The sequence below is a fragment of the Arvicanthis niloticus genome, unplaced genomic scaffold (assembly GCF_011762505.2).
Source record: "Arvicanthis niloticus isolate mArvNil1 unplaced genomic scaffold, mArvNil1.pat.X pat_scaffold_359_arrow_ctg1, whole genome shotgun sequence".
Lineage (NCBI taxonomy): Eukaryota > Metazoa > Chordata > Mammalia > Rodentia > Muridae > Arvicanthis > Arvicanthis niloticus.
In genome coordinates, this window is record NW_023046012.1 from 1 (window position 1) to 72089 (window position 72089).

The 72089-nt window shown below is 38.6% G+C and overlaps 1 protein-coding gene and 1 pseudogene across 1 annotated transcript; both read right to left on the reverse strand.

Moving 5' to 3' along the window:
- Positions 1–1957: 1957 nt before the first annotated feature.
- On the reverse strand, positions 1958–39816 carry LOC143433793 (uncharacterized). Its single transcript, XM_076706340.1, has 4 exons — positions 39802–39816; positions 38875–39001; positions 38316–38411; positions 1958–2823 (listed from the first exon to the last, which is right to left on the reverse strand). The coding sequence occupies exons 1-4, from the start codon at positions 39814–39816 to the stop codon at positions 1979–1981; spliced, it is 1083 nt and encodes a 360-aa protein (XP_076562455.1). The 3' UTR covers positions 1958–1978.
- Positions 39817–60095: 20279 nt separating this feature from the next.
- Positions 60096–61834, reverse strand: LOC143433907 (uncharacterized; annotated as a pseudogene).
- Between the last annotated feature and the right edge of the window lie 10255 nt (positions 61835–72089).

The window sequence follows — 72089 nt, forward strand, 5'->3', positions numbered from 1 at the left end:
ATGCTCCAACATTTGGTAGTATAGGGCCTTTCCAGGTGTTCAGCGGTCTCTATAAATTGGCTAAGTTTTAGAAGCTATGCTTTGTGCTTCCCATAATTTCAGTTGACTCAGTAATTCTGGATTTCTAAAGGGGTTGAAGACCTATAGTCTTATAGCCAATCCTGGCTATTTACTTTGAGAGAAAAAATGTGAGTGGATGGTTTTCAGCTGACATTCATTATAAAGCCAAGAAAAAAGCCAGGTTCAAAAGTAAGTGTTTTAGTTAGGAGAGATAACAGAGGTTCTGGTTAGTCAACAAAATGATGGACTGGGTATTAGGACTATCTTGTACCTCACTGGTACAATTAGGATTAATTATGCTCTAATTGTATTTTGAGAGAAAAGTTTTATTATAACAGGAAGGGTGATATGTAGGAGAAGCTAAGGGAGAACGAGTACCTAGTGGAAGAGATGGAGTAAGGAGAGGAGGAGCTGAAGGAAAGGAGAAGCTAGGTGATGAGAGAGAGAAAGAGAGGGGGCATGGAGGCAGATGTTCACATGTCTCCACCAGTCACAGATAGTTTATATATCTAGGTTGGGTATTGGGTTACACTTCTGATTGAGCATTACCAAACTTATAAAGCCTTCATTAACATTTAATAAAAAAATAAAATAAAAGATATGGATGATACCATCCAAGCATAAAATAGAGACTAATCCAATAAGGCAGTATTAATAAAAGACAGTTGGAACATATTTATTAATATTTATTAATAACTGTAAGAAAGAAGAGACTAGTTTTAGGTTAAAAATTAGTCTATAAAAGCTTAAACACCACAATAATCATTACAAAGTATATATCTCACAAATCACAGTATTCTACCAAACTAAATTATACAGAACTTTATGCAAGAGGTTTGTATGAAAATGTACAATGATATTTTTTGGCTTAAATGCTTACAATTTAAAATACAAGTTTGAAAATTTATTCTATATCACCATTAATCAATGATGTCAGATTAACACTGGGTGAAATATATTTTCATATTTTATAGTTATTAAAACAATTTAAAATGAATATTTGTCATTTCTGAGTGAAAATAATTCCAATTAATACCAAGTATAAGACTAACCTGTGGGAATTGTCTGATAATGAGTAAGGTATCAATACTGATTACATACTTACAACAATATTTCTCTTTTTAAATAACATGTTTCTATATAAATATTCAGAAAGCAACTACCTATCAAGTTAGTCTGCTATATTGATGGATTTCATCCAAAGTTTGAGCTTGTGAACTAAATGATTTGCCATATAGTTGACATTTTTAAGGTTTGTCTCCAGTATGCATGTTGTGCTATGTTTGAGGACATGATTTCTGTGAAAAAAATTCACAACCTTTAAATAGTAATGCTTGTCCCCAAAATATATTCTGTGGTGATCTTGAAGGAATGGGGACAAGAAAAGTATTTCACACATTCATTGCACTTGGAATAGGAAAGGCTGCTTTCCATAATACATTCTTTGATGCACATGGAGAGTTGAGGACCAGGTTAAAAAAAACTGACTACTTTCTTATTCAAGAAGACTACCTCTTGTATGGATTCTGTAGTGAACTTGAACATTTGAGGATGGGATAAATGATATTCCATGTTCATTATATTTGTAACATTTATGTCCAGGAAGGATTTGGTGTTGAACTTTAAGATCTGAGAACTGTGTAAAAGGTTTGCCACATTCAATGTATTTCTAAGGTTTATCTCCATTATGGATTCTATGTTGAACTTGAAAATTTGAGAAATCTGCAAATGATTTCACACACTTATATATTTGTAAGGTTTGTTTTCGGTGTGAATATTTTGGTGAACTTTAAGTTGGAAAACTGATAAGTTATTTTCTACACTTATTTTATTTATATGATTTATCTCTAGTATGTAATCTATTGTGAGTTTTAAGACTTGAAGACTGTGTAAAAGTGTCCCCACACTCATCCACTTTTTAAGGATTGTTTCCAGTATGGATTCTATGTTGAACTTTAAGATCTGAAGACTGTGTAAAACATTTGCCACATTCATTACATTTGTAAGTTTTGTCTCCTATATGAATTCGATAGTGAACATGAAGATGTGAGGACTGTTTAAAACATTTTCCACATTCATTACATTTGTAAGGTTTGTCTCCAGTATGGATTCTGTGGTGAACTTTAAGTTTTGAGGACTCCTTAAAAGATTTCCCACATTCATAACATTTGTAAGGTCTGTCTCCTGTATGGATTCTATGATGAGCTTTAAGATTTGAAGAGTCAGTAAAACATTTGCCACATTCATTGCATTTGTAAGGTTTGTTTCCAGTATGGAATCTATGATGAACTTTAAGGCATGAAGAGTGAGTAAAACATTTGCCACATTCATTACATTTGTAAGGTGTGTCTCTAGTATGGATTCTATAGTGAGCTTTAAGATTTGAAGACTGTGTAAAACATTTGCTACATTTACTACATTTGTAAGGTTTGTCTCCAATATGGATTCTGTGGTGAACTTTAAGGTTTGAGGACTTGTTAAAAGATTTCCCACATTCATAACATTTGTAAGGTTTGTCTCCTGTATGAATTCTGCGGTGAGCATGAAAAGTTGATGATTGTGTAAAAGATTTTCCACATTCATTACATTTGTAAGGTTTGTTGCCAGTATGGATTCTATGATGAACTTTAAGACTTGAAGACTGTGTAAAGCATTTGCCACATTCACTACATTTGTAAGGTGTCTCTTGAGTAGAAATTCTGTAGTGAGCCTTAAGATTTGAGGACTCAGTTCTCTCAGGAGAAGTATCTGGAACTTCCTGATCTGTTTCAGGAATGAAACCATTTTTTCTTGCAAACAGATGATTTCCATAATCACATATATCACACTCTTCACTGGCATCTCTATATTCCCAGAATTTGTTTCTATGTAGAGGTGAAAGTTCAATACATGCAAATTTTTGTGTTATTTCCTTCAAAAAATAATCCTGTGTAAATGCCTTTGTGAATAGGTTCTTGGTATGATCACAACATAGACCTGAAATTAATGAGATCATGTCATTATTTGACATTTTACAATTTGCTGAAAATGATACACATGCATAATTGAAGAAATAGCAGTAACCTGAGGAGAATCATAGCAAAAGCATACAACACAGAACTGCAGTAATTTTATTCCAAAGAAACAAATGCCAAAAATATAATATAATGTGTTAGGAGATATTTCAAGAAATATATATATATACATATATATATATATATATATATATATATATATATATATATATGTATAAAACCATCATCAATAATTATTCCGTATAACAGATAACTTGAAACAAACTTGTTGCAACTATCATGCAGTAATAACAAAAGACATCTACTCAGTATGAAATTCAATTACCAATATAGATGCAAGTAATTATTCCAAAGACAGAATAATTAAAAAAGGAACTAGAATAACTTTATTGGAATTGAATACTACTGTAAAAGTAAATAATAGATTTAGTATCAATAAGACTATATATTAAAAATAAGGTAATAGAGCACTGAGCAGACCTTGGGTGGCAGCTCTGCCCCCAACCTCCAAGAACCCAGAGGAAGCACAGATCCCAGGTGCTCGAACTCAGGCAGTATCTTAGGTAAGCAGACAGCAGGGCCCGCCCTAAACAGGGAGTAACTGGGAACCAAAAGGACCCAGGAAGTCACTCCAGGCCTGGAACACTGGTTCCTTCCGGTCTGGGCCAGAGCACTGAGCAGATCTTGGGTGGCAGCTCTGTCCCCAACCTCCAAGAACCCAGAGGAAGCAGGGATCCCAGGCGCTCTAATTTGGACAGTGTCTTAGAAACTAGTTCTCAGATCTGAGGCCTAGATCAGACCTCTGCCAGGTCTGCTGTTGTGTGGACCCCGGATTCCACCTGAGACATACTGGAAGTTCCACTCAATCCAGATCCACAGAGGAACAAATGAACTCAGAGTTCAGACAACGTTTCCTGGGATATTCTAGAGGAGACACTGCACCCAGAACAGCAGACACCTAGCTGGACTACTACCTTGGAGGCACCATATCCTGAGGCATCCTAGAGGTACCACTATAATCAGTGCAGCTGGAAAAGATCACAGAGACATCTGGACCCCTAGGAGATCAGACACATGCTAGATAACTAGAAAGACAGGCTTCAGTCAGAGACAGCAAGTACAGGCAGCACTAGAGTTAACCAGATGGCAAAAGGCAAGAGCAAGAATGTAAGCAACAGAAACCAAAGTTACATGGCATCATCAGAACCCAGCTCCCCCATCAGAGCAAGCCCTGAACACCCCATCACACCAGAAAAGCAGGATTAAGAATTAAAATCACTTCTCATGATGATGATAGAGGGCTTTAAGAAAGACATAAATAACACTCTCAAAGAACTTAAGGAGAGCACTGGTAGACAGATAGAAACCCTTAAAGAGGAAACACAAAAATCCCTTAAGGAATTGCAAGAAAATGCAACCAAACGGGAAAAGGAATTAAACAGAACCATGCAGGATCTAAAAATGGAAGTAGAAACAATAAAGAAATCACAAAGGGACAATACCCTGGAGATAGAAAACCTAAAAAAAAGATCAGGAGTCATAGACATAAGTATCACCAACAGAATACAAGAGATGGAAGAGAGAATCTCATGTGCAGAAGATACCATGGAAAACATTGACACAACTGTCAAAGAAAATGCAAAATACAAAAAGCTACTAACCCAAAATATACAAGAAATCCAAGACACAATGAGAAGGCCAAACCTAAGGATAATAGGTATAGATGAGGGGGAAGACTCCCAACTAAAAGGACCAGTAAATATCTTCAACAAAATTATAGAGGAAAACTTCCCTAACCTAAAGAAAGAGATGTCCATAAATATACAAGAAGCTTACAGAACTCCAAATAGTTTAGACCAGAAAAGAAATACTTCCCGCCATATAATAGTCAAAACATCAAATGTACAAAACAAAGAAAAAATACTAAAAGCAGTAAGGGAAAAAGGCAAAGTAACATATAAAGGCAGACCTATAAGAATTACACCAGACTTCTCACCAGAGATCATAAAAGCCAGAAGATCCTGGACCGATATCATACAGACCCTAAGAGAACACAAATATCAGCCCAGTCTACTATACCCAGCAAAACTATCAATCATTATTGATGGAGAAACCAAAATATTCCATGACAAATCCAAATTTACACAGTATCTCAACACAAATCCAGCATTTCAAAGAATAATTGGTGGAAAACTCCAACACAAGGAGGGAAACTACAACCTAGAAAAAGCAAGAAAGTAATCTTCCAAAAACCCCAAAAGAAGAGAGTTACACAAACATATCTCCACGGATGTTAGCCCAGAAGCTTGGATTATCGAAGACTCAACCCACAGGCCACATGAAGCTCATGAAGAAGGAAGACCAAGAAGGGATGCCTCAGTTCTACTTAGAACGAGAAATAAAAATGCTCAAGGGAGCAAATAGGGAAACAAAACATGGAACAGAAACTGAAGGAGGGGCCATCAGGAGACCTTTCCACCTGGGTATTCACCCCATGTACAGCCACCTAATCTAAATACTATTGTGGATGGCTGGAAGTGCATAATGTGAGGAACATGATATAGCTGTCTCCTTAGAGGTCTGCCAAAGACTAAAACACTCAGAGGACAATGTTCACAATTAACCACTGATATGATCAGGGGTTTCCCAATGGAGAACTTAGTGAGAGGACTGAAGGAGCAGAAAGGGTTAGTGACCCCAGGTGGAAAGCAACAATACCAAACAACCAGAGCCCCCCAGGGTCTAAACCACCAGCCTGGGAACACATAGGGAGGGACCCAAGACTCCAGAGGTATATGTAGGGGAGGATGGCCCTGTCAGACATAGGTGGGAGAGGAGTTTCTTGGTCCCATAAAAAAAATGAATGAAAAATGAATGAATGAACACACAGTGGGGGGGGATGTGAGGGCGGGGAGGTGATAGTGAGGGGGGTAGGTGTGGTCACTGCCTCATAGAAACATGAGGAGGGGGATGAGATACATTTCTGGGTGGTGGGAGGAAGTAGGCTAAGGGGATAAAATCTGAAACGTAAATACTACAACCAATTTTAAGAAGCGGGGAAAAAAAAAGTCTTCAGAACCAACATCTTTAAAAAAATGTCAGCGCCCTGGGGGTGGAAATTTTTTTTTTCTTGATACTAAAACTTGTTCTGAGAATTGTATATTGCAGAATACACAGCCTTGGTGTATCTACTCATCAAGCATACTGAGCAGACCTGCCCAAACTTCTGATGTCCTGGAATTCCATCTGGATTCAGTGAAGACACAGCATCAGAGGCTTATCAACTTACTCTCCCCCAACCCCTCTTCTAAAATCTCAACGCCCTTAATCAGCTTGAAGAAGTTAAAGAAGAGTCAGCACCCCTATTCACTGAGCTTGGGGACTAATGTGGTTAATAATGGTCTGTCTTTCTAGGGACAAGTAGTGGTTTTGTTGGAACAGGGAGGATTAGCTAGGACTTATTGCATAGCCATAACCTATTGGTAGAAATCTGTATAATTATTATCAAGATGAAGTTATAATTTCTTAAATGGTACAGAATTTACTTTGATTTCAAATTTAAGGTTTTCATGGGTACAAGCCTCTTATTAATATAAAAATGAGATGAATATTGATACTCCCATGGGCATTGTGCCTGTATAACACATGTAGGAATACAAGGCCTAGACTCAGCCCTTTTTTAACTTTTTTAACTGATTTGGGACAGTTAACCTATGAGTTAAGGGACTATAGCAAACGCATGGTTTTGAGTTTATTGTTAGGGTGTTTTCCATATCTTATTTAGAAATAGCTGAGAGGAGTGAACAGACAACAGTCCAGGTTACCTTACATGGATAGTTGGTTTTCAAAACATCAGAAGTCCATAGAACTGACACTACAAATATTTCTATATTAATGTTCATTTTGATTAGAGACCTGTCTGCTCCTGACAGCTTCCTGTCGTGGATTCTAAAAAGAAACTGAGCATCCTTGGAGTTACTCCAGTTGTGTGGTGACAGCCACTAGACAAGAATTGCCTCTCTCCATCTACAGACAAATTACTGTCCAGAAAAGGACACACATGCAGAATAGTCGACTGATTATATCTGCCTAGACAGAGTAATCAGTCCTTAATAATCCTGCATCGCCAAGGTCTGTCAGATGATTCTGGGCCAGAAGGCTGAAGATTTGATGCTCCAACGTTCAGTAGTATAGGGGCTTTTCAGGTGTTCAGAGGTCTCTATAAATTGGCTGAGTTTTAGAAGCTATGCTTTGTGCTTCCCACAATTATAGTTAACTCAGTCATTCTGGATTTCTGACGGGGTTGAAAACTTATAGCTATTTACCATAAGAGAAAAGATTTGAGTGGATGGTAGTCAGCTGACATTCATCCTAAAGCCAGGTTCAGAACTAAATGTTTTAGTTAGGATAGATGACAGAGGTGCTGGTTAGTCAACAAAATGATGGACTGGATATTAGGACTATCTTGTACCTCACTGGTACAAATTGGCATAATTATGCTCTAATTGTATTTTGAGAGAAAAGTTTCATTTTAACAGGAAGGGTGATGTGTAGGAAGAGCTAAGGTAGGAGGAGTACTGAGAGCAAGAAAAGGAGTAAGAAGAGGAGGAGAAGAAGGATAGGAGAAGCTAGGTGATGAAAGAGAGAAAGAGGGGGGAGACAGGGAGGCAGATATTCATGTATCTCCACCAGTCAAAGATAGTTGTTATATCTAGGTCGGTCAGTGGGTTACACCTCTGATTGAACAATTCCAAACTTATAACGCTTATGATTAACATTATTTTAAAAAAATGTATAAATGCAAAAAGGAAAAGGGGGCATGTGATAGGGGTTTTCTAAGGGGGGTGGGGGGGAATGGGGAAAGGGGATGGCATCTGAAGTGTAAATAAAATATCTAATAAAAATAAATAAATAAATAAATAAATAAGGTAATAAATACAATAAAATTTTTAATGTTTCAGGTAAAAAGCATGGCACATGCATGAGAAAAAGGATTTTAAAATGTGCACAAACCCTGTGGAACAAAATACAACATACAGAAAAAGCAAGTCATGCCTTGGGTGAGCAGTGAATACAGAGCAAATAAAATAGAAGTAATTGATAGATTAAAGAAAAGGTAGCAAACAAGAAATTTATGACACAAAATATCCTGGAAATCAAGGATACTATGATAAGACCTAAGGTAAAAATTATAAAAGTAGAAAACTGTGAAGAGCCCTTCCGCCCCTCTCCGGATCCATCCCGGTAGAGGGAGCAGACACCCAGTGGGGTCTGCACCCTTGGGGACATTGTATCCTGAGCCATCCCTGGAAGTCCAGTGCCCTCAGGGAGACAGGTAAGGCCAGTGGCACACCGCTCTATGCACCAGACCCACAGCTTGGAGTAGGAAGCTCGCAGCACCCCCCCCACAGGTACCCAACCCCCCTCCACGAAACTCCACTCCCCTTCCCCCCTCTCCAGATCCATCCCCGGTAGTGGGAACAGACACCCAGAGGGTCTACACCCTTGTGGAACCTGTATCCTGAGACATCCCTGAGAGACCAGTATCCTCAGGGAGGCAGGTAGGGCCAGCTGTGCACCACCCTACGCACCAGAGCCACAGCTGGAAGTAGAAACCTCTAAGGACCCCCCCCCCAGGTACCAAAACCCTGTCCTTGTGGAATTTCACTCCCCTTCTGCCCCTCTTCGGATCCCAGTGGCAAGAGCGGGCATCCAGTGGGTCTGTACCCCTGTGAAAACTGCATCCTGAGTCAGCCCAGAGTGGCCAGTATCCTCAGAGAGGCAGACACCCAGTGGGTCTGCACCCTGATGGAAACCATATCCTGAGACATCCTAGAGAGGCCACCAACCTCAGAGCAGGGGGCACCATACCCAGAGTCATCCTAGAGAAGCCACAGAACCCAGAGCAGCAGTCACCTTATCCTGAAACATTCTAGAGGAACCACTGAACTCAGAGCTGCAAACACCTAATTGGTCTGCTCTCAAGAAGACACCTTACCCTGAGATATCCTAGAGGAGACACTGCACTCAGAGCATCTGGAGCTTGGGATCATAGGATCACAGAGACATCTGGACCCTGAGGAGTTCTGATAAAAGCCAGATAACTGGAAAGACAGTCCCCAGTCAGAACCAATGAGAGAGGGTAGCACTAGAGCTAACCAAATGGCAAAAGTCAAGTGTAACAATGTAAACAACAGAAACCAAAGTTACTTGGCAACATCAGAACCCAGTTCTCCCAACATAGCAAGTCCTGAACACCAAATCACACCAGAAAAGCAGGACTCAGAATTAAAATCACTTCTTATGATGATGATGGAGGACTTTAAAAAGGACATAAACAACACTCTCAAAGAATTTGAGGAGAACACAGGTAAACAGGTAGAAGCCCTTAAAGAAATGCAAGAAAACATAACCAAACAGGTGAAGGAATTACACAAAACCATCTAGGACTTAAAAATTGAAGTAGAAACAATAAAGAAATCTCAAAGGGAGACTACCCTGGAGATAGAAAACCTAGGCAAAAGATCAGGAGTCATAGACGCAACCATCACCAACAGAATACAAGACATAAAAGAGAGAATCTCATGCGCAGAAGATACCATGGAAAACATAGACACAACTGTCAAAGAAAATGTGAAATGTAAAATGCTCCTAACACAAAACATCCAGGAAATCCAGGACACAATGAGAAGAACAAACCTAAGAATAATAGGTATAGATGAAGGTGAAGATTCCCAAATTTAAGGGCCAGTAAATATCTTCAACAAAATTATAGAGGAAAACTTCCCTAACCTAAAGAAAGAGATGTCCACAAATATACAAGAAGCCTACAGAACCCCAAATAGACTAGACCAAAAAAGAAATACTTCCCGTCACATAATAATCAAAACATTAAATGTACAAAACAAAGACAAGATACTAAAAGCAGTAAGGGAAAAGGGCAAAGTAACATATAAAGGCAGACCTATAAGAATTGCACCAGATTTCTCACCAGAGAATATAAAAGCCAGAAGATCCTGGACTGGTATCATACAGGCCCTAAGAGAACACAAATGCCAGCCCAGACTACTATGCCCAGCAAAACTCTCAATCAATATTGACGGAGAAACCAAAATATTTCATGACAAATCCAAATTTACACAATATCTTGCCACAAATCCAGCACTTCAAAGGATAATTGGTGTAAAACTCCAACACAAGGTGGGAAACTACAACCTAGAAAAAGCAAGAAAGTAATCTTCTAACAACCCTAAAAGAAGGTAGCTATACAAACATAACTCCACTGCCAATAACAAAAATAACAGGAAACAACATTCATTTTTCCTTAATATCTCTTAATATCAATGGACTCAATTCCCCAATAAAAAGACATAGACTATCAGACTGGATACATAAACAGGACACAACATTTTGCTGCATACAGGAAACGCACCTTTGTGAAAAAGACAGACACTACCTCAGAGTAAAAAGTTGGAAAACAATCTTCCAAGCAAATGGTCCAAAGAAAGAAGCGGGAGTAGCGATTCTAACATCAAATAAAATCGTTTTTCAACCTAAAGTAATCAAAAAAGATAAAGAAGGACACTTCATAATCATCAAAGGAAAAATGTACCAAGAGGAACTTGCAATTCTGAACATCTATGCTACAAATGCAAGAGCACCCACATACATAAAAGAAACTTTACTAAAACTTAACCCATACATTGCACCCCACACAATAGTAGTGGGAGATTTCAACACCCCACTCTCAGCTATGGACAGATCATGGAAACAGAAACTAAACTGAGACACAATGAAACTAACAGAAGTTATGAACCAATTGGACTTAACTGACATCTATAGAACATTTCATCCTAAAACAAAAGAATATACCTTCTTCTCAGCACCTCATGGTACCTTCTCCAAAATAGACCATATAAGTGGTCACAAAACAGGCCTCAACATACCAAAAGATTTAAATAATCCCTTGTACCCTATCAGAACACCATGGGCTGAGTCTCATCTTTGACTTGGACAAAAACAACGGGAAGCCCACATACACGTGGAACTGAACAATGCTCTACTCAATGATAACTTGGTCAAGGAAGAAATAAAGAAAGAAATTAAAGACTTTTTAGAGTTAAATGAAAATGAGGACACATCATATCAAAACTTGTGGGACTCCATGAAAGCAGTACTAACAGGAAAACTCATAGCTCTAACTGCCCACAAAAATAAAATGGAAAGAAAATACATTAATAAATTGACAGTACACCTGAAAGCCTTAGAACAAAAAGAAGCTAATATACCCAAGAGGAGTAGATGGCAGGAAATAATCAAACTCAGGGCTGAAATCAACCAAGTTGAAACAAAAAGAACTATACAAAATATCAACAAAACCAGGAGATGGTTCTTTGAGAAAATCAACAAGATAGACAAACCCTTAGCCAGACTAACCAAAGGGCACAGAGACAGTACTCAAATTAATAAAATCAGAACTGAAAAGGGAGACATAACAACAGAAACAGAGGAAATTAAAAGAATCTTCAGATCCTACTACAAAGGCCTATACTCAACAAAATTGGAAAATCTGGAGGAAATGGACAATTTTCTAGATAGATACCAGGTACCAAAGTTAAATGAGGAGTGGATACACCATCTAAACAGTAGCGTAACCCCTAAAGAATTAGAAACAGTCATTAAAAATCTCCCCACCAAAAAAAGTCAGGGGCCAGATGGTTTCAGTGCAGAATTCTATCAGACCTTCCAGGAAGACCTAATATCAATTCTCTTCAAACTATTCCACAGAATAGAAACAGAAGGAACAATACCCAATTTGTTCTATGAAGCTACAATTACACTCATACCTAAGCTTCACAAAGCCCCAACAAAGAAAGAGAACTACAGACCAATCTCTCTTATGAATATTGATACAAAAATACTCAATAAAATTCTTGCAAACTGAATCTAAGAACATATCAAAGCAATCATCCATCATGATCAAGTAGGCTTTATCCCAGGAATGCAGGGATGGTTCAATATTTGGAAATCCATCAATGTAATCCACTACATAAATAAACTCAAAGAAAAAAAACACATGATCATCTCACTAGACCCTGAGAAAGCATTTGACAAAATTCAACATCCCTTCATGTTAAAAGTCTTGGAAAGATTAGGAATTCAAGGCCCATACCTACACATAGTAAAAGCAATATACAGCAAGCTAGTAGCCAACATCAAACTAAATGGAGAGAAACTTGAAGCAATCCCACTAAGATCAGGGACTAGACAAAGCTGCCCACTCTCACCCTACCTTTTCAATATAGCACTGGAAGTCCTAGCTAGAGCGATTAGACAACAAAAGAAAGTCAAAGGGATATAAATAGGAAAGGAAGAAGTCAAAATTTCACTATTTGCAGATGATATGATAGTATACTTAAGTGACCATAAAACTTTGGCCAAAACCACTTCAGTAAAGTGGCTGGATATAAAATCAACTCAAACAAATTAATGAAACTAGAAATTATCATCCTGAGTGAGTTAACCCAATCACAAAAGAACACACATGGTATATACTCACTGTTAATCGAATGTTAGACCAAAAGCTTGGAATAGTGAAGACTCAACCCACAGACCACATGAAGCTCATGAAGAAGGAAGACCAAGAGGGGATGCCTCAGTTTTACTTAGAACGAGAAACAAAAATGCTCAAGGGAGCAAACAGGGAAACAAAACATGGGACAGAAACTGAAGGAGGGGCCATCAGGAGACCATTCCACCTGGGTATTCATCCCATGTACAGTCACCTAAGCTAGACACTGATGTGGATGGCTGGAAGTGCATGCTGTCAGGAACATGATATAGCTGTCTCCTTGGAGGTCTGCCAAAGACTAACACATTCAGAGGACAATGCTCACAGTTAACCACTAATATGATCAGGGGGTTCCCAATGGAGAACGTAGAGAGAAGACTGAAGGAGCAGAAAGAGTTTGTGATTCCAGGAGGAAAGCAACAATACAAAACAACCAGAGCCCCCCTGGGTCTAAACCACCAGCCTGGGAGCACATAGGGAGGGACCCGTGACTCCAGCAGTGTATGTAGGAGAGGATGGCCTTGTCGGGCATAGGTGGGAGAGGAGTTTCTTGGTCCCATAAAAAGCGAACACAGAGTGGGGGGGGGGGGAATATTAGGGTGGGTGGGGTAGGTGTGGGCACTGCCTCATAGAAGCATGAGGAGGGGGGATGGGATAGGAGGTTTTTGGGTGGTGGGATGAAGTGGGGTAAGGGGATAAAACTGAAAGGTAAATATAGTACCCAATTTAAAAATAAAATAAAAGAGATTTTAAAAAGGGAAAAAATAAAGAAAAAAAGGAAAAATAGGAGATATCATAACACAAAGGGAAGGATTTAGAAATTTAGGAGGCAGTTTATGTTAATGGAAACAGCATCATAGAAACTGGAAAATCACACCCTCAAAGAAGCACAAGGAAGCAGGGATGGGATAAGGGGTTCCTGGGTGGTGGGGGGAATGGGATAAGGGGATAAAATTTGAAATGTAAATATTACAACCAATTTTGAAAAGGGAAAAAAACAAAAAAAAAAAAAAAAGAAAAGAAAAGTTGTTAGAACCAACATCTTTTTTAAAAATGTCAGCCCTCTAGGAAAAAAAATTTTTTTTCTTGATACTAAAGCTTGTTCTGAGAATTGTATACACAAAAAAAAAAAGGCAGAATACACAGCCTTGGTGTATCTTCTCATCAAGCATGCTGAGCAGACTTGCCCAAACCTTTGATGTCCTGGAATTCCATCTGGATTCAGTGAAGACACAGTGTCAGAGGCTTATCAATTTACTCCCCACCCCCACCCCTCTTCTAATATCTCAACACCTGTAATCAGCTTGAAGAAGTTAAATGTTGGGGACCACACTAGTCCCACGTTCGGATGCCAAAAAATGTTGAGGCCCAAGCTGCCCCACTTTGGGCAGCCAAAAATGTTGCAGCCCTCTCCACTCCACGCTTGGCGGCCACTGTATCCCGGCCCAAGCTGCCACTCCAGTCCAAGGGTCGGGGTTCAGCAAGAGAGAGAGTGAGGACAGACTCGAAGAATGGAGATCAGACAGTGTTTCAATCCTGTTTATTCTTCAGTCTCTCTTCCTAGTCCAAGTCCCAAGTCTTGAGTTCCTAGTTCCTAATTCCTAGTGGTACTCCTTGTTGTTCTCTTCCGAGTGTCTAATGTCTATTCCTACTCCTAGTGTCTGAACCTCTGTTACTCCAAATAGTTCTCTCTATGTTGTACTCTCTAAAGTGTCTGATTCTCTCATCTCTTCTGTCTGCCTCTCGCCTTTATATGTCTCACTTCTAAGCTATGCCTCTAAGTCACACCTTTAATCATACCCTTAGGTCTTGTATCTAAATCTCTAAGTCACACTCTTAAATTACACACCTTTAATCTCACACACCTTTAATCTCACACACCCAAGGTATCTAAATCAAGATTATCAGAGTGTGCTCAGCTGTTGTAGGCTATTGTAATATGAGTCTCACTTCAGGGTATATGGCTCAAGATGGCTGCAAAGCTGATAGCCTCTTTCTGCTAAAAGTCGGCTCCCAACAGTTAAAGAAGAGTCAGCGCCCCTATTCCCTGGGCTTGAGGACTAAGGTGGTTAATATTGGTCTGTCTTTATATGGAAAAGTAATGGTTTTGTTGGAACAGGGAGGACTAGCTAGGACTTAATACATAGCCATAACCTATTGGTAGAAATCTGTACACTTAATATCAAGATGAAGCTATAATTTCTTAAATGGTACAAAATTTACTTTGATTTCAAATTTATGGTTTTCATTGGTACAAGCTTCTTATTGATATAAAAGTGAGATGAATGTTGTTACTCTCATGGGCATTGTGCCTGTATAACACATTTAGGAATACAAGGCTTAGACACAGTCCTTCTTTAACTTTTTAACTGATTTGGGACAGTTAGCCTATGAGTTGAGAGACTATAACATATTCATGGCTTTGAGTTTAATGTTAGGGTGTTTTCCATATTTTGTTTAGAAATAGCTGAGACAAGTTAACAGACAACAATCCAGATTACCTTACATGGATAGTTGGTTTTCAAAACATCAGAAGTCCATAGAATTGATGCTACAAATATTTCTATATTAATGTTCATTTTGATTAGACACCTGTCTGCTCCTGAGAGCTTCCTGTCTTGGATTCTAAGAAGAAATTGAGCATCCTTGAAGTTAAGCCAGTTGTGCGGTGACAGCCACTAGGCAAGAATTGCTTCTTTCCATCTACAGACAAATTACTGTCCAGAAAAGGACACACTTGCAGAATAGTCAACTGATTATATCTGCCTAGACAGAGTAATCAGCCCTTAATAAATCTGCATCACTAAGGTCTGTCAGATGATTCTGGGCCAGAAGGCTGAAGATTTGATGCTCCAACGTTCGGTAGTATAGGGGCTTTCCAGGTGTTCAGCAGTCTCTATAAATTGGCTAAGTTTTAGAAGCTATGCTTAGTGCTTCCCATAATTTCAGTTAACTCAGTAATTCTGGATTTCTGATGGGGTGAAGACCTATAGTCTCATAGCCAATCCTGGCTATTTACTTTGAGAGAAAAAATCTGAGTGGATGGTTTTCAGCTGACATTCATTATAAAGCCAAGAAAAAAGCCAGGTTCAGAACTAAGTGTGTTAGTTAGGAGAGATAACAGAGGTTCTGGTTAGTCAACAAAATGATGGACTGGGTATTAGGACTATCTTGTACCTCACTGGTACAATTAGGAATAAGTATGCTCTAATTGTATTTTGAGAAAAAAGTTTTATTTTAACAGGAAGGGTGATATGTAGGAGGAGCTAAGGGAGAACAAGTTCCGAGTGGAAGAGATGGAGTAAGGAGAGGAGGGGATGAAGGAGAGGAGAAGCTAGGTGATGAGAGAGAGAAAGTGAGAGTAAGAGAGAGGGGCATGGAGGCAAATGTTCACGGATCTCCAACAGTCAAAGATAGGTTAAATAATCTAGGTTGGGTATTGGGTTACACTTCTGATCGAGCATTTCCAAACTTATTAAACCTTTGATTAACATTTTTTTAAAATTGTTTAAAAGCAAGAAGGAAAAAGGGGCATGGGATAGAGGTTTTCTAGGGAAGAGAAATGGGGAAAGGGGATGACATTGGAAATGTAAATAAAATGTAAATAAAAAATAATAATAATAAGATGAAATAAATAAATAAATAAATAAATAAATAAATAAATAAATAACGAAAGACAATAGAAAACAAAAAGAAAATTGTGAAGAGTCCAAGCTCCAAGGCACAGATAACATTTTCAATGAAATCATACAGGAAAACTTTCCTAATTAAAGAAAGTGATGTTTCCTCCTGCCAGTCTGCAACTCCAAATGTATTTGTGTCAGATGAGGATGCCAGCTCCATATCCAATCACACAGCCTAGCTGTATCACTGTACATCTGCCATAATCAGGAAGAGAGGTTGACTTCCCTTCCCCAAGACCACAAAGCCAGCAGGTCTCCAAGGAGGTCTGCCTGAACCAGGGACACAAGGACACTGGGACACAGGGACACAACCGCTCTAATCCAGCTCTAATCTGAGACAGAGAAAGCCTGCCCTAACCAACAAATGCACGTCCTCTCTCCCAAATGACCTGTTCTAACCAGGAGATATATCTCTACCTGCATCCATGGAGTCTGTTCCAGTCCAAGACACCCAGGACAGTTTAACCAGACAGATACCAGGTGGCAAAAGTCAAGCACAAGAACATTTTTTAATTTGACATCACCAGAACTCAGTTCTCATACCAAAGCAAGGCCCAGATATCTGAACACACACAAAGATCAAGATTATAACCTAAAATCCCATCTTAGGAAGATTATAGCCATATTAAAGAAGATATACATACCTCCTTAAAGAAATACAGGAAAACACATGCAAACAGGTAGAAGCCCTTAAAGAGGAAACAAATAAATTCTTTAAAGAAAAACAGGAAAATACAATCAAACATATGAAAGAATTGAAAGAAGAATCTGTCAAAAACCTAAAATTGAAATGAAACGATAAAGAAGTCACAAACAGAGGCAGCCCTGGAGATGAACAACATAGGAAAGTTGTCAGGAACTACTTATATAAGCATAACCAACAGATACAAGGGATGGAAGAGAGAATCTCATGTGTAGAACATACCAATGAAGATCTTGACAGATGGAACAACAAAAACACAAGGGATAAAATGTTACTAACAAAAAACATTTGGAAAATTTGGGACACAAGGAAAAGACCAAACTTAAGATTTATAGGAATGAAAGTATAAGAAGAGCTGGGCGGTGGTGGCGCAGGCCTTTAATCCCAGCACTTGGGAGGCAGAGGCAGGTGGATTTCTGAGTTCAAGGCCAGCCTGGTCTACAGAGTGAGTTCCAGGGCAGCTGGGACTACACAGAGAAACCCTGTCTCAAAAGACAAAAAAAAAAAAAAAAAAAAAAAACGAAAAAGAAAAAGAAAGTATAAGAAGAACCTCAGTTCAAAGAACCAGAAAACACCTTGAACAAAATCATAGATGAAACTTGCCTAACCAGAAGAAACAGATGGCCATAAATGTTAAAGAAGCCTTTGGAACACCAAAGAGATTGAACCATTAAAGAAAATCCCCTGACACATAAAAATAAAAACACTAAACTTACAGAACAAAAAAAATAATATTTAAAAGGTATAAGAAAAAAGGTGAAGTAACATAAAGTCAGACGTGTCAGAAAAACACTAAACTTATCACAAAAACTCTAGAAGACAAAAGATCCTGATGAGTTGTCTTGCAAATTGTGAAAAACCAAAGATGACAACTGAGGCTACATTACCCAGGAAAACTCTCAATCACCATAGATGGAGAAATCAAGGTATTCTGTGATAAAAGAGAAAGTGAGCACTATCTTTCTACCAATCCAGGCCTACAGAGTGTAATAGAAGCAAAACTTCAACACAGTAGGATAAAAAACACCCAAGAAAACATGCACCAAAAAAATCACTTAAAAAAATCCCCCCAAAATATATTCATATGCACATAATAACACCTACAAAAAAAGTAGCAAGAACTAACAATCATTGATAACTATTGTCTCTCAAAATCAATAGACAATATTCCCCAGTAAAAATACACAGATATGCATACTGGATGCAAGATTTTGCTGCATAAAAGAAACACACCTCAACCACAAACACCAAGATGACATTGGAAAAATGGACTAAAAAAAAAAAGATTTGAAAAATATTTCTAAACAAAGGGTCCCCAAAACAAGCTGAAGGACCCAGCTACTAAGAAGGACACCATGAATTTTGCAGGCAAATGGATGGAGCAAGCAAATATCATCATGAATGAGGTAAAATACACCCCAAATAAAATGCATGGTGTCCACTAATAAGTGGAAAGTACCTTAAAAGTACAGAATAGGTCAGTCCCTCTGTCTCCTATGTGATATATGAAGATATGGGCTGGCCCCGAGCTCTGATATTGCACTGCCTCATGTGTTTACAGCAAGCTGGTCTCTCATGAGCTTTTTTTTTTATGGAGGGGGGGTGGGCACTGTCCTGAGACTTGAGTGAGAATCCCCCTTTGAGTCCTTTCATTTTGGTTCCCTAACCTGGAAAAACTCATCCAGGATTTGTGCGACCACCCAGGACTCCCGAAGACCCCTTGGAGGTAGGTTTATGTCTGTGTGTGTGTGTGTGTCTTGGTGTCTGAGTGTGCAGCTGCTGAATCTGTGTCTTGTTGTCTGAGTGCAGTACTGCTGATTTTGTTTTCTGGATTCTGGTTTCTGGTTTCTGGCAGCTGCTGCTGTGATTCGTGAGAATCCGGTGGCTTGCATAGGCAGATGTGCTTGAGGCCCTCAGGCTGCACCATGGGAGACATCGCATGGGTAAAACCGGGGGGGGGGGGGGGGGGGGGGGGTGGGGGGGGGGCCATCAGGATGCAATCCTGACTGCCCATTTTCTGAACGAAGGAGACAGGGTTCTCCTACTACAGGGGAAGGTATGAGGACCTACCCCATCGGAACTGGCATTTGGCTGGCTGTTAACTCCAGACACTGATGAGTGTGTTTAACTATAATAGAGTCCTGTGTCTTTAAATTGTTTCTGTGTTTCTTCCATCACTGTTAGACTACATACAAGATGGCAGCCAGACTGGGAACTAGATTTCCCAGCAGGCCATGCGGCTCTGCCCACTACATCCAAGATGGCAGCTCTGACAGTGTGACTAAGACAGATGGTTTTCTGACAGTCGTTCTATGTCCTGACTATAAAATTTAGTCTCTGTGTGGCCCATGGCAGGGGTGAGCTGTCTGTGTTGTCTGTTCTATATGTTCTTAGACTCTGACTGATGATTTTTTGTTCTTGTTTTTCTTTGGACTGAAACTACTGTGTAAAACATCCTGAGTTAAAAAGAGATAACATGACCACCAGCAGAAGAGGAGATAGAGCCACAAGTGAGTGTTGCTATAGAGCAGAGAGGTGGGCAAGTCCTTTGACAAGGGGCACCGCAGTTAGGTTAGCCTGCCCACAACAACCAGGCAGTTTTCCACCAGCCACCTATGACAAAAGATAGGGCCCAGGTGATTAAAAACCTAATGGAAGAGAGAGACATCTTCCCTGAGCCAAGCTGGACAAAACAGCCCCAGAAAAATTATTCACCTGAGAGTTATAATTATTTATTTTTAAAAAACTGGTTAAAACTGCTTACTTAATTTAGTTTTTTTTTTCATATTTTTATTGGATATTTTATTTACACTTCAGATGCCATCCCCTTTCCTCATCACCCCCCTTAGAAAACCCCTATCCCATGCCCCCTTTTCCTTTTTGCACTTATACATTTTTTTAAATGTTAATCAAAGGCTTTATAAGTTTGGTATTGCTCAACCAGAGGTGTAACCCACTACCCAACCTAGATATATCAACTATTTTTGACTGGTGGAGATACATGAACATCTGCCTCCCTGTCTCCCCCTTCTTTCTCTCTTTCATCACCTAGCTTCTCCTCTCCTCTTCTCCTCCTCTTCTTACTCCTTCTCTTCCTCTCAGTACTCCTCCCAACTTAGCTCCTCCTACATATCACCCTCCTGTTAAAATGAAACTTTTCTCTCAAAATACAATTAGAGCATAATTATGCCAATTTGTACCAGTGAGGTACAAGATAGTCCTAATACCCAGTCCATCATTTTGTTGACTAACCATAACCTCTGTCATCTATCCTAACTAAAACACTTAGTTCTGAACCTGGCTTTTTCCTTGGCTTTAGGATGAATGTCAGCTGAAAACCATCCACTCACATCTTTTCTCTCAAGGTAAATAGCCAGGATTGGCTATGAGGCTATAAGTTTTCCACCCCATCAGAAATCCAGAATGACTGAGTTAACTATAATTGTGGGAAGCACAAAGCATAGCTTCTAAAACCTAGCCAATTTATAGAGACCTCTGAACACCTGGACACTCCCTCTATTACAAAACGTTGGAGCATCTGTTCTTCAGCCTTCTGGCCCAGGATCATCTGACAGACCTTAGTGCTGCAGATTTATTAAGGGCTGATTACTCTGTCTAGGCAGTTGACTATTCTGCAAGTGTGTCCTTTTCTGGACAGTAATTTGTCTGTAGATGGGAAGAAGCAATTCTTGTCGAGTGGCTGTCTCACTACAACTACAAAGATGCTCAATTTCTTCTTTGAATTCAATATAGGAAGCTGTCAGGAACAGACAGGTCTCTAATCAAAATAAACATTAATACAAAAATGTTTGTCACATCAATTTCTGATGTTTTGAAAACCAACTATCCATGTAAGGTAATCTGGACTATTGCCTGTTAACTCCACTCAGCTATTTCTAAATAAAACATAGAAAACACCCTAACAATAAACTCAAAGCCATGAATTTGCTATAATTCCTTAACTCACAGGCTAACCATCTCAAATCAGTTAAAAAAGTTAAAGAAGGACTGGGTCTAAGCCTTGTATTCCTAAATGTGTTATACTGGTACAATGCCTATGAGAGTAACAATATTCATCTCACTTTTGTATCAATAAGAAGCTCGTACCAATGAAAACCTTAAAATTTGTAATCAAAGTAAATTGGTGCCATTTAAGAAATTATATCTTCATCTTGATAATAATTGTACAGATTTCTACTAATAGGTTATGGCTATGCAATAAATCCTAGCTAATCCTCCCTATTCCCACAAAACCACTACTTTTCCCTAGAAAGACAGCCCAACATTTACCACCTTCATTGGTACAAGCTTCTTAATTTAGTTTAAAACTTACTTGAGAGACAGTCTCAATTTACACAAGAAAAACTGATAATTTGCCCTGCTCTGTGCCCAGGAGAAGGGCATCAACAGAAAGAACCTTGAAAGAATTTAGTGTTTTCAGGAGTGGATCTTAGAAGGGGGCCAGCAGTTTTTTTGGCTTCTGTAATAAGAAAGTTGATAGTGGTTTTCCCAGTTTAATAAATAAAGGAATACTTTTTTCTTAAATTACACCTAAAAAATTACAGGCTGTCCTGAGTCAGAAAGGAAATATATATATATATGCCTCTGTTTTAATAGACTTTCTAGCCATTGCTGTCTGAGACAATTTCATTATTTATATTAGACTTTCATCAAGATTTGGTTCAAAGTTGAGAGTTCAGACAAGATAAAATTGAAGACGTGGTGAAGACTTGTGCTCTTATGTTAGATATAAAAATGTTTACTTTCTTGTTCTTGTTGTGTATCACTTCTAAAATAATATTCTAATCAGAAATAACTCTTTTAAAGGTTTTTATAGAACTATGACCAAAGTTTGTATTTTGCCAAAAGTTAAATTCAAATAAGTGTCAAATGTAACTCAAGTTGCCTTCTAAAAATTGTTAATACTGTATGAGCCTTCAACATTTTAATAGTCTTTGCTGTGAAATGCTGTAGATAATGCTATTCATTCTGATTTGGTTTCTTTCTTAGAGCTTCAGAGGTGAGCTCACATTACACCCGTAGACAAGGTACTGTTTGCAGACTGAACTAGGTTGTGTTCTCTAGTGTGATGTAAACAACAGTCATGCAGCCTCCCAAATACATCAGTCTGTACAGAGTTCTAGAAGACTATCTACTGCTTTTACAGGTAGCCAAAGCAATGAATAAGATAAAAGCCTTTCTTCCCCAGGACTTTATAGGTTCTGATTTTCAGGATTGCTCTTCAAGACGAAAGAGCAGGAGAAGATACTAGAAAAAGAAATGTTCCTTCAGACATGGGGACCCCACCAATTGATCAGGTGGTGGTCTACAGCAGTTTACTTCTGACCAGATGTGACTGAGACCTTCATGTGACAGAAGGTAAGGGACACCTGAAGGCCCATGGCAGAACAAATTGACAGGTCTTAAGAGAGAGCTACATGAGACCCCACTAACTTTGATCAAGGCACATGGGGTTAAACAGAGATCAGATGAGTTGCCCACAGCCTTTCTAGACTAGCTCACAGAGACATTCTGTCAGTGTAGGCAAGGCTGCTTGAATGTGGGACCCTCCGCTGGCATCGTGGGAAGCCCGCCCCGGACCCTCATGCCAGACCACCACCAAGACCCCACCATCGGACTCCCTCCCACGCCCGCGAGATTTCTTCCCCACAATTCTCAACATCTATGCCCCAAATGCAAAGGCACCCACATACATAAAAGAAACTTTACTAAAGCTTAAAGCACACATTGCACCCTACACAATAATAGTCGGAGATTTCAACACCCCACTCTCAGCTATGGACAGATCATGGAAACAGAAACTAAACTGAGACACAATGAAACTAACAGAAGTTATGAACCAATTGGACTTAACTGACATCTATAGAACATTTCATCCTAAAACAAAAGAATATACCTTCTTCTCAGCACCTCATGGTACCTTCTCCAAAATAGACCATATAATTGGTCACAAAACAGGCCTCAACAGATACAAAAAGATTGAAATAATCCCTAGTACCTTATCAGACCACCATGGACTAAGACTTGTCTTTGACATGGACAAAAACAACAGAAAGCTCACATACACTTGGAAACTGAACAATGCTCTACTCAATGATAACTTGGTCAAGGAAGAAATAAAGAAAGAAATTAAAGACTTTTTAGATTTAAATGAAAATGAGGACACATCATATCAAAATTTGTGGGACTCCATGAAAGCAGTACTAAGAGGAAAAATCATAGCTCTAAGTGCCCACAAAAAGAAAATGGAAAGAACGTACATTAATAAATTGACAGCATACCTGAAAGCATTAGAACAAAAAGAAGCTAATATACCCAAGAGGAGTAGACGACAGGAAATAATCAAACTCAGGGCTGAAATCAACCAAGTTGAAACAAAAAGAACTATACAAAATATCAACAAAACCAGGAGATGGTTCTTTGGGAAAATCAACAAGATAGACAAACCCTTAGCCAGACTAACCAAAGGGCGCAGAGACAGCATTCAAATTAATAAAATCAGAAATGAAAAGGGAGACATAACAACAGAAACATAGGAAATTAAAAAAATCATCAGATCCTACTACAAAGGCCTATACTCAACAAAATTGGAAAATCTGGATGAAATGGACAATTTTCTAGACAGATACCAGGTACCAAAGTTAAACGAGGTCATAGGCATTGTACCAGTATAACACATTTAGGAACACAAAGCTTAGACCCAGTCCTTCTTTAACTTTTTTTAACTGATTTGAGAAGGTCAGCCTGTAAGTTAAGGGACTATAGCAAATTCATGGCTTGGAGTTTATTATAAGGGTGTACTCTATGTTTTATTTAGAAATAGCTGTGTGGAGTTAACAGGCAACAGTCCAGATTACCTTACATGGATAGTTGGTTTTCAAAACATAAGAAATCCTTAGAATTAACATGACAACCATTTCTGTATTAATGTTCGTTTTCATTAGAGGCCTGTCTGCTCCAGACAGATAAACCATCTAAACAGTCGCATAACGCCTAAAGAAATAGACACAGTCATTAAAAATCTTCCCACCAAAAAATGTCTGGAGCCAGATGGTTTTAGTGCAGAATTCTTCCAGACCTTCAAGGAAGACCTAATACCAATCTTCTTCAAGCTATTCCATCGAATAGAAACAGAAGGAACACTACCCAATTTGTTCTATGAAGCTAACATTACACTCATACCTAAACCACAGAAAGACCCAACAAAGAAAGAGAACTACAGACCAATCTCTCTTATGAATATTGATGCAAAAATAATAAAATTCTCGCAAACTGAATCCAACAACACAGCAAAACAATTATCCATCAAGATCAAGTAGGCTTTATCCCAGGAATGCAGGGATGGTTCAATATTTGGAAATCCATCAATGTAATCCACTACATAAATAAACTCCAAGAAAAAAACCACATGGTCATCTCACTAAACACTGAGAAAGCATTTGACAAAATTCAACATCCCTTCAGGTTAAAAGTCTTGGAAAGATCAGGAATTCAAGGCCCATACCTACACATAGTAAAAGCAATATACAGAAACCCAGTAGCCAACATCAAACTAAATGGAGAGAAACTTGAAGCAATCCCACTAAGATCAGGGACTAGGCAAGGCTGCCCACTCTCACCCTACCTATTCAATATAGTACTGGAAGTCCTAGCTAGAGCAATTAGACAACAAAAGGAAGTCAAAGGGATACAGATAGGAAAGGAAGAAGTCAAAATTTCACTATTTGCAGATGATATGATAGTATACTTAAGTGACCCTAAAACTTCCACCAGAGAACTTCTAAACCTGATAAACAACTTTAGCAATGTGGCTGGATATAAAATAAACTCAAACAAATCAGTAGCCTTCCTATACTCAAAGGATAAACAGGCTGAGAAAGAAATTAGGGAAATGACACCCTTCACAATAGCCACAAATAAAATAAAATATCTTGGAGTGAATCTAACCAAGCAAGTGAAAGATCTGTATGACAAGAACTTCCAAGTCTCTGAAGAAAGAAATTGAAGAAGATCTCAGAAGATGGAAAGATCTCCCATGCTCCTGGATTGGCAGGATTAACTTAGTAAAAATGGCTATCCTGCCAAAAGCAATCTACAGATTCAATGCAATACCCATCAAAATTCCAAATCAATTCTTCATAGAGATAGAAAGAGCAGGAAAGCTCCAATACAAGGAGGGAAATTACACCCTAGAAAGAGCAAGAAAGTAACCCTCTTCCAACAAATCCAAAAGAAGATAGCCACACAAAGATAACTTCACCTCTAATAACAGAAATAACAGGAGACAACAATCACTGTTCCTTGATATCTCTTAATATCAGTGGACTCAATTCCCAAATTAAAAGACATAGGCTGATGGACTGGATGCATAAACGGGACCCAGAATTTTACTGCATACAGGAATCCCACCTCAGTACAAAGACAGACTCTACCTTAGAGTAAAAGGCTGGAAAACAATTTTTCAAGCAAATGGTCCTAAGAAACAAGCTGGAGTAGCCCTTCTAAAATCTCCAGCCTGAGAACACAAAAGGAGGGACTCATGGCTCCACCTGTATAGGTAGTTGAGGGTGGCCTTGCCAGGCATCAGTGGAAGTGGACAGCCTTGGTAACTTAAAGTTTGGATTCCCTAGTATTGGGGAATTTCAAGAGCAGGGAGGTGGGAATGAGGGGATGGTGAAAGCACACCCTCATAGTAATTGGAGGAAAGATGGGGTAAGGGGTTAGGCATCAGTGGAAGTAAAGGGCCTTGGTGCCTGAAAGTGTGGATTCCCAAGTGTTGGGGAATTTCAAGAGCAGGGAGGCAGGAATGAGAGGATGGTGGAAGCACACCCTCATAGTAATTTGAGGGGGATAAAGGATTAGGCAACAGTGGAAGTGGAGGGCCTTGGTGCCTGAAAGATTGGATTCCCAAGTGTTGAGGAATTTGAGAACAGGGAGGCGAAAATGAGAGGATGGTGGAAGTACACCTTCATAGAAATGGCCAGAATTATATGGATTAGACATGATAGAGGCAGGCAGCCAGAAGACTAGATTCCAGAATTCAAACAAACAATTATCTTGATACTAAAATTTGTTTTGAGAATTGTATATGCAGAATACATAGCCTTGGTGTATCTACTCATCAGGCAAGCTGAGCACATCTGCCCAAACCTCTGGTGTCCTGGAATTCCAGCCGGATTCAGTGAAGACACAGTGTCAGAGGCTTATCAATTTATTCTTCCCCCAACCCCTCTTCTAATATCTCAACACCCATAATCAGCATGAAGAGGTTTTGAAGAGTCGGTGCTCCTATTCCCTAGGCTTGGAGACTGAGGTGGTTAATATTGGTCTGTCTTTCTAGGGAAAAGTAGTGGTTTTGGTGGAACAAGGAGGATTAGCTAGGATTTATTGCATAGCCATAATTTACTGGTAGAAATATATATATATAATTGTTATTAAGATGAAGTTATAATTTCTTAAATGGTACAAAATTTACTTTGATTTCAAATTTAAGGTTTTTATTGGTACGAGCTTCTTATAAATACAAAAGTGAGATGAATATTGTTACTATCATAGGAATTGAGTTTGTAACACATTTAGGAATACAAGGGTTAGACCTAGTCCTTCTTTAACTTTTTTAACTTATTTAAGATGGTTAGCCTGTGAGTTAAGGGCCTATAGCAAATTCATGGCTTTGAGTTTATTGTTAGGGTGTTTTCTATATTTTCTTTAGAAATAGCTGAGAGGAGTTAACAGACAATAGCCCAGATAGCCTTACATGGATAGTTGGTTTTCAAAACATCAGAAATCCACAGAATTGACGTTATAAACATTTCTGTATTAATGTTCATTTTGATTAGAGACCTGTCTGCTCCTGACAGCTTCCTGTCTTGGATTCCAAGAATAAATTGAGCATCTTTGGAGTTATTCCAATTGTGGAGAGACAGCCACTAGGCAAGAATTGCCTCTTTTCATCTACAAACAAATTACTGTCCAGAAAAGGACACACTTGCAGAATAGTCAACTGATTATATCTGCCTAGACAGAGTAATCAGCCCTTAATAATTCTGCATCACTAAGTCTGTCAGATGATCCTGGGCCAGAAGGCTGAAGATCAGATGCTCCAACGTTCTGTAGTAGAGGGAGTGTCCAGGTGTTCAGAGGTCTCTACAAATTGGCTGTGTTTTAGAAGCTATGCTTTGTGCTTCCCATAATCTCAGTTAACTCAGTCATTCTGGATTTCTGATGGGGTTGAAAACTTATAGTCTCATAGCCAATCCTTGTTATTTACTTTGAGAGAAAAGATGTGAATGAGTGGTTTTAAGCTGACATTCATTCTAAAGCCAAGAAAAAAAAGTCAGGCTCAGAACTAAGTCTTTTATTTAGAAGAGATGACAGAGGTTCTGGTTAGTCAACAAAATGATGGACTGGGTATTAGGACTATCTTGTACCTTACTGACATAAATTAGTATAGTTATGCTCTAACTGTATTTTGAGAGAAAAGTTTTATTTTAACAGGAAGGGTGATATGTAGGAGGAGCTAAGGTGGGAGGAGTACAGAGAGGAGGAGTAAGGAGAGGAGGAGGAGAAGGAGAGGAGGAGCTAGGTGATGAGAGAGAAAGAGAGAGGGGGCCAGACATGGAGGCAGATATTCACATGTCTCCGCCAGTCAAAGATAGTTGATATATCTAGATTGGGTATTAGGTTACACTTCTGATTGATATTGAACATTACCAAACTTATAAAGCCATTGGTTAACATTAAACATAGTGTATAAAAGTAAAAAGGAGATGGGGGAATGGGATAGGGGGTTTCTAGGGAGGGGAAATGGGGAAAGGGGATGGTATCTGAAATGTAAATAAAATATCCAATAAAAAATAAATTTAAAAACAAGGAAAAAAGAGAAAGACAACTATGGGAGTCAAAGTACAGTCACATATAAATGCAAGTGGCTGCCTATTCAAAAAGAACATAAGATTTACTGATCAGTAGCTTGAATGTAAAAACAAGATAAAGGTATATAACATGTTAGCTATAACCAGAGAGAAATCAATACCTATAAAAACTTATGAGAAAGAAAAAATGATAAAAGAAAACACAGATGGATGCAACCCTGGAGATGGACAACTTAGGAAAGAGATCAGGAGATACAGATGCAAGCAGCACCAACACAATGTGAAAGAAGGAAGAGAGAATCTCTGGTATAAAAGATGCCTTAGAAGCTATTGATACAACAGTTAAAGAAAAATCCAAAGTAGAAAAGTTCCTAAACAAAAATATCCAGGATATGTGCTGAAAGATATCTGTACTCCTCCAGAACACCTATGCTCCTGTGTCATCCCCTTCCCCACATTCTGCATTTTTGTGTTTATAACCCCCGTGTTAAAAAGTAAAAATTATGATTTGATAATAATAATAATAATCAATAATAATAAAAGAAATAACAAAAAGATATCCAGGATATTCAGAAAACAAACCAACAAATAATAGGAATAGAAGAGGGTTAAGCTTCCTATTAACTAACTAAACCACCCAGAGTTCCCAGGGATTAAAACACCAACCAAAGGATATACATGGAAAGAGCCATGCCTCCAGATACAGATGTAGCAGACCATGGCCTTATCTGAGACCTATGGGAGGGGAGGGAAGCTTAATGTCCAGAGTAGGATGATAATAGAGGAGTGAGGCAGAAGGGTATCAATCGGTGGAGAAACACTCACTCTCATAGAAGAAAAGGGGAAGGGGGAGATAGAGAATGGAATGGGGTATTGTGGAGATGTAACCAGTGAGGAGGATATCATTTAAAATTTAATTTATTAAAATGATTAATAAAAAAGCAGTATATTGCACACCAACAGTCAATATCAAATTAAATGGAAATAAACAACAATCCAAATAAAATCAAGACAAGGCTCTCCACTCCCACTCTATCTAGTCTATATTGAATATGATGTTCTAGTTAGAACAATTAGACAACAAAAGGGGATGGCATCTGATGTGTAAATAAAATATCTAATAAAAAATTATTTTAAAAAAAAGGAAAGGAAAAGCAATCTAAAAAGCCTTATAACTCCTTAAAAAATAAGGCAGTCATGAAAATCTCAAAACAACAACCACAAAAACAATAAAAATCTCATGACCAGATAGTTTTGGCATATAATTCTACTAAACTTTTAAATAAAATGTAATACCAATCCATCTCAAACTATTCCAAAATTAAAACAGAAAGAACATTGCCAAACTCATTCTCTGAGAACACAGTCATCCTGTTACCTAAACCACATGAAGACTCAACAACCAGGCTTAATTCCAGGCTACTTTTAATTATAAACATTGATGAAAGAATACTCAATACAATGCTTGCAAATAGGACCCAGAAACACTATAAAAATATTATCCAACAAAATAAAGTAGACTTTAGCACAGGCATGCAGGGATTATTCAACATATGAAACTCCTTTAACTTAATCCTCTATTTAAATAAACTGAAATAAAAAAATCATGATGATCACATTGGACACTTTTGAAAAGGCCTCTGAAGAACTCCAACACCACTTCATTTTGGATAAAAAAAAACCATGACGATGAGACTCTTAGCTGGTCTGCTCCCAAGAAGACACCATATTCAAACACATACCAGAGGGTCTGCTATATTCAGATGGTAGATAAGAACCTTTCCTCTCAACCCAAAGTCCCAGAGCTGCATCTGGGAGACCAGAGTTGGTGCACTAGGGACCCATCACCCACCAAAACCCTGCATTCCCATATACCACTCCCCTCCCAGCCCCTTCCTCTTGTCTTGCCTGCTTAAGCAAACTCATAGCTGATCTGCTCACAGGAAAACTCCATAATCAGACCTATGCCAGAGGACCTGCTGCACTCTGAGCAGTTGGTAAGAATAATCCACCACAATGTGAAGTCCCAGAAGCGCAGCTGAGAGACCAGCTGCAGCACACTAGAAACCAATCACCCACCGAAACCCCACCCTCCCAAATACCACTCTTCTTCCACCTCTCCCCCTGGTCCTTCCTGTTTGGGCAGACTCATAGGTGGACTACTCCTAGAAAGACACCATATTCAGCCTCATCCTAGAGGATCTGCACTCAGAACAGTAGCCCATAACAGCGGATCTGCTTTACTTAGAGCAGTTGAGGATTCACTCCAATCAGAGCAGTTGACTCCTAGCTGGTTTCTTACTGTGAAGACACCATACCCTGACACATTGGCATGGATTCCTTCTGATATGAGCCAGTACATTGAACAGACCTTAGGCACTATCTCTGCAACCAATCCTACAACACCCAGAGAAATCTGGACTCAGATTAGCTCTAACAGCCCCAGGATCATAGAGGAAGCTAGAATCCCATGAGCTTCAATACACCTAGGATTATATGATTAGAGGATCACAGAGGCAGCCTGACTCCCATGAGCTCTGACACACAAGATCATAAGATCACAGAAACAGCTGGACTCTGAGGAGCTCTGACACAACCAAGAAAAAAGGAGAGACAGGCTTCAGTCAGAGACAGTGAGTACAGGGAGTACTAGAGATAACCAGATGGTGAAAGGCAAGAACAACAATGTAAGCAATAGAAACCAGGTTACTTGCCATCATCAGAACCCAGTTCACCTAACATAGCAAGTGCTAGATATCATATCACACAGGAAAAGCAGGTTTCAGATTTAAAATCACTTCTTATCATGATGATAGAGGATTTTTAAAAGGACATTTAAAAATTCTCTTAAAGAAATACAGGAGAACACAGGTAAACAGAAAGAAGCCTTTAAAGAAAAAACACAAAAATCTCTTAAAGAACTACAGGAAAACACAATAAAAAAGTTAACAGAATTGAATAAAATCATTCAAGATCTAAAAATGGAAGTAGAAACAATAAAGAAATCAAAAAGGGAGACTGCCCTGGAGATAGAAAATCTAGGAAAGAGATTAGGGGGCATAGATGCAAGCATCACCAACAAAATACAAAAGATAGAAGAGAGAATCTCTGTGGGACCTTTAAAGGATGATTTGAATTTTTGTTGAGCACTAGCTTAGAGATAGCAGGAGACCCAACAGGTGTTCATTGCCTGTGAGGGATGGCACAGATGTCGCCATGTTCCCAGATTCCAGACTCCTGACATGTGGTCTAAGATCTCCATTGACCTGTGCCTTTCAGTCATGTAGGGCAATATAGCCCTTCCCTAGATTTACATACTAATGAGATACCTGAAGGCCAGAGGTCATAGCCAACTAAGCATTCTTCCCTACACCCTCCCCTCTTCTCCCTACCTATTTGACTCAGGTCTGCCCTGAGTTTCACAGGAGTGCACATCCAGATTCAACTACTACCCTTCATGAACAATAAAGCTTATGAAAACCCATGGATTTCCATGTGCCATTGGGGCCTGCCATTGTAGAGAGCTTCTCTGTGGGACCCACATCTTCAAACAAGCAGCAGCCTTCCAGCCAAGCTATTATAAAAAGTGAACACCTCCCTCGGGGAAGGGCACCAGAGCTGACTCTTCCCGCCTTGTCTCCCTCAGCCCAAGGGCCAATCATGAGACCAGGTGCTCCTTGTCTCCATTCTGCCAGGCCTCCCAACAGCACCTGGGACCACCAGAATTGAGGCCAATCAGTCCCTGGCCACCTCTGGGCCTGGGGATTCCCACTCAAGAGCCCTGCACTGCCCACTGAACCAGAACTCCCCCCACCAGGTGGGTCCCCAGCCACTTCTCACAATGCAGAGCCCACCTGATGCCATGCAATGAACACACTCAGTCGAACTTCCTGTGCATGCTTCTGCCATGCTGAGCTGCAGTTGCAGCCAACTGAGCCATGGCAGACAAGCAGGAACAACCCCACACACACACACACACAATGCAACAGAGTATTCCATACCTGCACACTCTGGCCTGTGAGCCATCTTTTCCCCAAAAATCTCAGGTGCAGAAGATGCCATAGAAGACATTGAAACAACAGGAAAAGAAAATGCAAAATGCAAAATTCAAAAAGCTCCTAGCCCAAAACATTCAGGAAATCCAGAACAAAATGAGAAGACCAAACCTAAGAAGCATAAGTATAGATGAGAGCAAAGTTTCCCAAATTAAAGAGGCATTAAATCTCTTTAACATAATTATAAGAGAAAACTTTCCTAACCTAAAGAAAGAGATGCCCATGAACATACAAGAAGCCTACAGAACTCCAAATAGACTAGATCACAAAGGAAATTTGTCCCGTCACATAATAATAAAAACACTAAATGCACAAAACAAAGAAAGAATATTAAATGCAGTAAAATAAAAAGGTCAAGTAATTTATAAAGACAGACATATTAGAATTACACCAGACCTCTCACCAGAGACTATAAAAGCCAGAAGATCCTGGACAGATGTCATACAGACCCTAAGAGAACACAAATGCCAGCATAGGCTACTATACCCAGAAAAACTATCAATCAATATAGATAGAGAAACTCAATAAAATTCTTCCAAAAAAATACAAGAACACATCAAAACAATCATCCATCATCATCAAGTAGGTTTTATGTCAGAAATGCAGGGATAGTTCAATACATAGAAATTCATCAACGGAAACCACTGTATAAACAAACTCAATATAAAAATACCAAATCATCATCTCACTAGATGCTGAGAAGCATTTGGCAAAATTCAACATCCCTCCAAGGTAAAAGGCTTGCAAGAAAAAAGACAGGTTCAGAACTAAGTGTTTTAGTTAGGAGAGATGACAGAGGTTCTGGTTAGCCAACAAAATGATGTACTGGGTATTAGGACTATCTTGTACCTCACTGGTACAAATTGGCATAATTATGCTCTAATTGTATTTTGAGAGAAAAGTTTTATTTTAACAGGAAGGGTGATATGTAGGAGGAACTAAGGGGGAAGGAGTACTGAGAGGAAGAGAAGGAGTAAGGAGAGGAGAAGAAGAAGGAGAGGAGAAGCTTGGTGATAAGAGAGAGAAAGAGGGGGGCATGGAGGCAGATGTTCACGTGTCTTCACCAGTCAAAAATAGTTTTTATATTTAGGTTGGGTCTTGGGTTACACTTCTGATTGAGCATTACCAAACTTATAAAGCCTTTGATTAACATTTTAAGAAAATTGTATAAAAGAAAAGGGGGGCATGGGATAGGGGTTTTCTAGGGAGGGGAGATGGGGAAAGGGGATGGCACCTGAAATGCAAATAAAATATCCAATAAAAAAAAGAAAAGAAAAACAAACAAAAAACAAACAAACAAAAAAGGCCTGGAAAGATCAGGAAGTTAAGGCCCATATCTAAACATAATAAAAGCAATATACAGTAAACCAGTAGCCAACATCAAACTAAATAAAGAGAAACTTGAAGCAATCCCACTAAGATCAGGGACTAGACAAGGCTGCCTACTCTTGCCCTATTTAATATAGTACTGGAAGTCTTAGCCAGAGTAATTGGACAAAAAAAAAAGGTTAAAGCCATACAAATTGTAAAGGAAGAAGTCAAAATATGACTATTTGCAGATGATATGATAGTGTACTTAAGTGACCCTAAAACTTCCACCAGAGAACTTCTAAACCTGATAAACAACTTCAGCAAAGTGGCTGGATTTAAAATCAACTCAAACAAATCAGTAGCCTTCCTCTACACAAACAATAAGCAGGCTGAGAAAGAAATTAGGGAAATGACACCCTTCACAATAGACACAAATAATATAAAATAACTTGGTGTGAATCTAACCAAGCAACTGAAAGATCTCATGAAAACTGAAAGATTCTATGAAAGTCCAAGAAGAAAGAGATTGAAGATCTCACAAGATGAAAATATTTCCCATGCTTATGAATTGATAGGTTTAATATAGTACAAATGGCCATCTTGCTGAAAGCAACCCAAAAATTCAATGCAATCCCCATCAAAATTCCAACTCTATTCTACACAGAGTTACTCTATTCTCAAATTCATTTGTAATAACAAAAAAACTAGGATAGTGAAAACTATGCTCAACAATAAAATATCTTCTAGAGGAATCACCATCCCTGACCTCAAGCTGTACTATGAAGCACTAGTGATAAAATTAAAAAAAAAAAAAAAAAAAAAAAAAAAAAAAAAAAAAAACCTACATGGTATAGTTACAGAGATAGGCAAGAAGATCAATAGAATAGAATTGAAGACCTAGAAATGAACCCACACACATATGGTCACTTCATCTTTTACACAGGAGCTAAAACCATCCAGTGGGGGAAAAAAAGACAGCATTTTCAAAGAGTGGTGCTGGTTCAACTGGAGGTCGTCATGTAGAGGAATACAAAGGAATCCATTCTTATCTCTTTGTACAAAGCTCATGTCCAAGTGGATCAAGGACCTCAACATAAAACAAAATACACTAAAACGAAGAGAAATGAAAGTGGGGAAGAGTCTCCACACATGGACACAGGGGAAAGTTCCTGAACAGCATACCAATGGCTTATTATCTAAGATCAAGAATTGACAAAAGAGACCTCATAGAATTTATAAAGCTTCTGTAAGGAAAACGACACTGATAATAGGACAAAATGGCAACCAACAAATTGGGAAAAGATCTTTACAATCCTACATATGATAGAGGGGTCTTATCAAATATAAACAAAGAACTCAAAAAATTAAACTCCAGATAATCACATAACCCTATTTAAACTGGGGAACAGAAATAAACAACAAATTCTCAGCTGAGGAAACTGGAATAATCAAAAAGCACCTAAAGAAATGTTTAACATCCATAGTCATTAGGGAAATGCAAATCAAAACAACCCTGAGATTCTACTTCACACCACTCAGAATGGATAAAATCAAAAACTCAGGTGATAGCAGATGCTGGCAAGGATGTGGAGAAAGAGGAACACTCCTCCATTGTTGGTGGGATTGCAAGCCTGAACAACCACTTTGGAAATCAGTCTGACGGTTCCTCAGAAAATTGGACATAGTATTACCTTAAGACCCAGTTATGCCACTCCTGGGCATATACCCAAAATATGTTCCAACATATAACAAGGACACGTGTTCCATTATGTTCACAGCTGCCTTATTTATAATAGCCTGAAGCTGGAAAGAACCCAGATGTTCTTCACTCTGGTTTGTTTATTTTGTTTTGGTTTGGTTTGTTTGGTTTGGTTTTTTGGTTTTTTGGTTTTTCGAGACAGGGTTTCTCTGTATAGCCTTGGCTGTCCTGGAACTGACTGTAGACCAGGCTGGCCTCCCACTCAGAAATCCACCTGACTCTACCTCCCAAGTGCTGGGATTAAAGGCTTGCTCCAGGAAACCCTAGGTGGCACAGCACATAAGGCGGCCCCCTGCAGAGGGCGTGGAGCCCTCTGCACTCTCTCTCTACCTGAGTGTTCCCTTGTCTCCTCCAGCATCTCATGGAAAAAGGCATGCCCCACCACTGCCTGGCAGTCCCAGATGTTCTTCAATAGAAGAATGGATAAAGAAAATGTAGTACATTTACACAATGGAGTATTACTCAGCTATTACAAACAATGAATTCATGAAATTCTTGGGCAAATAGATGGATCTAGAAAATACCATCCTAAGTAAGGTATCCAAATCACAAAAGAACACACATGGTATCCACTATATTAGCCCAAAACCTCACAATACCCAAGATGCAACTCACAGACCACATGAAGGGATACAAGGCCCATGCCTAGACACCAAAATGGGAATACAAAAAAGCAAATATCTATCATCAAATTAAAAAGAGGGAAACTTAAAGAAATCTCAGTAAACTCAGGGACAAGGTAAGGCTTTCCACTCTCTCCTTATTTACTCAATATAATACTTGACATTCTAGTTAGAGCACTAATATATATATAAGGAGACCAAGAAGATAGAATTTTGAAATGAAGAACTTAAAATATTGCTATTTGCAGATGATATGACAGTATATGCAAATGACCACAAACTTCTACCAGAGAACTCCTAAAGCTAAAAAACTTGTTCAATAAAATGGCTACTTAAAAAGTTATCTCAAAAACTCAGTACCCAACTTTTATTCAAATGATAAATACGCTGAGAAAGAAATGAGGGAAATAACTGCCGTCATCATATCCAGAAGTAAATACAATAAGTTGTTGTAACTCTAATCGACCAAGGCAAATTCCTGTTATAACATGATGTTGAAGTCTCTGCAAAACAAAACTGAAGAAGATACTAAAAGATGGAAAGATCTCTCAAGTTCATGGATTGTATGATTAAATAGTAAAACTTGTCACCAAAACCAATCTAGAGATTCAATGCAATGTCTATCAAATTTCTGATACAATTTCTGAAAGAAAAATTCTAAACTTCCTTTAAAAAGAGAAAAACCCAGGATTGTTAAATGAATCCTAAAAAAATAAAAGAACATTTAAAGGAATCAACATCTCTGACTTCAAGCTGTACAAAAGAACAATAGTAATAAAATCTGCCTGCTATTGGTATTAAAACAAAACAACAGATCAATGGAGTCAAATGGAAGTCCCAGAAATGAATCCAAACAACTATGGACACTTCATTTTAAAAAAGAAACCAAAATCATAAATGAAAATTAAAAATCATCAACACTCTTCCATTGCTGGTAAGATTGTAGACTGGTACAGCTATTCTAGAAATCTATCTGGAGTTCTTCAGCTAACTGCAAATAGAACCTGAATACCCAGCTATACAGTTCTTGGGTATACACTTTAGGGATTCCCCACCATGCTATGTGGACATATACTTCATCATGTTCAAAGTGGCTCTACTTGTGATCGTTAGAAGCTGAAAACAACCTAGATGCCCCTCAACAGAAGAATGGATACAGACAATTTGGTTCATTTGCACAATTGAATACTACTCAGGTATTAAAAATGAAGACATCATGAATTTTGCAAATAGAAAATATCATTCTGGGGGAAGTAACTCAGATCCAAAAAGGACACGCCTGGAATATACTCAAAAATAAGTGGATATTAATTTTAAAAAATACAGAAAACCTACTACACAATCCAGAGAACACAGGAAGGAAAACAAGACAAAGGTCCCAAGTAAGGATGCCTCAATACCACTTGGAAGGGAAAGAAAAGCAATCCTGGGAGGCAGAGGAAGGGAGCAACTTGGGTGAGAGAAGGGCAGGAAGTGGAAAGGGGGAACATGATCAAGTACTGGGGTGGAGGAGAACTAAAGACCTAAGGACCAGAAGGAAAAATGAAAACAGGCAACTATAGGAGGTAGGAGGTGAGGAGAGCGACTGGAAAGGACTGGAGATCTGGGGGTGATAGACTCCCAGGACTTAATGGGAGTGACCTTGGGTCAAATGGGGTGGGTAGATTTTAGAGTCCACATCCAGTGGAGGGACAGGACATCAAGTGGAGGGATAGGGTTGCCATCCCACAGTCACAAGGTCTGACCCAGATTTTTTCCTGTCTGAAGGAACTGCAGGACAAAAATGGAGCAGAGCATAAGAGAAAGGAGGTCCACCAATAGTCACTAATTGGGATCCAGCTCAAGGAGAGGCCCAGGTGCCTGACATTCTTACTGATGCTGTGGTGTACTTGCAAAGAGGAGCCCAGCATGGCTGCCCTCTGAAGGGCCCAACAAGCAGATGAAAGAGTCAGATGCAGATACTAACATCCAATCAGTAGATTGAAGCCAGAAACCCCTGTTGTTGAATTGCAGAAAAGCTGGAGGAAGCTGAGTAGGGGGATGGGCCCATGGGAAGACCAGCAGTCTTAACTAAACTAAACCTCCAAGATGTCTTCAACACTCAGCCACTAACTAGGTATCATACACCAGTGTATATGACACTCCCATCAAGTATACACCAGAGAACGTCCTGGTCTGAGCAAAGAGAAAGAAGTAGCTAATCATTTAGAGACTTGAGGCCCAAGAGAGTGGAGAGTTCTGGTGGGATAGGAATGGCAAAGTGGGGACATCCTCTTGGAGAAGGTGGATGGTGAAGAGGTGTGGGATAGAAAGCAGTTGGGGAGCCATACAGGTAGGGGAATAAAGACTGATCTATAAAAAAGGATTAAAGAATAAAAAGAAAAAATACTGAGTTGAATTAGAATATGAAATAGTCTTCTACAACTTTTTAAACTATATATAATATGCCCCATTTGAAATGATCTCTGTTTTGTTCAAATAAGTCCAAAATCATATGAGATCCATGGTGTACTATTCCATTTCTGTATTATCCAAAAAGAACTTCTTAGAAATAATTTTGATTGAAGAGTTTTTCTAAGCAGGACTAAATTTTTCCCTGATTTAGAATCATCACAGAAAATGTTTCTTCCCTATAGATTACCTGGTGCTCTTCCTTCTGTCTCATTTCTATCAACAATCCAGGGTTCTTTGTTTGCTTCAAGGCAGGTAATCATCTCTGGTTTTGAAACAGCAACACCTGTACATTCAAAAGCACATACAGATATGCTATTAAATGTAGTTGAATACTAACACAGTATTCTGCCATGTAGGTAAACTCACAAAGTATAAATGATGCATGAATGACTTTTGTTATGATTACATCCTTCAAAATGTTTTAGTCTTTATAACTCAATAAATGGTAAATTTCTGAATTACTTTTTTAAATTACATCCCTAATAAAAAAATGACTGTGTGAGTCAACGTGGATTCACATATAAACACTGCTGAACGCTTATTCCAAAAACATATAAGACAGAAGGATCATTATGTTAAATGTAAAATCAAGGTAAAGGTACATAGCATATTAGCTAGAAATAAGAAAGTAACCAATAACTATAAAAATTTTGGACACTGTCTAATGGAAGTCAGACAAAAACACTACTAGGATGTTTACACATCCCAAACGTGTTGTAGAAAATATAGAAGAAAAATATTCTTACCCACAGAAACAAGGTTGTTGTAATTCTCCAACATGACATCTCTGTACAAAGCCTTCTGAGAAGAATCCAGACATTCCCACTCCTCCTTAGAGAACTTGATAGCCACATCCATGAAAGTTAATTGACCCTGAAATTAAAATTAACAGTATCCACTTGTGTTCATTGGCCAAGTTCTATACTTCACCCAAAGGTAAGATTGGTTAATTATACAACTTAGTCTGCTATCAATAACTAGTATGTATTTCTGATAAGTTATCCCCTCAGTGAGGTAATGATGAGACATCTCTGCAAAGATTTAATATGCCATCAATTGTCAATCTATGAGTGGTAACCCCTTTGGGGATCAAATGGTACGATCCCCTAAATGATATGATGGTAGTTGCCTAAGGAACCACAAAGCAGAGATATTTGAATTAGGCCTTGTACAGTAGCAAAATTACAAATATGAGTTGTCAATAAAAATTAAATTATACTTGGGTTCAACACACCATAAGGAACTGAATTATAAGGCTGCAACAGTAGAAAACTGGGAATTACTGCAATAGGTATTCAGATATAAGATTCATGAAACATGGGCCATATCCACAGACAAATAAAGACCCAAGTGCCTCTGTGTAGAAATCAATTATACGTTCATCATAGCCATCATGTATATTCACCTTTGCTATCAGAAACTTTATGACTTTCAGATTATATTTTCATTTCTAAAAGTTATATTGAAAAAATTATATTGGATTCAGGAAAAAAACTGTCTTTAGCACACCAGTAAAATAAATATTGAAGACTTAATACTGAAAGTCATATAAACAGTCATATAAAAAAATAGCTCTGTAAATGTGATTGAGCATAGGGAAGGGTTGAAAGTTCTGATAATGGAGTATTTCTGTAAGAACATTCAACCTTTCTGATAATCATGCATACATTTACCTGAGAAGAAGCCATCTTTCCTTTCTCCTTCAGAATGAAATGTAACACAAGCTTGACATTTCACATTCCTGAAATCACTGTCTTTAGAGGGAGCAGATCCTTCCTGTCCCTCTTAAAACTGAAGAGTAGAAAGCCAGAATCAAAACTGACCACACACCATGACTTGTCACAGAGAAAGGATGCAGAAACAATGATCTTCTAAAGACAGAAACAGACGAATGGTTTTCATTTTCTGCACTTAGGTTCTGTTTTTCCAGAAGCTGTTGTATTCCTATACAGACCTGAGTATGTGACTGCAGTGACCTGCTATCCACTTAATACAGGCAGATCAGTATTGTAAATGCAGGCTCAACACAGCTGTCAGTAGAAATTGATTTTCACCCTTTCTTTTCTTACCTTTACCTGAGCCATCTATTTGCAATAATTAGCAGAATCTCTGAAGTAATCCCAGCTGAATATATTTCTATTACTGGTTAAGCAATATAGTTTCCTGGGGCCAATAAAGCAAAGTAAACATTTCCTCCCTTACCACTGTACCCAGAGAGATAGTAGTTTGGGAGTCTATGTTGAGTTCTAAAGGACCATGATTTGTGATCTTGAAAGAGATTGCAGTACTGTATTATGTCATCAGTTTCCCTTTTTGGATATTTTATTTATTTACATTTCAGATGTCATACCCTTTCCCATTTTCTCTCCCTAGAAACCCCCTATTTCATCCAACCTCTTCCATTTTGCATTTATACTATTTTAATTACATGCAAGTATTCAGCTCAGTTCTACGTTGAGGAACTAGCAATATAATATGTGCAAATAATCGAGGAACAAACAAGACAATAAACACAAAATAGTCAAAGAACAAGCAAGGCAATAAACAAAGTCCTGTGATCACTGTTTCTAAAGGCTTGACAGGATGACCAAAATATCTGAGCCTACTTCCCTGTCCTAGCCCAAAGTCATTTTCGTACCTGAAGCCTACTTGAACTTTCAGTAGTTATTTTACTCAGCAGTCTTTATATTCATTTATTTACCAATATTAACATTTTTCCATTGGTAAGAGCTTTATTAGGATTTAATTCAAACATTATTTTTTATTTTTGCTACAACAAATTACTAACAATATTAGTTTCTGAAAACAATAAAAGTTTATTCTCTCACAGACCTGGAAACCAGAAGTCCAAGGTCAACATGATGAGTCACAATCAGGTGTTGGCAAGACCACAGCCTCAATGAAAGGTTGCCTTCAAGTGGGTGCTATGCCTAGCATTACCAATCTCTCTCTCTCTCTCTCTCTCTCTCTCTCTCTCTCTCTCTCTCTCTCTCTCTCTCTCGCTCTCTCTCTCTCTCTCTCTCTCTCTCTCTCTCTATATATATATATATATATATATATATATATATATATATATATAATCATCCTCCACCATAGCTGAGAAAATGCCCTGTCTCCAGACACAATGTGATTGCATTTAAAGTTGACCTGCAAAATTCAGGATACTTTCCCTGCCCCTAAACCTTTGTTTAGTCACTTATACAAGTATTCCTTTTCTGTGTAAGGTATCATTTACAAGTCAGGGTCCTAATCAGTATTCCTGGCAATTATCCAGCTCACTTTACAACACCTTATGCCCATTTAAAGGTATAGAGTTGAATGTATTTTAATGTATCCTCAAAGTAGAGTAACTGTCTTAAAAATCCACTTTAGAATAATTTCTTCCCTAAATAAAGAAGCCCCATGCAGGGTAATAGTCACTCCCCCTTGTCTTGCAAACCACAGGCCATCAGCAGCCACTAAGGTACTTTCTGTTTGACTTTCTGTTTTGGCTCTTTGGAATATTGTCTATAAATGAGACCATGCAACTGTGATTTTTGAATTTTTACACTTACAATATTCTATAGGTTCACCCATTTAAGTATGTTGCTTCATTTTTTTATTGCCAATTATATTCCTCTGTGTAAATATACACCTTTTATTTCTCTAATGTCCAGTTGGTGAATGTTCAGGTTTTTCTCACTTTTTGATTACTGTGAATAAATTCTTCCCTTAACATTTGTATATACATTTTTTTTCTTTTCTATTCTTTTCTTTCATTAGATATTTTATTTATTTACATTTCAAACTTAAAGGGCCAGTAAATATCTTCAACAAAATTATAGAGGGTAACATCCCTAAACTAAAGAAGGTGATAGCCAGAAGCATACAGGAAGCCTACAGACCTCCAAATAGATTGGACCAGAAAAGAAATCCCCACCCCCATCATGTTATAATCAAATCAACAAATAAGCAAAACAAAGAAAGACTATCAAAAGCAGTAAGGGAAACAGGTGAAAGAACTTATAAAGGCAGACCTACCAGAATTACATCAGACTTTTCTACAGAGACTTTAAAAGCCAGAAGATCCTGGGGAGATGTCATAAAGACACTAAAAAAAGACAAATACCACCCCAGGCTACAATAACCACCAAAACTCTCAATTAACATGTGTGGAAAACTGAAGATATTCCATGACAATACCAAATTTACACAATATCTTTCTACAAATCAAACCCTACAAAAGATAATAGATAAAAAAAAACCCTCCAAAACAAGAAAATCTACACCCTAACAAAGCAAGGAAGTAACCTTCTTCCAACAAACGTGAAAGAATATAACCACACAAACATAATCCCAAATCTAACAACAAAAATAATGGGAAGCAATGGTCATTGGTCCTTAATATCTCTTAACATTAAGGGATTCAATTCCCCAATAAAAACACATAGACTGACAAACTGGATACATAAACAGGTCCCATCATTTTCCTGCATACAGGAGATGTACCTTAGTGACAAAGACAGACACTACCTCAGTAAAAGGCTGGAAAAATTGTTTCTAAGCAAATGGTCCAAAGAAACAAGTTGGAGTAGCCATTCTAATATCGAATAAAATCGATATTCAACCAAAAGTTATCAAAATAGATTTTTTAAATGACACTTAATACTCATCAAAGTAAAAATCAACCAAGATGAACTCACAATTCTGAACATCTATGCTCCAAATGCAAGAGCACCCACATTTATAAAGGAAACTGTAGAAATGCTCAAAGCACACATTGCAAGTCACACAATAACAGTGGGAGACTTTAAAACTCCACTCTTATCAATGAACAGATCATGGAAACAGAACCTAAACAGAGACACAGTGAAACTAAGAGAAGTTATGAACCAAATGAATTTAACAGATATCTATAAAACATTTCATCCTAAGGTGAAAAACAGAATATACCTACTTCTTGCCAACACAGGTACCTTATCCAAAATTGACCATACAATCAGTCACAAAACAGGACTCAACAGATACAAGAATATTGAAATTCTCCCTCTCATTCTATCAGATCATCATGGCCAAATGCTGGTATTCAATAACAACAAAAACAACAGCAAGCACACATACATATGGAAGCTGAACAACATGCTACTTAATGAAAAATTAGACAATGAAGAAATAAAGAAATTAAAAACTTTTTACAATTTAATGAAATTGAAGGCAAAATATACCCAAACTATTGAAAGCAGTGTTAGGAGGAAAACTCATAGCTCTGAATGCCTCCAAAAAGAAACTAGAGGGAACATAAACTAGCAGCTTGACAGCACAGCTGAAAGCTCTAGATCAAAAAGAAGCAAATGCACTCCAGAGTAGTAGATAGCAGGAAATGTCCAAACTCAAAATTAAATCAAGCACGTAGAAACAAAAAGAACTATCCAAAGAATCAACAAAACCAGGAGTTTGTTATTTGAGAAAATCAACAAGATAGATAAACCCTTAGTCATATTAACCGGAGGATACATAGACAGTATCCAAATTTTAAAAATCATATATGAAAAGGGAGACATAACAACAGAAACTGAGCAAATTCAAAAATAATCAGATCCTTCTATAAAAGCCTATACTCAACAACTGGAAAATCTGGATGAAATGGATAATTTTCTAGACAGATACCAGGACCAAAGTTAAACCAGCATAAGATAAACCATCTAAACAGTCCCATAACCCCTAAAGAAATGGAAGCAGTTATTAAAAGTCTCTCAACAACAACAACAACAAAACTAACATCAGATGGGATTGGTACAGAATTCTTTCAATTCTTCAAAGAAGACCTAATAACAATAATCTTCTAATTATTGAACAAAATAGAAAGAGAAAGAACACTACCCAATTTGTTATATGAAGCCCCAATTATATTTATACCTAAACCACACAAAGACCCACCAAAAAAGAATATCAGACCAATTTCCCTTATTAACATTTCTAATAAGAAAATTTATACTTAAATATAACTTTCCCATAATAGTTATTAGCTAAGGTATTTTAGTAATTCAATAATAATTAATCTGACTGATTCTTTGTCACAATATCAATCAAGTTACTATAACTTATTTGAAGAAAAGTTTGTGCTTTTTCTTGTTTTGGGCAAGTCCTTATTTGTGTACTTTTTTATTTATTTACATTCCACTCATTTCCCCCGCACCTGGTGCCCCCTCCTATAATTCTCTATATTCCTTCCCTCTTCCCTACCATAGGTTACCCCCACAGGCCTTCCCCTTCACTGGGGGCTCAATTATCTCCAGGATTAAGCACATCTCCTACAGAAGCCATACCATGAAGACCTCTGCTGTATATGTGTCACGGTCCTCAGAACAGCATGTGTATGCTCTTGGTTGCTCCGGCTCTGGGATCTCCACAAGGACTGGGTTATTAGAGACTGCTGGTCTTCCTATAGGGTTGCTCTCACATTAAGCTCCCTCAATCCTTCCCCAAATTCAACTATAGAGGACTCCAAATTCAGTCCAATGGTTGGGTATAAGTATCTGCTTCTGCCTCAGGCAGCTGCCAGGAGGGCTTCTCAGAGGACATCCATGCGAGTCTCCTGTCTATAAGCTCATCATAGCATCAGTAATAGCATCAGGCCTGGTGCCCACCCCTCATGAGTTGCATCCTAATTTGAGCCAATCATTGGACCACCTTTCTATTAGTGCCTTCCCCAATTTTGTCCTTGCAGTTTATATAAACAGGAACAATTCTGGGTCAGAAATTTTGACTTTGGGTTGGGAATCCTACCTCTTGACTGCAGGCTATGTCTATCTACTGGAGGTATATTCTTTGAGTTTCCTCTCCTCAGTGTTGAACATTTTGCCTAAATTCATTCCAATTGAGTCTTGAGAGTCTCCCTGCTTTCTGGTATTTTCTAGGCGGATCCTCTGAACTCCCACCACCAAAGTCTACATATTTACACACATTCCCCTACCTATCTGGGTTTCTTTCCTGTTGCACCCAGCCTAAACCTGGCCTCTTCATTTTTCAACCTCACACTTCCCATTCTTACCCAGGTCCCTTCCTCCCTCTGTCCGCATGATTATTTTCCCCCATTTAAGTGGAATTGACATATCTTCATTTGAGCTTTCTGGCTGTTATACTTATTATGGTCTGTGGGTTGTATAATAGGTATTCTGTATATTTGGATAATTACCACTCATCAGTCATTACATATCATGCATGTCATTTTGGGTCTAAGTTACCTTGATCAGAATGATATTTTCTTTTTTTTTCTTTTTTCTCTTTTCTCATTTTTATTGGATATTTTATTTACATTTCAGGTACCACCCCATTTCCCCATTTCCCCATTTCCCCTCCCTAGAAAATCCCTATCCCATGTCGCCTTTTCCTTTTTGCTTTTATACATTTTTTAATATTAATCAAAGGCTTTATAAGTTTGTTAATGCTTAATATCAATCAGAAGTGTAACCCAATACCCAACCTAGATATATCAACTATCTTTGACTGGTGGAGACACGTGAACATCTGCCTTCATGTTCTCTCTCTCTCTCTCTCTCTCTCTCTCTCTCTCTCTCTCTCTCTCTCTCTCTCTCGCTCGCTCTCTCCCCTTCTATTCTCTTCCCTCTTATCACCTAGCTCTTCTCCTTCCCCTCCTCTTTTTACTCCTCCCACCTTATCTCCTCCTACATATCACCCTTCCTGTTAAAATAACACTTTTCTCTCAAAATACAATTAGAGGATAACTATACCAATTTTGGTTAATAACGGACAAGATAGACCTAATACCCAGTCCATCATTTTGTTAACTAACCATAACCTCTATCATCTCTCCTAACTAAAACACTTAGTTCTGAACATGACTTTTTTTCTTGGCTTTAGAATGAATGTCAGCTGAAAACCATCCTCTTAAATCTTGTCTCTCAAAGTAAATAGCCAGAATTGGCTAGGAGACTATAAGTTTTCAACTCTGTCAAAAGTCAAGAACTACTGAATTAACTGAAATTATGGGAAGCACAAAGCATACCTTCTAATACTTAGCCAATTTACAGAGACCACTGAACACCGGACAGTCCCTATACTACAAAAGGTCGGAGAGTCTGATCATCTGACAGGATCATCTGACAGACCTAGTGATGCAGAATTATTAAGGGCTGATTACTCTGTCTTGGCAGATATAATCAATCAACTATTGTGCAAGTGTGTCCTTTTCTGGACAGTAATTTGTCTGTAGATGAAAAGAGGCAACTCTTTTTTAATTGGGTATTTTATTTACATTTCAGATGCCATCCCCTTTCCCCATTTCCCCTCCCTAGAAAGCCCCTATCCCATGGCCCCTTTGCCTTTTTGCTTTTATACAACTTTTTTAAAAAGTTAATCAAAGGGATTATTAGTTTGGTAATGCTCAATCGGAAGTGTAACCCAATACCCAACCAAGATATATCTACTATCTTTGACTGGTGGAGACACGTGAACATCTGCCTCCATTTCCCCCTCTCTTTCTCTCTCTCTCATCACCTAGCTTCTCCTCTCCTTCTTCTCCTCCTCTCCTTACTCCTTCTCTTCCTCTCAGTACTCCTCCCACCTTAGCTCCTCCTACATATCACCCTTCCTGTTAAAATAACACTTTTCTCTCAAAATACAATTAGAGCATAATTATACTAATTTGTACCAGTGAGGTACAAGATAGTCCTAATACCCAGTCCATCATTTTGTTGACAGAATCTCTGTCATCTCTCCTAACTAAAACACTTAGTTCTGAACCTGGCTTTTTCTTGGCTTTAGAATGAATGTCAGCTGAAAACCATCCTCTCACATCTTTTTTCTCAAAGTAAATAGCCAGGATTGGCTATGAGGCTATAAGGTTTCAACCCCATCAGAAATTCAGAATGACTGAGTTAACTGAAATTATGAGAAGCACAAACCATAGCTTCTAAAACTTACTGAATTTATAGAGACAGCTGAACATCTGGACAGTCCCTATACTACAAAATGTTGGAGCATCGGATCTTCAGCCTTCTGGCCCAGGATCATCTGACAGACCTTAGTGATGCAGAATTATTAAGGGCTGATTACTCTGTCTTGGCAGATATGATCAGTCGACTATTCTGCAAGTGTGTCCTTTTCTGGACAGTAATTTGTCTGTAGATGGAAAGAGGCAATTCTTGCTTAGTGGCTGTCTCACCACAACTGGAGTAACTCCAAAGATGCTCAATTTCTTCTTAGCATCCAAGACAGGAAGCGGTCAGGAGCAGACAGATCTCTAATCAAAATGAAGATTACTACAGAAATGTTAGTAAAGTCAATTCTGTGGACTTCTGACATTTTGAAAACCAACTATTCATGTAAAGTAGTCTGGACTGTTGTCTGTCCACTCCTCTCAGCTATTTCTAAATAAAATATAGAAAACACCCTAACAATAAACTCCAAGCTATGAATTTGCTATAGGCCTTTAACTGACAGGCTAAGCATCTCATATCAGTTTTAAAAAAGTTAAAGAAGGACTGTGTCTAAGCCTTGTATTCCTAGATGTGTTATACAGGCACAATGCCTATGAGAGTAACAATATTCATCTCACTTTTATATCAATAAGAAGCTCATACCAGTGAAAACCTTAAATTTGGAATCAAAGTAAAATTTGTACCATTTAATAAATTATAACTTCATCTTGATAACAATTATACATATTTCTACCAATAGGTTATGGCTATGCAATAAATCCTAGCTAATACTCTCTATTCCAACAAAACCACTACTTTTCCCTAGAAAGACAGCCCAATATTAACCACCTTAGTCCCAAAGCCCAGGGAATAGGGGTGCTAACTCTTCATTAACTTCTTCAAGCTGATTACAAGCATTGAGATATTAGAAGAGGGGTTGGGGGAACGGTAAATTGATAAGCCTCTAACGCTGTGTTGTTTTTTTTTTTTAAAGATTTAGTTATTCATTTAATGTATGGAGTACACTGCTGCTGTCTTCAAACACACCAGAAGAGGGCATCGGATCCCATTACAGATGGTTGTGAGCCACCGTGTAGTTGCTGGGAATTGAACTCAGGACCTCTGGAAAAGCAGTCAGTGCTCTTAACCGTTGAGCCATCTCTCCAGCCCAAATGCTGTGTTTTCACTGCATCCAGATGGAATTCCAGGACATCAGAGGTTTGAGCAAGTCTGCTCAGCTTGCTTGATGAGTAGATACACCAAGGCTGTGTATTCTGCAATATACAATTCTCAAAACAAATTTTACTATCAAGATAATTTTTTAGAGGGCTGACATTTTATTAAACATGTTGGTTCTAACATATTTTCTTTTTTCCCCATTTTTAATGGATGTTATATTTGTATTTCAGATTTTATCCCCTTACACCATTCCCCTCACCACCCAGGAACCACATATCCCACCCCCTCCTCCTGCTTCTATGAGGGTGTACCCCCACCTGCCCCCCACTCCCACCACCATACCCTCAGATTCCCCCCCACTCAGTGTTCAGCCTTCATGGGAGCAAAGATCTCCTCTCCCACCTATGCCCAAAAAGGCCATCCTCCCCTACATATATAGCTAGGTCATGGGTCCCTCCTGATGTGCTCCTAGGCTGGTGGTTTATACCATGGGGAGCTCTGGTTGGTTGGTATTGTTGCTCTCCTCATGGGGCCACCAATCCTTTCAGCTCCTTCAGTCTTCTCTCTAACTTTTCCATTGGAAATCCTTAATCAGATCAATGGTTAGCTGTGAGTATCTGCCTCTGGGTATGTCAGACTCTGGGGGACTTCTAAGGAGACTGCCATATCAGACTCCTGTCAGCATGCACTTTCTGTCATCTATATCAGCATCTATATTTGGTGACTGTACATGGGGTGAATACCCAGGTGGAATGGTCTCCAGACATCCTCTCCTTCAGTTTCTGTTCCACACTTTGTCTCCATATTTGCTCCCTTGGGTATTTTGTTACTCCTTCTAAGTAAGATGTAAGCATCCACACTTGTTCTTCCTTCTTCATGAGCTTCATGTGGTCTGTTAGTTGAATCTTTGTTGTTTCATACTTTTGGGCTAATATCCGAATATCACTGAGTAAATACCATGTGTGTTCTTTTGTGATTGGGTTACCTCACTCAGGATGATATTTTCTAGTTCCATCCATTTACCTAAGAATTTCTCAAATTCATTACTTTTAATAGCTGAGTAATATTCCATTGTGTAAATGTACCACATTTTTGTAACCCTTCCTCTGTTGAAGGGCATCTGGGTTCTTTCCAGCTTCTGGCTATTATAAATAAGGCTGCTATGAACATAGTGGAGCATATGTCCTTGTTATATGTTGGAGCATTTTCTGGGTATATGCCCAGGAGTGGTCTAGCTAGGTCCTCAGGTAGTGCTATGTCCAATATTCTGAGGAACCACCAGATTTATTGCAAGAGTGGTTGTACCAGCTTGCAACCCCACCAACAATGAAGGAGTGTCCTCTTTCTCCACATCCTCACCAGCATCTACTGTCACCTGAGTTTTTGATCTTAGCCATTCTGACTGGTGTGAGGTGGTATCTCAGGATTGTTTTGATTTGCATTTCCCTGATGACTGAATATGTTGTACATTTCTTAAGGTGCTTCGCAGCCATTCTACATTCCTCAGTGGAGAATTCTTTGTTTACTCTGTACCCCATTTTTAATGGGGTTATTTTGTTGTCTGGAGTCTAATTTCTTGAGTTATTGTATACATTCAATACTAGTCCTCTGTTGGATGTAGGATTGTTAATGATCTTTGCCCAATCTGTTGGTTGCCGTTTTGTCTTGTTGACAGTGTCCTTTGCCTTACAGAAGCTTTGCAATTTGATGAGGTCCCATTTGTCAATTCTTGATCTTAGAGCATAAGCCATTGGTGTTCTGTTCAGGAACTTTTCCCCTGTGCCTAGGTATTCAAGGGTCTTCCCCACCTTCTCTTCTATTAGTTTCAGTGTATCTGGTTTTATGTGAAGGTCCTTTATCCACTTGGACTTGAGCTTTGTACAAGGGGATAAGAATGGATTAATTTGCATTCTTCTACATGCTGACCTCCAGTTGAGCCAGCACCATTTGCTGAAAATGCTGTCCTTTTTCCACTGGATGGTTTTAGCTCCTTTGTCAAAGGTCAAGTGACCATAGCTGTGTGAGTTCATTACTTGATCTTCAATTGTATTCCACTGATCTTCCTGCCTGTCTCTGTACCAATACCATGCAGTTTTTATCACTATTGCCTTGTAATACAATTTGAAGTCAGGGACAGGGATTCCCCCAGAAATTCTTTTATTGTTGAGAATAGTTCTCGCTATCCTGGGTTTTTTGTTATTCCAAATAAACTTCCAAATTGCTCTTTCTATCTCTATGAAGAATTGATTTGAAATTTTGATGGGATTGTGTTGAATCTGTAGATTGCTTTTGGCAAGATGGCCATTTTTACTAAGTTAATCCTCACAATCCACAAGCATGGGAGATCTTTCCATCTTCTTAGATCTTCTTTGATTTCTTTCTTCAGAGAATTGAAGTTCTTGTCATACAGATCTTTCACTTGCTTGGTTAGATTCAGTCCAAGATATTTTATATTATTTGTGGCTATTGTGAAGGGTGTCATTTCCCTAATTTCATTCTCAGCCTGTTTATTGTTTTAGTAGAGGAAGGCTACTGATTTGTTTGAGTTGATTTTATATCCAGCCACTTTGCTAAAGGTGTTTTTCAGGTTTAGGAGTTCTCTGGTGGAGGTTTTAGTCACTTAAGTATACTATCATATCATCTGCAAATAGTGAAATTTTGACTTCTTCCTTTCCTATCTGTATCCCTTTGACTTCCTTTTGTTATCTAATTGCTCTAGCTAGGACTTCCAGTACTATATTGAATAGGTAAGGTGAGAGTGGGCAGCCTTGCCTAGTCCCTGATCTTACTGGTATTGCTTCAAGTTTCTCTCCATTTAGTTTGATGTTGGCCACTGGTTTGCTGTATATTGCTTTTACTATGTTTAGGTATGGGCCTTGGATTCCTGATCTTTCCAAGACTTTTAACATGAAGGGGTGTTGAATTTTGTCAAATGCTTTCTCAGCATCTAGTGAGATGACCATGTGGATTTTTCTTTTAAGTTTATTTACATAGTTGATTACACTGATGGATTTCCGAATATTGACCATCCCTGAATTCCTGGGATAAAGCCTACTTGATCATGATGGATGATTGTTTTGATGTGTTTTGGGATTCAGTTTTTGAGAATTTTATTGAGTATTTTTTGTCAATATTCATAAGAGAGATTGGTCTGTAGTTCTCTTTCTTTGTTGGGTCTTTCTGTGGTTTAGGTAGGAACATAATTCTAGCTTCATAGAATGAATTGGGTAGTATTCTTTCTGTTTCTATTCTATAGAATAGCTTGAAGAGAATTAGTATTAGGTCTTCCTTGAAGGTATGATAGAATTCTGCACTAAAACCATCCGGTCCCAGACTTTTTTTGGTGGGGAGACTTTTAATGACTTCTTCTATTTCTTTAGGGTTTATAGGACTGTTTAGATGGTTTATCTGCTCCTGATTTAATTTTCATATCTGGTACCTATCTAGAAAATTGTCCATTTCATCCAAATTTTCCAATTTTGTTGAGCACAGGCCTTTGTAGTAGGATCTGGTGATTTTTTTTTAATTTCCTGAATTTCTGTTGTTATGTCTCCCTTTTCAGTTCTGATTACATTAATTTGGATACTGTCTTTGTGTCCATTGTTTAGTCTGGCTAAGGGTTTATCTATCTTGTTGATTTTTCTCAAAGAACCAGCTCCTGGTTTTGTTGATATTTTGTATAGTTCTTTCTGTTTCTACTTGGTTGATTTCAGCCCTGAGTTTGATTATTTCCTGCCCTCTACTCCTCTTGGGTATATTTGCTTCTTTTTGTTCGAACACTTTCAGGTGTGCTGTCCAGTTGTTAATGTGTGCTCTCTCCAGTTTCTTTTTGTAAGTACTTAGAGCTAGGAGTTTTCCTCTTAGTACTGCTTTCATAGTGTCCCACAAATTTTGATATGATGTGTCCTCATTTTCATTAAATTCTAAAAAGTCTTTAATTTCTTTCTTTCTTTCTTCTTTGACCAAGTCATCCTTGAGTAGAGCGTTGTTCACTTTCCACGTGTATGTGGGCTTTCATTGTTCCTGTCAACATTAAAGATGAGCCTTAGTCCATGGTGTTCTGATAGGGTTAGGGATTATTTCAATCTTTTTGTATCTGTTGAGGCCTGTTTTGTGGCCAATTATATGGACTATTTTGGAGAAGGTACCATGAGGTATTGAGAAGAAGGTATATTGTTTTGTTTTAGGATGACATGTTCTATAGATATCAGTTAAGTCTAATTGGTTCATAACTTCTGTTACTTTCATTGTGTCTCAGTTTAGTTTCTGTTTCCATTATTTGTCCATTTCTCAGAGTGGGGTGTTGAAATCCCCCACTATTATTGTGTGAGGTGTGATGTATGCTTTGAGCTTTAGCAAAGTTTCTTTTATGTACGTGTGTGCCCTTGCATTTGGGGCATAGATGTTTAGAATTGAGAGTTCATCTTAATACATTTTTTCTTTGATGAGTATAAAGTGTCCTTCTTTATCTTTTTTTATTACATTTGATTGAAATCAATTTTATTTGATATTAGAATTGCTACTCCAGCTTGTTTCTTGGGAACATTTGCTTGGAAGACTGTTTTCCATCCTTTTACTCGACGGTAGTGTCTGTCTTTGTCACAGAGGTGTGTTTCCTGTATGCACCAAATTCTGGAGCTTGTCTATGTATCCAGTCTGCTAGCCTATGTCTTTTTATTGGAGAATTGAGTCCATTGATATTAAGAGATATTAAGGAAAAATGATTGTTGCTTCCTATCACTTTTGTTATATGGTGAGAAGTATGGTGTAATTCTTATAGGTCTGCCTTTATATGTTACTTTACCTTTTTTCCTGCTTTTAGTATTTTTTCTTTGTTTTGTATATTTGATGTTTTGATTATTATGTGATGAGAGGTATTTCTTTTTTGGTCTAGTCTATTGGGGGTTCTGTAGGCTTCTTGTATATTTAAGGACATCTCTTTCTTTAGGTTGGGGAAGTTTACCTCTATAATTTTGTTGAAGATATTTACTGGCCCTTTAAGTTGGGAGTCTTCACCCTCATCTATACCTATTATCCTTAGGTTTGGCCTTCTCATTGTGTCCTGGATTTCCTGGATGTTTTGGGTTAGGCGCTTTTTGCATTTGGCATTTTTTGACAGTTGTGTCAATGTTTTTCATGGTATCTTCTGCACATGAGATTCTCTCTTCTATCTCTTGTATTCTGTTGTTGAGGCTTGCATCTATGACTCCTAGTCTTTCTCTTAGGTTTTGTATCTCCAAGGTAGTCTTCCTTTGAGATTTATTTATTGTTTCTACCTCCATTTTCAGATCCTGGATGGTTTTGTTTAATTCCTTCACCTGTTTGGTTGTGTTTTCTTGCAATTCTTTAAGGGATTTTTGTGTTTCCTCTTTAAGGGTTTCTATCTGTTTATCTGTGTTCTCCTCAAATTCTTTGAGAGTGTTATTTATGTCCTTCTTTAAGTCCTCTAACATCATCATGAGAAGTGATTTCAATTCTGTATCCTGCTTTTCCGGTGTGATGTGGTGTTCAGGGCTTGCTATGGTGGGAAACTGGGTTCTGGTGATGCCAAGTAACTTTGGTTTCTGTTGTTTATGTTCTTGCACTTGCCTTTTGCCATTTGCTTAAATCTAGTGCTACCCTCAGTCACTGGTTCTGACTGGAGACTGTCTTTCTGTTGGGGACCGCACTAGCCCCAAGTTGGGGCAGACAAAATAAATGTTGTAGCCCAGGCAAAATGTTGAGCGCCGGGCCGACCCATGTTTGGGCGGCCACTGTATCCCGGCCCAAGCTGCTGCTCTGGTCTGCAGGTTGGGTTTCAGCAAGAGGGAGGGTGAGGGCAGATTCTACCTAATGTCTGATGTGTATGAATCTCTCTCTCTGGTCTGATGTCTGGTTCTGTCTTCTATAGTCTGATTCTAAGCCACACCTCTAAGTTACACCTTTAATCATGCCCTTAGGTCTTGTCTCTAACTCTGATCTCTATACTTCTAAGTCACACACCTTTAATCTCACACACCTTTAATCTCATGCACCTTTAATCTCAAGGTATCTAAACCAAGATTATCGGAGTGTTCTCAGCTGTTGTAGGCTATTGTAATTCAAGTCTCATGTCAGGGTATATGGCTCAAGATGGCTGCAAAGCTGATAGCCGCTTTCTGCTAAAAGTTGGCCCCCAACATCTTTCCAGTTATCTTGCCTGTGTCAGAACTCCTCAGGGTCCAGATGTCTCTGTGATCCTGTGATCCTGTGATCCTGAGTTCCAGCTGCTCTGAGTGCAGTGTCTCCTCTAGGATGTCTCAGGGTAAGGTGTCTTACTGAGAGCAGACCAGCTAGGTGTTCACTGCTCTGATTGCAGTGGTTCCTCTAGAATGTCTCAGAATATGGTGTCTGCTGTTCTGCATTCCGTGGCTCCTCTAGGATGTTTCTGTGTATGGTGTCCCCTGCTCTGAGGTTGGTGGCCTCCCTAGGATGCCCCAGGATACGATTTCCACAAGGGTGCAGACCTGCTGGGGGTCTGCCTCTCTGAGGACACTGGCCTCTCTGCGATGTCTCAGGATATGGTTTCCACAAGGGTGCAGACCCACTGGGTGTCTGCTCCCACCCAAAAGAGGCAATTCTTGCCTAAGTGGCTGTCTCATCACAACTGAATTAACTCCAAAGATGCTCAATTTCTTCTGAGCATCCAAGACAGGAAGCTGTCAGGAGGAGACAGGTCTCTAATCAAAATGAACTTTAATACAGAAATGTTAGTAATGTCAATTCTGTGGACTCCTGATGTTTTGAAAACCAACTACCCATGTAAGGCAATCTGGCCTGTTGTCTGTTAACTCCTCTCAGCTATTTCTAAACAAAATATAGAAAACTCCCTAACAATAAATTCAAAGCCGAGAATTTGCTATAGGCCCTTAACCCACAAGATAACCATTTCAAATCAGTTTTGAAAAGTTAAAGAAGGACTGGGTCTAAGAGTTGTATTTCTAAATTTATTATACAGTCACAATGCCTATGAGAGTAACAATATTCATATCACTTTTATATCAATAAGAAGTTCGTACCAATAAAAACCTTAAATTTGAAATCAAAGTAAATTTTGTAACATTTAAGAAATTATACCTTCATCTTAAAAACAATTATACATATTTCTACCAATAGGGTATGGCTATGATATAAATACTAGCTAATCCTCCCTGTTCCAATAAAACCACTACTTTTCCCTAGAAAATCAGCTCAATATTAACCACCTCATTCCTTAAGCCCAGGAAATAGGGGCATCGACTCTTCATTAACTTCTTCAGGCTGACTATGGGCATTGAGATATTAGAAAAGGAGGGAGGAAGAGTAATTTGATAAGCCTCTGGTGCTGTGTCTTCACTGTATTCAGCTAGAATTCCAGGACATCAGAGGTTCAAGCAGATCTGCTCACCTTGCTTAATGAGTAGATATACAAAGGCAGTGTATTCGGCAATATAGAATTTTCAAACCAAATTTTAGTATCAAGATAATTTTTGTTTGAATTCTGGAATCTAGTCATCTGGCAGCCTGCCTCTGTCATGTCTAATCCATATAATTCTGGGAGTTGCTATGAGAGTATGCTCCCACCATCCTTCCATTTCTGCCACCATCTCTCAAATTCCCCAGTACTATGGAATCCAAACTTTCAGGCACCAAGGCCCTCCACTTCCATAGATGCCTAACCCCTTACCCAATCCCTAGTCCCCCAATTACTATGAGGGTGTGCTCCCACCATCCTCTCATTCCTGCCTCCCTGCTCTTGAAATTCCCCAAAACTAGGGAATCCAAACTTTCAGGCACCAAGGCTGTCCTCTTTGATTGATGCCTGGCAAGGCCACCCTCAACTACCTATACAGGAGGAGCCATGAGGCCCTCTCTTTCTGTTCTCACGTTGAGATTTTAGAATGGGTACTCCAGCTGGTTTCTTAGGACCATTTACTTGAAAATGTTTTCCAGCCTATTACTCTAAGGTAGAGTCTGTCTTTATCACTGAGGTGGGTTTCCTGTATGCAGCAAAATGCTGAGTCCTGTTTATATACACAGAACATTAGCCTTTCTTTTAATTGGAGCATTGAGTCCATTGATGTTGAGATATTAAGGAACAGTGATTGTTCCCCTCCTGTTATTTTTGTTATTAGAGGTAGAATTATCTTTGTGTGGCTATCTTCTTTTGGATTTGTTAAAAGAGGATTATTTTCTTGCTCTTTCTAGGGTATAATTTCCCTCCTTGTGTTGGAACTTTCCTGATATTATCCTTTTTAAAGCTGGGTTTGTGGAAAGATATTGTGTAAATTTGGTTTTGCCGTGGAATATCTTGGTTTCTCCATCGATGGTAATTGAGAGTTTTGCTGGGTATAGTAGCCTAGGATGGCATTTGTGATCTCTTAGGGTCTGTATGTATGTAAAAGCATCTTCTAGCTTTTATAGTATCTGTTGAGAAGTCTGGTATAATTCTGATAGGTCTGCCTTTATATGTTACTTGGCCTTTTTCCCTTACTGCATTTAATATTCTTTCTTTTTTTTTCTGCACTTGGTGTTTTGATTATTATGTGATGGGAGGTATTTCTTTTCTGGTCTAGTCTATTTGGTATTCTATAGGCTTCTTGTATGTTTATGGGCATCTTGTTCTTTATATTAGGAAAATTTTCTTTTATAATTTTGTTGAAGATATTTATTGGCCCTTTAAGTTGAGAATCTTCACTCTCATTTATACCTATTATCCTTAGGTTTGATCTTCTCATTGTGTCCTGGATTTCCTGGATATTTTGTGTTAAGAACTTTTTGCATTTTGCATTTTCTTTGACAATTGTGTCAATATTTTCTGTGGTATTTTCTGTAATTGAGATTCTCTCTTCTATCTCTTATAGTCTGTTGGTGATGCTTGCATCTATGACTCCTGATTTCCTTCCTAGGCTTTCTATCTCCAGGGTAATCTCTCTTTGTGGTTTCCTTATTGTTTCTACTTCCATTTTTATGTCCTGGATGGTTTTGTTCAATCCCTTCACCTGTTTGGTTGTGTTCTCTTGTAATTCTTTAAGGGATTTTATGTTTTCTCTTTAAGGGCTTCTACCTGTTTACCTTTGATCTTCTCAAATTCTTCGAGAGTGTTATTTATGTCCTTCTTAAAGTTCTCTATCATCATCATTAGAAGTGGTTTTAAATCTGAATCTTTCTTTCCTAGTGTTATGGGGAATTCAAGACTTTCTTGTGTGGGAGAACTGTGTTCTAATGATGCCAAGTACCCTGGTTTGCCGATGCTTATGTTCTTGTGCTTGCCTTTTGCCATCTGGATCTCCTTAGTGCTACCTGCCCTGTCTTTGACTGGATCTTTCCTATTATCTTGGTTGTATCAGAACTGTGTGGGTGTGTGTTACTACTGGTGTTAGAGATGGGGCACAATATCTGTTCAGTGCTCAGGCCCAGACCTAAGGAACCAGTGCTCTGGGCCAGGAGTGACTTTCTGGGTCCCAGTGGGTCCCAGTTACTCCCTGTTTGGGGCAGGTGTTGCTGTCTGCTTACCTAAGATACTGCCTGGGTTAGAGCTCCTGGAAGGCCCACTTCCTCTGGATTCTGTGAGATTGGGGGCAGAGCTGCCAACCAGGATCTGTTCAGTTCTTTGGCCCAGACCAGAAGGGAGGATGATATTTTCTAATTCCATGTATTTGCCTGCAAAATTTATGATGTCATTTTGGGTAGTAATCTAAATGTTAGGCTGGAACAAAGAAGTAGGCTTCAGACATGAAAGTGACTATGGGCTACAACAGAGAATTAGGCTCAGATATTTTGGTCATCCTGAGAAGGCCTTAGAAACAATGGTCACAGGACTCTGTATATTGCCTTGCTTGTTCTTTGACTATTTGGATTTATTTTCTTGATAATTTCTTGACTATTTTCATCTATTGTATTGCTAGTTCATCAACCCAGAACTAACCATAATACTTCCATGTAATTAAAATGGTATAAAAGTAGGTTTGGGAAAAAAGGAAAAAGAACAAAACAACGGAACAAAAAAAAAAAAACAAACAAACAAAACACACACACAAAAATTGTTATTTCCAGAATATTTCCATGAATGGACCTGTTGTTGTGTCAGGGCAATACTTAAAAGACAGAAAACAAGAAAGAAAGAACCTGTTTCAAATCTAGAATCTGGTAGGATCCTAGTGATATTGTTGGGCCTTGGATGAGGTAACTCTATTTAACCTGCCACCTTCAGTCATGTAACACACAGGTAGAGGGTGTGATTAACAAGTCTCCACCTCCAGAGATTTAAATATTAATGAGTTATCTAAAGGCCAGGGGCATAGCTAATTAAGTTATTCCCTCCCCTTTTTCCCTTCCCTATAAAATTAAGCTCCCCTGGCCTTTGGGGGAGGGGGGAAGTGCATACCACCTACATCCATTTACCATGCCATGAGCAATAAAAGCTTTGGAAAACCAGACTCCACGTGTCGCCTGATATGCCTGATATGCCACCGCCAGGTTCCCAGCCTTTGGAAACTTGAGCCGCCCATCGCCAGCCTGCGGTGGCTGTACCAATGTGGGACCCTCCGCTGGCAGCATGGGAAGCCCACCCGGGACCCTGATGCCAGACCGCAGTGAGAGACCCGGCCGCCGGACTCCCTCTTGCCCCCGCCCGCGAGATTTATTCCCCACATGATATGATCTACATTGGTGAAACATTGCACCCAGAAAGTTCAGCAAGATTATTACACATAGATTAACAAGGAACTCAGGTTATATCAGCAAGCCAGAAGAGAGCAACAGGTAGTGTGTGTGGGTGTGTGGGGGGGTGCGCGCACACATGTGCGAGAGTGCATTTGGCTCATGTTCATAGATATAGTTTCATTATAGGAGCAATAGTTTGCACAAAACTTCTGTGAGCAAGAATTCTATGATGTACCCTGTCTCGAAAAAAACAAAATAATAATAATTCTATGATGTACAATATGCAGCACACATTGTGACTGTCAATAATTTAGTTTGGCCCAAGGAGAATTTGTCATATTAAAGCTTCAACCCTCTCCTTCCAAAATGGGTTCATATAGGATTTTCCATAGAACAGAGGCTATGTTCATTGAAATGCAAGTCACTTTAGCCACATAACACAGAGAGAGAGAGAGAGAGAGAGAGAGAGAGAGAGAGAGAGAGAGAGAGAATCAGGAAACCTCAGGGTTTCCTTGGTATACCATATATAATCTTCCTAATTACTGTCTGGTATCTGTCTAAAGCAAGCAAATTTATCCTTTTGTGGTGTGTATCTATTGTCATCATCAATCAGAAAATGGAAGATATGAATGATACCATCCCAGTATAAAATGGATACTAATTACACCAAGGCAGTAGTAATAAAAGAGAGTTGGAACATATTTATTAATAACTGTAAGAAAGAAGAGATTAGTTTCAGGTTAAAAATTACTCTATAAAACCTTAAAGACTAACACCACAGTCATCATCACAAAAAAATATATCTCACAAATCACAGTATCCTACCAAACTAAATTATACAGAACTTTATGCAAGAGGTTTGTATAAAAATGTACAATGATATTATTTTGGCTTAAATGCTTACCATTTAAAATACAAGTTTGAAAATTTATTCTATATCACCATTAATCAATGATGTCAGATTAACACTGGGTGAAAGATATTTTCATATTTTATAGTTATTAAAACAATTTAAAATGAATATTTGTCATTTCTGAGTGAAAATATTTCCAATTAATACCAAGTATAAGACTAACCTGTGGGAATTCTCTGGTAATGAGTAAGGTATCAATACTGATTACATACTTACAACTATATTTCTCTTTTTAAATAACATGTTTATATATAAATATTTAGAAATCAACTACCTATCAAGTAAGTCTGCTATATTAATGGATTTCATCCAAGGTTTGAGCTTGTGGACTAAATGATCTGCCATATAGTTGACATTTGTAAGGTTTGTCTCCAGTATGCATGTTGTGCTGTGTTTGAGGATATGATTTCTGTGAAAAAAAATTTCACAACCTTTACAATAGTAATGCCTGTTCCCAAAATATATTCTGTGGTCATCTTGAAGGAATGGGGACCAAGAAAAGTAATTCACACATTCATTGCACGTATAAGGCTACTTTCCAGAATAGATTCTTTGATGCACTTGGAGAGTTGAGGACCAGTTTAAAAAAATTGCCCAATTTTTTATTCAAGAAGACTGACTACCTCTTGTATGGATTCTGTAGTGAACTTGAACATTTGAGAATGGGATAAATTCCACATTCATTATATTTGTAATATTAGTTTCCAGTATGAATTTGGTGGTGAACTTTAAGATCTGACAACTGTGAAAAAGATTTGCAAAATTCAATATATTTCTAAGATTTATCTCCATTATGGATTCTATGAAGAACTTGAAAATTTGAGGAATCTGTAAATTCTTTCTCACACTTATTGTATTTGTAAGATTTGTTTTCAGTGTGGATTTTGTGGTGAACTTTCATTTGGTAAGACTGGTAAATTGTTTTCCACACTTATTTTATTCATGTGGTTTATCTCTAGTATGTAATCTATTGTGAGTTTTAAGACTTAAGGACTGTGTAAAAGATTCCCCACATTCATCCTATTTTTAAGGTTTGTCTCCAGTATGGATTCTATGGTGAACTTTAAGACTTGAAGACCAGGTAAAAGACTTCCCACATTCATTACATTTGTAAAGTTTGTCTCCAGTGTGGATTCTATGGTGAGCTTTAAGATCTGAAGACTGAATAAAACATTTGCCACATTTACTACATTTGTAAGGTTTGTCTCCTGTATGAATTCTTTGGTGAACATTAACATCTGATGACTGTGTAAAAGATTTCCCACATTCATTACATTTGTAAGGTTTGTTGCCAGTATGGATTCTATGATGAACTTTAAGACCTGAAGACTGTGTAAAGCATTTGCCACATTCACTACATTTGTAAGGGTTGTCTCCAATATGGATTCTGTGGTGAACCTTAAGTTTTGAGGACTGAGAAAAAGATTTCCCACATTCATTACCTTTGTAAGGTTTGTCTCCAGTATGGATTCTCTGGTGAACTTTAAGATCTGAAGACTGAATAAAAGATTTGCCACATTCATTACATTTGTAAGGTTTGTTTCCATTATGAAATCAGTGGTGAAGATGAAGAGTTGAGGACTGTGTAAAAGATTTTCCACATTCATTACATTTGTAAGGTTTGTGTTTGGTATGAATTCTATGGTGAACTTTAAGTCTTGAGAACTGTAGAAACAATTTCCCACATACATTACATTCGTAAGGTGTCTCTTGAGTAGAAATTCTGTAGTGAGCCTTAAGATTTGAGGAATGAGTTCTCTCAGGAGGAGTATCTGAAGTTTCCTGATCTGTTTCAGGAATGAAACAATTTTTTTTTGCAAACAGATAATTTCCATAATCACATTTATCAGACTCTTCACTGACGTCTTTATATTCCCAGAATTTGTTTCTATGTAGAGGTGAAGGTTCAATACATGCAAATTTTTGTGTTATTTCCCTCGAAAAGTAATCCTGTGTAAATGCCTTTGTGAATGGCTTCTTGGTATGATCACAAGATAGACCTGAAAGTAATGAGAGCCTGTCATTATATGACATTTTGTAATTGGTTAAAAATAATACACATGCATAATTGAAGAAATATCAGTAACCTGAGGAGAATCATAGCAAAAGCATACAACACAGAACTGCAGTAATTTTATTCCAAAGAAACAATTTCCAAAAATATGTTAGGAGATATTTCATGAAATACATCATATATATATATGTATATATATATATATGTATATATATATACATATATATATATGCATCATCAATAATTATTCAGTATAACAGATAACTTAAAACGAACTTGTTGCAACTAACATGCAGTAATAACAAAAGATATCTACTCAGTATGAAATTCAATTACCAATACAGATGCAAGTAATTATTCCAATGACAGAATAATGAAAAGGAAGAACTAGAATAACTTTATTGAAATTGAATACTACTGTAAAAGTAAATAATAGATTTAGCATCAATAAGAATATGTATTAAAAATAATAAATATATATAAAAATTTTAATGTTCCGGGTAAAAAGCATAACACATGCATAAAGATAAAGGATTTAAAAATGTGCTCAAAACTTGTGGAACAAAATACAACATATAGAAGAAGCAAGTCACGACTGGGGCAAGCGGTGAATAGAGAGTAGATACAATAGAAGAAATTGATAGATTAGTTAAAGATAGGGTTACATCTAAAAAATGTATGACACAAAACATCTGTTGAGAACTGCACTGCCCCACGTTTGGGGGCCAAAATGTTGCGGACCACTCTGTCAATGTTGGAACCAGCACTGCCAAAAGCCTTGGGGGCTAAACTGTTAGAGCCCGCACTGCCACAAGCTGCTCAGGTCCGCAGGTCTGGGTTCAGCAAGAGAGAAAGTGAGGATGGACTCGAAGAATTGAGACCAGACAGAGTGTGATTCAATACCATTTATTCTTCAGTCTCTCTTCTTCTCTCCAAGTCCCAAGTCTTGAGTTCCTAGTCCCTAGTTCCTAGTCTCTCTTCCAAGTCTCAAGTGTCTAATCCAAGTGTCTCAAATTCCTAATTCCAAGTTCTTCCTCCAAGTGCCAAGTGCCTAATGTCTAATTTCTAATTTTAAGTTCTTCCTCCAAGTGCCAAGTGCCTAATACTAATACTAATGTCAAGTGTCTAATTCCTAGTTCCAAGTTCTCCTTCTAGGTGTCTAGTCCAAGTGTCTAATAATTTCTTCTGAGTTCTCTAGTCCAAGTGTCTTCTACCTAATGCCTTCTGTCTAATGCTCTGTCTTCTGTCTGCCTCTCGCCTTTTATACATCTCACTTCTAAGTCACCCTCTTAAGTCACACCCTTAAATCACGCCTTTAAATCTAAGTCATGCCCTTAAGTCACACTCCTTTAGGTCTCACACACCCAAGGGAAAATCCTGGGTATCTAAAACAAGATGTTATCAGAGTGTGCTCAGCTGTTGTAGGCTATTGTAAACAAGGCTCTTGTCAGGGTATATGGCTCGAGATGGCTGCAAGGATGATACCCGCCTTCTGTCGGCTCCCCACAAACATCCTGGAAATCAAGGATACTATGATAAGACCTAAGGTAAGAATAATAGGAATAGAAAAAGGTGAATAGTCTAAGCTCCAGTGCATAGAAAACATTTTCAATAAAATCATAGAGGAAATTTTTCCTATTTAAAGAAAGTGATGCCTCCCCCTGCCAGTCTGCAACTCCAAATGTATTTGGGGCAGATGAGGATGTCAGCCCCCTACCCAATCCCACAGCCTATGTGTCTCAAAGTACATCTGCCATAATCAGGAAGAGAGGTGGACTTCCCTTCCCCAAGACCATAAAGCCAGCAGGCCTCCAAGGAGGTCTGCCCAAACCAGGTACACAAGGACACTGGGACACAGGAACACAACAGCTATAATCCAGCTATAATCCCAGAAAAACAAAGCCTGCCCTAACCAAAGAATGTACTTCTTCTCTACCAGATGACCTGTTCTAACCAGGAGATACATCTCTACCTGCATCCATGGAGTCTGTTTCAGTCCAAGACACCCAGGACAGTTAACCAGACAGATACCAGATGGCAAAAGTCAAGCACAAGAACATTTTTTAATTTGACATCACCAGAACTCAGTTCTCATACCAAAGCAAGGCCCAGATATCTGAACACAAACAAAGATCAAAATTCTAACCTGAAATCCCATCTTAGGAAGATTATAGCCATATTAAAGAGGATATACATACCTCCTTAAAGAAATACAGGAAACCACATGCAAACAGGTAGAAGCCCTTAAAGAGGAAATAAAAAATCCCTTAAAGAAATACAGGAAAAGTGAGTGCACCCCGGATACCACCAGACACATTCTGGAGGATCCATAGAACCCATAGCCAGAGCTAGCACTCCCCTTCCTCCTCCGCTCACCCCTCTTCCGCTCTGAGGCCTGGGCAAGACCTCTGACCAGCTAGCCTGTGAGTGCACCCCGGATACTGCCAGGCACATTCTGGGGGATCCATAGAACCCATAGCCAGCGCTAGCACTCCCCTTCCTCCTCTGCTAGCCCCTATTCTGCTCTGAGGCCTGTTGGTGAGTGCACCCCGGATACAGCCAGACACATTCTGGGGGACCCACAGATCCCACAACCAGCTCTAGGTAGGAAAACCCACATACTACCCTGAGCTCATAGCTGGGTGCCCTGAGTGCTCAGAATCCAGCAGATACCCCCCCACACCCCTGCCTGCTAGCACCCCCCTTCTGCCCATCTCCCGGGTCTGAGGCCTGAACCAGACCTCTGCCAGGTCTGCAGTTGTGTGGACCCCAGATTCCGCCTGAGACATACTGGAAGGTCCACTCAACCCAGAGCCACAGAGGAACAACTGAACTCAGAGTGTCAGACAACATATCCTGAGAGATCCAAGAGGAGACACTGCACCCAGAACAGCAGACAACTAGCTGGACTGCTACCTTGGAGGCACCATATCCTGAGGCATCCTAGAGATACCACAGTAATCAGTGCAGCTGGAAAAAATCACAGAGACATCTGGACCCCTAGAAGACCAAACACAAGCGAGACAACTGGAAAGGAAGGCTTCAATCAGAGACAGAAGTACAGGTAGCACTAGATTTAACCAGATGGCAAAAGGCAGGCACAAGAACATAAGCAACAGAAACCAAAGTTACATGGCATCATCAGAACCCAGTTCCCCCATCATAGCAAGCCCTGAACACGCCATCACACCAGAAAAGCAGGATTCAGAATTAAAATCACTTCTCATGATGATGATAGAGGACTTTAAGAAAGACATAAATAACACTCTCGAAGAACAGATAGAAACCCTTAGAGAGGAAACACAAAAATCCCTTAAGGAATTGCAAGAAAATGCAACCAAATGGGAGAAGGAATTAAACAAAACTAGGCAGGATCTAAAAATGGAAGCAGAAACAATAAAGAAATCACAAAGGGAGAATACCCTGGAGATAGAAAACTTAAAAAAAAGATCAGGAGTCATAGACACAAGTATCACCAACAGAATACAAGAGATGGAAGAGAGAATCTCATGTGCAGAAGATACCATGGAAAACATTGACACAACTGTCAAAGAAAATGCAAAATACAAAAAGCTACTAACCCAAAATATATAAGAAATCCAAGACAATGAGAAAGCCAAACCTAAGGATAATAGGAATAGATGAAGGGGAAGACACCCAACTTAAAGGACCAGTAAATATCCTCAACAAAAGTATAGAGGAAAACTTCCCTAACCTAAAGAAAGAGCTGTCCATAAATATACAAGAAGACTACAGAACTCCAAACAGTTTAGACCAAAAAAGAAATACTTCCCGCCACATAATAGTCAAAACATCAAATGTACAAAACAAAGAAAAAATACTAAAAGCAGTAAGGGAAAAAGGCAAAGTAACATATAAAGGCAGACCTATAAGAATTACACCAGACTTCTCACCAGAGACCATAAAAGCCAGAAGATCCTGGACCGATATCATACAGACCCTAAAAGAACATAAATGTCAGCCCAGACTACTATACCCAGGAAAACTGTCAGTCATTATTGATGGAGAACCCAAAATATTCCATGACAAATCCAAATTTACACAAATTTCTCAACACATTTCACAAAATATCTCAACACGAACCCAGCACTTCAAAAGATAATTGGTGGAAAACTCCAACAGAGGGAGGGAAACTACAACCTAGAAAAAGCAGGAAAGTAATCTTCCAAAAACCGTAAAAGAAGGTAGCTACACAAACATATCTCCACTGCCAACAACAAAAATAGCAGGAAACAACACTCATTTTTCCTTAATATCTCTTAATATCAATGGACTCAATTCTCCAGTAAAAAGACATAGTCTATTAGACTGGATACGTAAACAGGACCCAACATTTTGCTGCATTCAGGAAATGCACCTCTGTGGAAAGGACAGACACTACCTCAGAGTAAAAGGTTGGAAAACAATCTTCCAAGCAAATGGTCCCAAGAAACAAGCGGGAATAGCCATTCTAATATCAAATAAAAATCAGTTTTCAACCAGAAGTAATCAAAAAAGATAAAGAAGGACACTTCATATTCATCAAAGGAAAAATGTACCAAGAGGAACTCTCAATTCTCAACATCTATGCCCCAAATGTAAGGGCACCCACATACATAAAAGACACTTTACTAAAACTTAAAGCATACATTGCACCCTACACAATAATAGTGGGAGATTTCAACACCCCACTCTCAGTTATGGACAAAACATGGAAACAGAAACTAAATCGAAACACAATGAAACTAACAGAAGTTATGAACCAATTGGACTTAACTGACATCTATAGAACATTTCATCCTAAAACAAAAGAAAATACCTTCTTCTCAGAAGGTATATTCTCATGGTACCTTTTCCAAAATAGACCACATAATTGGTCACAAAACAGGCCTCAACAGATACAAAAAGATTGAAATAATCCCTAGTACCTTATCAGACCACCATGGATTAAGACTTGTCTTTGACATGGACAAAAACAACAGAAAGCCCACATACACCTGGCAACTGAACAATGCTCTACTCAATGATAACTTGGTCAAGGAAGAAATTAAGAAAGAAATTAAAGACTTTTTAGAGTTAAATGAAAATGAGGACACATCATATCAAAATTTGTGGGACTCCATGAAAGCAGTACTAAGAGGAAAAATCATAGCTCTAAGTGCCCACAAAAAGAAAATGGAAAGAACGTACATTAATAAATTGACAGCACACCTGAAAGCATTAGAACAAAAAGAAGCTAGTATACCTAAGAGGAGTAGACGAGAGGAAATAATCAAACTCAGGGCTGAAATCAACCAAGTTGAAACAGAAAGAACTATACAAAATATCAACAAAACCAGGAGCTGGTTCTTTGAGAAAATCAACAAGATAGACAAACCCTTAGACAGACTAACCAAAGGGTGCAGAGACAACATTCAAATTAATAAAATCAGAACTGAAAAGGGAGACATAACAACAGAAACAGAGGAAATTAAAAAAATTATCAGATCCTACTACAAAGGCCTATACTCAACAAAATTGGAAAATCTGGAGGAAATGGACAATTTTCTAGATAGATACCGGGTACCAAAGTTAAATGAGGAGCAGATAAACCATCTAAACAGTCCCATAATGCCTAAAGAAATAGACACAGTCATTAAAAATCTTCCCACCAAAAAATGTCCGGGGCCAGATGGTTTCAGTGCAGAATTCTTCCAGACCTTCAAGGAAGACCTAATACCAATCCTCTTCAAGCTATTCCATCGAATAGAAACAGAAGGAACACTACCCAATTCATTCTATGAAGCTACCATTACACTCATACCTAAACCACAGAAAGACCCAACAAAGAAAGAGAACTACAGACCAATCTCTCTTATGAATATTGATGCAAAAATACTCAATAAAATTCTCGCAAACCGAATGCAACAACACAGCAAAACAATTATCCATCAAGATCAAGTAGGCTTTATCCCAGGAATGCAAGGATGGTTCAATATTCGGAAATCCATCAATGTAATCCACTACATAAATAAACTCAAAGAGAAAAACCACATGGTCATCTCACTAGACGCTGAGAAAGCATTTGACAAAATTCAACATCCCTTCATGTTAAAAGTCTTGGAAAGATCAGGAATTCAAGGCCCATACCTAAACATAGTAAAAGCAATATACAGCAAGCCAGTAGCCAACATCAAACTAAATGGAGAGAAACTTGAAGCAATCCCACTAAGATCAGGGACTAGGCAAGGCTGCCCACTCTCACCTTACCTATTCAATATAGTACTGGAAGTCTTAGCTAGAGCAATTAGACAACAAAAGGAAGTTAAAGGGATACAGATAGGAAAGGAAGAAGTCAAAATTTCACTATTTGCAGATGATATGATAGTATACTTAAGTGAACCTAAAACTTCCACCAGAGAACTCCTAAACCTGATAAACAACTTTAGCAATGTGGCTGGATATAAAATCAACTCAAACAAATCAGTAGCCTTCCTCTATTCAAAGGATAAACAGGCAGGGAAAGAAATTAGGGAAATGACACCCTTCACAATAGCCACAAATAAAATAAATTATCTTGGAGTGAATCTAACCAAGCAAGTGAAAGATCTGTATGACAAGAACTTCAAGTCTCTGAAGAAAGAAATTGAAGAAGATCTCAGAAGATGGAAAGATCTCCCATGCTCCTGGATTGGCAGGATTAACTTAGTAAAAATGGCTATCCTGCCAAAAGCAATCTACAGATTCAATGCAATACCCATCAAAATTTCAAATCAATTCTTCATAGAGATAAAAAGAGCAATTTACAAATTCATTTGGAATAACAAAAAACCTAAGATAGCAAGAACTATTCTCAACAATAAAAGAACCTCTGGGGGAATCACCATTCCGGACCTCAAACTGTACTACAGAGCAGTAGTGATAAAAACTGCATGGTATTGGTACAGAGACAGACAGGATGATCAATGGAATAGAATTGAAGACCCAGAAATGAATCCGCACACCTATGGTCACTTGATCTTTGACAAGGGAGCTAAATCCATCCAGTGGAAAAAAAGACAGCATTTTCAACAAGTGGTGCTGGCTCAACTGGAGGTCAACATGTAGAAGAATGCAAATTAATCCACTCTTATCCCCCTGCACAAAGCTCAACTCCAAGTGGATAAAGGACCTTCACATAAACCCAGATACACTGAAACTATTAGAAGAGAAGTTGGGGAAGATCCTCGAATACCTAGGCACAGGGGAAAAGTTCCTGAACAGAACACCAATGGCTTATGCTCTAAGATCAAGAATTGACAAATGGGACCTCATCAAATTGCAAAGCTTCTGTAAGGCAAAGGACACTGTCAACAAGACAAAAAGGCAACCAACAGATTGGGCAAAGATCATTAACAATCCTACATCCGATAGGGGGCTAATATCGAATATTTACAAAGAACTCAAGAAATTAGACGCCAAACAACAAAATAACCCCATTAAAAATGGGGTACAGAGCTAAAAAAGAATTTTCAACTGAGGAAAATCGAATGGCCGAGAAGCACCTTAAGAAATGCTCAACATCCTTAGTCATCAGGGAAATGCAAATCAAAACAATCCTGAGATACCACCTCACACCAGTCAGATTGGCTAAGATCAAAAACTCAGGTGATAGTAGATGCTGGCGAGGATGTGAAGAAAGAGGAACACTCCTTCATTGTTGGTGGGGTTGCAAGCTGGTACAACCACTTTGGAAGTCAGTCTAGCGGTTCCTCAGAAAATTGGACATAGCACTACCTGAGGACCCAGCTATACCACTCCTGGGCATATACCCAGAAAATGCCCCAACAAATAACAAAGACATATGCTCCACTATGTTCATAGCAGCCTTATTTATAATAGCCAGAAGCTGGAAAGAACCCAGATGCCCTTCAACAGAGGGATGGATACAAAAAATGTGGTACATATACACAATAGAATATTACTCAGCTATTAAAAATAATGAATTCGAGAAATTCTTAGGTAAATGGATGGAACTAGAAAATATCATCCTGAGTGAGGTAACCCAATCACAAAAGAACACACATGGTATTTACTCACTGATAAGTGGAGATTAGCCCAAAATTTGAAACAACAATGATTCAACTACCAGACGACATAAAGCTCATGAAGAAGAAAGAACAAGTGAGGATGCCTAGGTCTTTCTTAGAAGGAGTAACTAAATACCCAAGGGAGCAAATATGGAGACAAAGTGTGGGACAGAATCTGAAGGGGGGTTGTAGGGAGACCATTCCATCTGAGTATTCATTCCATGGGCAGTCACCAAAATAGACGCTGACAGGGATGTCAGGATGGGAAAGCTGACAGCAGCCAGATAAGGCTATCTCCTTAGAGGTCCTCCAGAGTCTGACATACCCAGAGACAGATACCCACAGCTATCCATTAATCTGATCAAAGGTTCCCAATGGAGGAGTTAGAGAGTAAATTGAAGGAACCTTAAGGGCTGGTGGCCCCGTGAGGAGAGCAACAATACCAACCAGCCAGAGCTCCCTAGGGTCTAAACCACCAGCCTAGGAGCACATATGGAGAGACACATGACTCCAGCTGTATATGTAGGGGAGAATGGCCTTGTTGGGCATAGATGGGAGACAAGGTCATTGGTACCCTGAAGGCTGAGCACTGGTGGGGGGGAATCTCAGGGTGGGGAGGGGGGCTGGGGGTAGGTGGGTAAACACCTTCATAGAAGCAGGAGGAGGGGGGATGGGATAAGGGGTTCCTGGGTGGTGGGGGAAATATGGTAAGGGGATAAAATTTGAAATGTAAATATTATATCCACTAAAAGAGGGGAAAAAAACAGAAAAGCGTTTAGAACCAATATTCTTAATAAAATGTCAGCCCTCTTTAATAAAAAAAAAAAAAACTATCTTGATACTAAAATTTGTTTTGAGAACTGTATATTGCAGAATGATCAGCCTTGGTGTATCTACTCAACAAGCAAGCTGGGCAGACCTGCTCATACCTCTGAGGTCCGGGAATTCCATCTGGAGGCATCGAAGACACAGTATCAGAGGATTGTCAATTTGCTCTCCACCCACTCCTCTTCTAATATCTCAACACCCATAATCAGCTTGAAGAAGCTAATGATGAGTCAGCGCCCCTATTCCCTGGGCTTGGGGACTAAGGTGGTAAATGTTGGGCTATCTCTCTAGGGAAAAGTAGTGGTTCTGTCGGGATAGAGAGGATTAGCTAGGGTTTATTGCATAGCCATAACCTATTAGTAGAAATCTGTATAATTAATATCAAGATGAAGATATAAATTCTTAAATGGCACCAATTTACTTTGTTTACAAATTTTAAGGTTTTTATTGGGCATGAGCTTCTTAGTGATATAAGAGTGAGATGAATATTGTTACTCTCATAGGCATTGTACCAGTATAACATATTTAGGAATACAAAGCTTAGACCCAGTCCTTCCTTAACTTTTTTAACGGATTTGAGATGGTCAGCCTGTGAGTTAAGGGACTATAGCAAATTCATGACTTGGAGTTTATTATAAGGGTGTTCTCTATGTTTTATTTAGAAATAGCTGAGTGGAGTTAACAGGCAACAGTCCAGATTACCTTACATGGATAGCTGGTTTTCAAAACATCAGAAGTCCTTAGAATTGACATGACAAACATTTCAGTATTAATGTTCATTTTCATTAGAGACCTGTCTGCTCCGGACAGCTTCCTATATTGAATTCTAAGAAGAAATTGAGCATCCTTGGAGTTACTCCAGCTGTGGTGAGACAGCCACTAGGCAAGAATTGCCACTTTCCTTCTACAGACAAATTACTGTCCAGAAAAGGACACACTTGCAGAATGGTCGACTGATTATATCTGCCTAGACAGAGTAATCAGCCCTTAATAATTCTGCAGCACTAAGGTTTGTCAGATGATCCTGGGCCAGAAGGCAGAAGAACAGATGCTCCAACGTTTTGAAGTAGAGCGAGTGTCCAGGTGTTCAGAGGTCTCTATAAATTGGCTAAGTTTTAGAAACTATGATTTGTGCTTCCCACAATTATAGTTAACTCAGCCATTCTGGATTTCTGAAGGAGTTGAAAACGTATAGCTATTGACCTTAAGAGAAAAGATTTGAGTGTATGGTCGTCAGCTGACATTCATCCTAAAGCCAGGTTCAGAACTAAATGTTTTAGTTAGGATAGATGACAGAGGTGCTGGTTAGTCAACAAAATGATGGACTGGATATTAGGACTATCTTGTACCTCACTGGTACAAATTGGCATAATTATGCTCTAATTGTATTTTGAGAGAA

What these genes read in the sequence shown, in the direction of transcription:
- LOC143433793 (XM_076706340.1), bottom strand. An exon ending in CAACAACCTTGTTTCTGTGG is followed by an intron (nt 38,412 to 38,874) that starts GTAAGAATATTT and finishes TTGAATGTACAG; the next exon opens with GTGTTGCTGTTTCAAAACCA. An exon ending in GACAGAAGGAAGAGCACCAG is followed by an intron (nt 2,824 to 38,315) that starts GTAATCTATAGG and finishes TTCCTGAAACAG; the next exon opens with ATCAGGAAGTTCCAGATACT.